The sequence below is a fragment of the Culex quinquefasciatus genome, chromosome 3 (genome assembly GCF_015732765.1).
Source record: "Culex quinquefasciatus strain JHB chromosome 3, VPISU_Cqui_1.0_pri_paternal, whole genome shotgun sequence".
In the NCBI taxonomy this organism is placed as follows: domain Eukaryota; kingdom Metazoa; phylum Arthropoda; class Insecta; order Diptera; family Culicidae; genus Culex; species Culex quinquefasciatus.
The window spans coordinates 50103882-50173682 of NC_051863.1; the positions used below are offsets into that span (position 1 = coordinate 50103882).

General features: G+C 37.0%; 2 protein-coding genes and 3 non-coding genes across 6 annotated transcripts in view; 2 read left to right on the plus strand and 3 right to left on the minus strand.

Moving 5' to 3' along the window:
- Positions 1-3157: 3157 nt before the first annotated feature.
- On the plus strand, positions 3158-49534 carry LOC6054341 (protein kinase C). Of its 2 annotated transcripts, XM_038263333.1 has the most exons (11): positions 3158-3311; positions 19413-19606; positions 24199-24384; positions 35639-35712; positions 40780-40811; positions 41269-41339; positions 41419-41703; positions 44647-45336; positions 45402-45654; positions 49148-49287; positions 49370-49534. In XM_038263333.1, exons 1-11 carry the CDS (start codon positions 3158-3160, stop codon positions 49532-49534), a joined length of 2244 nt encoding a protein of 747 aa, XP_038119261.1. The 2 variants fall into 2 exon arrangements, with proteins under 2 accessions (XP_038119261.1, XP_038119262.1); XM_038263334.1 differs by lacking the exons at positions 3158-3311; positions 19413-19606; positions 24199-24384 and adding an exon at positions 34989-35083.
- On the minus strand, positions 44262-44343 carry Trnas-gcu. The gene has a single exon. It is a non-coding gene; the product is annotated as a tRNA-Ser (tRNA).
- Positions 49535-59802: 10268 nt separating the features above from the next.
- Trnas-gcu lies at positions 59803-59884 on the minus strand. Its single transcript has one exon. It is a non-coding gene; the product is annotated as a tRNA-Ser (tRNA).
- Positions 59885-60623: 739 nt separating this feature from the next.
- Trnas-gcu lies at positions 60624-60705 on the minus strand. The gene has a single exon. It is a non-coding gene; the product is annotated as a tRNA-Ser (tRNA).
- Positions 60706-66902: 6197 nt separating this feature from the next.
- The window catches only part of LOC6054100 (protein NLRC5), a 7225-nt gene continuing 4326 nt past the window's right edge, over positions 66903-69801 (plus strand). The window contains exon 1 of the mRNA XM_001870036.2: positions 66903-67906. Coding sequence (XP_001870071.2) covers positions 67018-67906 — 889 coding nt within the window. The 5' untranslated portion in view covers positions 66903-67017. The remainder of the gene's footprint in view (positions 67907-69801) is intronic.

Sequence of the window (69801 nt, forward strand, 5' to 3'; positions counted from 1 at the left end):
AAGCAGCCATCAACGCAGCGGCATCGAGCGCCATCGGGTACGTGGACCGAGTTCGACGGAACGGCTGGTTCGACGAGGAATGTCAGGCGATTTGGGACGAGAAGAAAGCAGCGCGGGACAAGTGGCTGCTGCACAACACCCGTGGGAACAAGGAGTCGTACAAACAGTTGCGAAGACAGCAAACCCATCTCTTTCGGGACAAGAAGCGCCGCCTGGAAGAGTTGGAGTGCCAGGACATGGAACAGCTGTATCGCTCCAACGAAACGCGTAAGTTCTACAAGAAACTTAGCCAATCCCGGACTGGCTTCATGCCGCGAGCCGAAATGTGCCGGGATAAGGACGGAGGCATCTTGACGGACGAGCGTGAGGTGATCGAAAGGTGGAAGCAGCACTTCGACGAGCACCTGAACGGCCCAGAGGCGGAGTACCAGGGCGACGGGGGAAACGACGTCAGCGGTATGGTGGACGGCGAGGACGAGCCAGCACCCACGATGAGGGAGGTTAAGGATGCCATCAAGAAGCTGAAGAACAACAAAACAGCGGGTAAGGATGGTATCGGTGCTGAACTCATCAAGATGGGTTCGGACAAGCTGGCGGCCTGTCTACACCGGCTGATTGTCAAGGTCTGGGACACAGAACAGCTACCGGAGGAGTGGAAAGAGGGAGTAATATGCCCGATTTACAAGAAGGGGGACAAGTTGGAATGTGAGAACTATCGAGCCATCACTATTCTCAACGCGGCCTACAAAGTGCTGTCTCAGATCATTTTCTGTCGTCTGTCGGAGCGAGCAAAGGATTTCGTTGGGACGTACCAAGCCGGTTTTGTGGAGGGGAAATCGACGACGGACCAAATCTTTTGCTACGCCAAATCCTCCAAAATGTCGCGAGTACCAGATCCCGACGCACCACCTGTTCATCGATTTCAAAGCCGCGTACGACTCGGTCGATCGCGAAGAGCTATGGAAGATCATGTACGAGAACGGCTTTCCCGGGAAGCTGATCAGACTGGTGAAATCGACGATGGACGGGGCACGGTGCAGCGTGAAGATTTCGGGAGCGATGTCCGACCCGATCGAATCGCGCAAGGGACTGCGACAAGGCGACGGTATCTCCGGCCTCTGTTTCAACATTGGGCTTGAAGGTGTTATGAGGCGGGCGGGCTTCAACATGCGGGGCACGATCATCAACCGGTCCAACCAGTTCATCTGCTATGCCGACGACATGGACATTGTCGGCAGAACGTTCGAGGATGTGGCCAGGCGGTACACCGAATTGAAGCGGGAAGCGGATAAGGTTGGATTGAAGGTGAATGTTGCGAAGACGAAGTATCTGCTGGCAGGAGGAACCGAGTCCCTTAGGGCTCGCATAGGACCGAGCGTGACGATCGACGGCGACGAGTTTGAGGTTGTGGAGGAGTTTGTGTACCTCGGATCGTTGGTTACGTCGGACAACAACTGCAGCAGAGAAATTCGGAGGCGCATCATCACCGGTAGTCGTGCCTACTACGGACTCCACAAGACCTTACGGTCTGGTCACCTTTCCCGGCGTACAAAGTGTACCATGTACGAAACGCTGATAAGACCCGTCGTCCTCTACGGGCACGAGACGTGGACGATGCTCGAGGAGGACCTGCAAGCGCTTGAAGTTTTCGAGCGACGAGTGCTTAGGACGATCTTTGGCGGCGTACGTGAGAACACTGTATGGAGGAGAAGGATGAACCACGAGCTGGCGCAACTCTACGGCAAGCCAAGTATTCGGAAGGTCGCCAAGGCTGGCCGAATCCGGTGGGCCGGACACGTCGCAAGAATGCCGGACGCGCTGGATGCGCGCCAACCGAACCAGACTACCAATCCGGTGAAGTTGGTGTTTAATTCGGAGCCGGTTGGAACGCGGCGGAGGGCGCAACGTGCGAGGTGGTTAGACCAAGTGGAGGAAGATCTGAGAAGTGTGGGAGTTCCGAGTCGGAATTGGAGAGTAGCAGCCCAAGACCGAGTTCAGTGGCAGCGCATCTGGAGACAGCTCATGACCCGGAGGTTGTACGAGCAGTAAAAGTAAAAGTAAAAGTAAGTGAATCAGCACCTTGAAATTCAGTTTGTTCAGTGTAATCACTTACACTGACTTTTTGTCAATTTGATGACAATATTCCAGGCATTTCGTCTAATTTCTGCAAAATGTTACCGTGAATTTCCGCTCAAATTTATCGTGAAATCCCCCGCTCGTCATCACTGGCTCAGCTCGCAGAATCTCGCACTAATCGTCATCGCTTTCTCCAACATCTTGCTTCGCTCTCGCGCTCTCCTCGCGAGCTCCAAGTCTGGTCGGTCGAAATCAGACATATCGAGCTCTCGTGCGAGCAGCCAGCATTCAGTCCGAGTGGAGCTGCGAGTGGAGACCAGCGCGCGAGCGAGCACCTACTTTTGGGGGGGGACTCCTCAACAAAAAAAAAACGACGGAGTGTGAGGGTGTGTGAGTGGAAGCAAAAGAAAGAAGGAAGGAAGGAGGAGGAAAAAAAGAGTGTGCTCTAGGTAGTGTGAAGAAAAGAAGGTCCGAGCTTCTTTTTTTTCGTTTTCGTCTCTCCCAGTGCAGAAATATGTGCCGCAAGTGAAATCGTGAAATCGTGAATGCGTTTTTTTTCGTGCGGGTCTGACCTCTGAGCAACGAGGGGGGGAACAAATCTGGAAGGATACCAGGAGGAGGGCACTTGCGGTCAAACGTCGAGGAAGATATCCAAGAGACGTGTTGGTGCGCGCGGAGAGGGAGAGGAAGACGGAGAGAAGAATCTATACCCCAATTTTTGTGATATAAATTCGACGAGGGGCATTTTTTTTCTTCGGTGGCGATATTTGTTTGACGCGAAAGTCGAAGAAATTTGCGTTCACGGGGCGCGCGTGAGTGAGGAGTCGTGAAGAATCTCGCGTGAATCAGCAGCATACATCACATCAAGGCTGATCTAGTGATCTATGGCCACAGTGGTGGGGTGGTTGAGGTGGTGGTGAGGAGCGTGCACGGTGGAAAACAGCAACAACAAGCACGACCTACTGCGTGCGTGAGTGTGTGTGTGTGTGTGGATCAATATCGATTTCGTGAATCCCGTCACAAACCGTGCACGAGGGGAAGAAACGCGTGAGGACGACCCGTGTCACGGACAGGCTGCACCATGTTTACGGGTACGCTGCGCCTGAAGATCTGCGAGGCGTGCGGTCTGCGACCCACGGACTTCCAGACGCGCCACACGATGACATTCGGCCGACTCGGGGACCAGCAGCTCATCGATCCGTATGTCTCGATAGACGTCGACCAGAACTTCATAGGTAATGAGGGCGAACCGTCCCCCCCACATTCGTTGAAACCAACCTGTAACCCACCCCATTGGATATCTGGGGAGACCCCAAAAGTTGCATAATTGAGGACACACGCACCGTGACCCCGCGATACGCACGGCACAGACCTTGAGGACGAAATTTTCCGCTGAACAACCCCCCAAAGTTCAACTCCAAGTTGGCCATGGAAAAATCGCCTCCTTCGCTGGCGCGGAGGAAAATGTCTTCCCCGCAGCTTTTTGCCCCGTGTATATTGACATTTCGAAATCACGGCGCTGCTGCTGCTGTGGTAGTGGGAAATGAAAATGGCTGCCAGCCAGGAGGAAAATGGAAAATTCAATGAAGCGGGGGGATGAACCCCCGTCCCGTTCCCCAGGTGGAGCTCGGGGGGATGAAATTTTCTCGCACCCGTGTAATGACCCCCTTCGAGAAATTTGCACGGACCCCAAGTGAACTCCACCACCGAGTGGTGGAATCGGTCGAGGGATTTCCTCCCCCCCTTTCCCCTCCATCCATCCCCCTTCATGGTGCATGTGCGTGCAAAAATTACGGGAAAAATCCTCCTTTTGGAAAAGTCAGCCAGCCTGCTACAATCATCCAATTTTGCTGGTTCAGAGAGAGCGAGAGTGAAGCAGATGTGAGAACGGAAGAACGTTTGCAGAGAGTGAGAGAGAGAGAGAGAGTTGGTGGGACAGACACGCACGTGTGCGTGAAAAGCTGATGATGACTTACACGCGCGTAAGCGTTGTGCCTGGAATTGTGGGGGAAAACATTGTGGGTGGGAGAGTGGGGAATGGAGGGGGGGCACTACTAACAAGTGTGGCGAGCTCCACATTTATGCACACACAATCTCTCTCTCTCGCTCTCGCACAATTTTCTCTCCGGTTCAAGTTGTGTGTAAAGAGATCTGGGTGAAAAAGCAAAACAATCCATTCTTGGTTTAAATCGACCACGGTTTTGTGGTGGTTGTGGTGAATGAGCGTTGAAATGTGGAACTGTCAAATTGTTTTCTTTATTTAATTCTTCTTTTTTGATAGTGTCAAATAACTTCTTTTTTATATATCAACGCAGAACAAGAATACAATTGAGTCTGGAGAAATTTCGCGATTTTTTAAATTTAATTGAATTTTTTTAATTTGGATGAAACTTTGTCCATGTACATCCTATGTCAAAATAAGTCATTTTGCATCATTAGTTTTTCCATACAAGTCTCCATACAATTTTGGGGGCTCCATACAAATGGGTTTGTAAATGTACAGTGAGTCAAACATTTGTCCGTATCCCTTCGTACGGGAACTTTTTGTGATGTAAAAGTACATAAAATTCGACAAAAGTACCAAGTTTTTTACATAAATCGACGCGGCAGAATGTCCTCTTCAAGATCCAGAATTTGAAATTTTCACTTTTCGTGCTGAGAATTTTTGTACCGCCCTGGGTCAGAATGTTTTGCTTTTGTTGCTTTTTGTTTTTCAAATTTCAGACTAGGGACTCGTAATCGGGCTGTAGTGGACGAATTTGGATGCTTCAAATTGCAAGAGGTGGGTTTTTATTTGTCCTCTATCTGACCACCATAAAATTTCCCTCTTGGGGTTAAATCGGTTCCGGGACAATCCGGATTGTTTAACGTATTTGTTCCGAAACAATATTTTCGGTCGAAAAATGTAAAGAAAAAAGATGAAATCAATGTATTTTTTGAACAAATATTGTTGAAACTTGTTCAATAGAGACTCTTACAACATAAAATAGCAATTTTATAAAAATAGTTGTTTATTAACTAATGTTTTGACAAGTTTAACTTAACCTTTGGGAAGTCGCGTGTTTCCGCCTTTCTTACAAGTGCCCTTACAAACTGTGTACAAAGTACACGTACGCGACCTCCGGTGGGTTAAAAAAACTAAATTTTAACCAAGCTATATATATATAAAAATTCGATGGTTTTGTTCGAACGCGAATCAGTTCAATACGGAGTGTCGGATAGAGGTGCTTTTTGTTGCGTTGGGTTCGTATAAGCCCAGGAAAGGTTTATACGCTAACTAATTGACACTTTGGTCACTCTGGAGCCGATTTCGGAGCATCGGCAAATTGTATGGAGAAAGTTACGTAAAATCAAATTTTCATCACAGGATGCTGAATAAGCAAAAAAGCAAAAAACGTCTACAAACGAAAAAAAAGGCAGAACGAAGTTTGTCGGGTAAGGCTTGTTGCCTTCCTCACCTCAATGAGGAAAGGCTATAAAATAACTCGAAAAATGAACTTCTTTATTCGACATCCTAGACCCACCTTCACGTATACCTAGCGACTCAGAATCAAATTCTGAACAAATGTCTGTGCGTGTGTCTGGATGTGAGTCCGTGCACCTAAAAATATGCACTCGATTATCTCCGGACTGGCTGAACCGATTTGGACCGTATTGGTCTCATTCGATCCGTCTTGGGGTCCCACAAGACCCTAGTAAATATTATGAAGTTTAGAAAAGTACTTTAAAAGTTATGCTAAAAAAACGGTTTTAGCTAAACTTCGGAAGATTGTAAAAAGGGTGGTTTTTGTAAGAAAAGCCGTCATGCTATACATTGCTAGAAAGGTATTTGAAAGACAAAGATCTGACAACCCCATCAAAAGTTATGAGCACTTAAGTGATATTTATACACTTTTTTGAGGCCGGATCTCAAATATTTTGATGAAAAAGTTGTCCGGATCTATCATGCGACCCATCGTTGGATAGGTAATCAAAACCTTTCCAACAAGCCCAAAAGATTGAAGATCTGACAACCCTATCAAAAGTTATAAGTACTTTAGTGTTTTTAATAAACTTTTTTTGAGGCCCGATCTCAGATATTTTTTAAAATATGCGAGGAAGGCACCAACCACCTAAAGGTGGATTAAGTAACGTTTTTAAGAATAAGTTTTTTTTACAAATCCAATAAATTCTGCCGCATTGATTGATGTATAAAACTTGGTACTTTAGTCGAATGTTATGTACTTTTACATCACAATAAGTTTCCGTACGGAGGGGTACGGACAAATATTTGACTCACTGTATCAAATTCTGTATTTTGAAAAGGGATTTTCTGACCGATTTGGTGTCTTCAGCAAAGTTGTGGGTTATGATTAGGACTTTTCGGAAAAAAAATAGGTACGGTCATACCACATATTCGACAATATTCAAAAATCATAGAAAAACGATAATTGAACATAATGATATGCTTTTACCTTCATGTGAAATTGATGTATAAACCATCTGTAAATTTAAACGTTTTATATAAAGTTTTTAAATAAAAAACATTGACCCGTGAAATTCACAAATTCGGAATACTTTTTTATTATGGATGTAAACAAACTTTGGTTCTCTTCAGGAGTACATATCTTTTTAACAAAATAATTAGATTTGTAGATGGCCTGATAACTTTTTTGTGAAAATACAGCTGAATTCAGGTGTTCTACAATTGTGGGAGGCACAAAAACATCCCACAATTGACTGATTCTTTACCTTTGGTCACTTTATTGAATTTTCAATGTGACTTTTTTAATGAAAGATTTCATTTTTATTATGATTTAATAATCGCAATATGCGCATGCACAGGTACAATGTGGTTCATTCTACATGACATTTCTTAGCAGGAAAATCAATTATATTTCCAAGTATGTAAAAAATTGGGGGGTTTCTTCTTTTATTTTTCCATTACAGCCAAACCGCTGAAAAAAATGGGTTTTTTTAAGGAGCCGAAGAATCGGTCAATTATGGAGCATGCCATTTGGTGGCAGGTTTTTGCTCCTCTGGATAAAATCGTTTTGAAATACAGTTTTTTTTTGTCAAAAAGTACTACTTTAAGGGGCTACACACATGTAAATCTGCAACAATGTCAGATATTGGTATGAGCACACATTTATACTTTTTTTTTAAATCTGTTTTCAGGGCACAAAAATATACATTTTCATCTATTAACAAAATAAATATGAAGACATTTGGATGTACCATTGCCGAGATGTAGCTATTTGAAGTAAGCAGTTTCAAAAAAACGGGTGCCGATATCTCAACACTGCATTGACCAAATGGCTCATAATTTTGGTGAAGACTCGTTGGACCAGTCCTGTGTGCATGACGAAGGCCGATTTCTGAAAAAATAATTTTTAAAAAAGATGACAATATTTTATGTCTTTCATATAAAAAAAAACCCGATTTAATCCCACCTGGGGTGAGATAGAGCCTTTCTTACAAAAGAATATAACAATGGTAGAACTTTTTTCAATTCATAACATCGACTTTGTTTATGTATAACGTCAGCACAAAAGAAAGTCTTATGATGAAATCAAAGTATTATAAATGATATGATTTCCAAAAGAAATAAAAAACGCAATTTTCACCAAAAGAATATATTCAATCGTACAATATGTTTGTACGTTTGCACAGTGGTTCAAAAGGCTGTTTTGACGAACTTAATTGTTTAGAGCAAAAAGTAAGCATTTTCGTGCTTTGACATGTTCTACAACTTTGTTCAGCGTTGTCATGGCCTACTTTTGGTGAAATTTGTTTTTCAAAATACTCATCACAGCAGGCTATGGAATTTCTAACTTTTGACAGTTAAGAGATAGAGCTTTGGTGTCTTCGGCAAAGTTGTAGGGCTGAAAATTTCCACAAACTTTGTCGAAGACGCCAAAGCTCTATCTTTGCGTTGAATACCAGTTTTGGAACTTTTTCATAAATCCCTGCCAAAAAACAGTTTTTTGACTAAAACTATGTTAAACTTTGATTTTAGACGATTACAATGATCAGAAGAGTTGTTAGCAATATCAAAACAAACAACTTTGTCGAAGACGCCAAATTGAAAGGAGCTATATGTGATGAGTTATAGCAAGATTTCGTGATAATTTAGCTAGTTTTCGAGCTCGGTATACAAAGCCTCGGGCAAATTTGGGCAAAAACCCATACAATAGGCTTCAAGTATGACTATTCCACTACAAAATGTCGGATGAATCATTCGTCCGAAGGTTTACGGTCATAGATTTCCGAGCATTTTAATTTATTTTATTTTTGATGACTATTTAAATGCATTTAAGACACTTTTAAGGCACATAAGCCATTTTTTGCGATTTATTCGGACACACGAGGCGTGTAGGCCAGACTCTTGTGAAAATTTTGATGTATTGGAAGTCTATTTTTGAGGCTATCCAGTGTATTTTTGGGAATATCTCTGAAAAAAAAATCCCTTCCAAAAGAGCTTATCGGCGAATCTAGACATCTAGTCATCGTCATAACGTTGGTGTTGCAAAGACAATAAATTATTTCAAACATTCATATTATTTATTAGCCAATAAGTTCCAAAGATAGACTTCCAATACATCAAAATTTTCACAAGAGTCTGGCCTACACGCCTCGTGTGTCCGAATAAATCGCAAAAATGGCTTATGTGCCTTAAAAGTGTCTTAAATGCATTTAAATAGTCATCAAAAATAAAATAAATTAAAATGCTCGGAAATCTATGACCGTAAACCTTCGGACGAATGATTCATCCGACATTTTGTAGTGGAATAGTCATACTTGAAGCCTATTGTATGGGTTTTTGCCCAAATTTGCCCGAGGCTTTGTATACCGAGCTCGAACACTAGCTAAATTATCACGAAATCTTGCTATAACTCATCACATATAGCTCCTTTCAATTTGGCATCTTCGACAAAGTTGTTTGTTTTGATATTGCTAACAACTCTTATGAACATTGTAATCGTCTAAAATCAAAGTTTAACATAGTTTTAGTCAAAAAACTGTTTTTTGGCAGGGATTTATGAAAAAGGTTCCAAAACTGGTATTCAACGCAAAGATAGAGCTTTGGCGTCTTCGACAAAGTTTGTGGAAATTTTCAGCCCTACAACTTTGCCGAAGACACCAAAGCTCTATCTCTTAACTGTCAAAAGTTAGAAATTCCATAGCCTGCTGTGATGAGTATTTTGAAAAACAAATTTCACCAAAAGTAGGCCATGACAACGCTGAACAAAGTTGTAGAACATGTCAAAGCACGAAAATGCTTACTTTTTGCTCTAATCAATTAAGTTCGTCAAAACAGCCTTTTGAACCACTGTGGTTTGTAATCAAACAAGCGTTTATGACAAACGCGATCATAGCAAGCTTCCCATGCGCCAGTGGCAACGCACACCGCGGTTTTGGTTTTTTAGCTTCGGTGAACCGCGTGTGCCGCACGGTGCAGCGAAGCTAGCCATTCAGCTTCTAAGAAAGTGACAGGGTCAGAGATAGCTATTTTCAAAAACCGCACCACTACACACTCAATCGCGAGAACCTTAGGTAGAAAGCCATTGGCGTCGCCAGCATTGAAAACTTTGAAAACGATATAAACGATGAAAGCTTGGAAAGCTCCTATTGGAATCCAATGAACCCTGTTAAATAAAATTACGAAAATGAAGTCTACATTTAGGCGATTTTAGGAGGGCACGGGAAACAAATTGATTGTATCCGGATGAATGTCCTATGTCACAACAGTTTTTGCATAAACATTGGACAGTTATGCAAAAAAGGACAGAGCAAAAGAAACCGAAAAGCTAAGATATCATACATGTTGTAGGAAACATCGGTAGACAAGCTACTACAAAACGAGTATAAGTCGAGCCACAAAATATATGCGCCAGCATTTTCGCGCCAGTATTCGAAGCTCAACTTGACAACTTGTCGACTTGGCGACGAAGCGTCGAAAATCGATGCAGTGTGATTTTTTGACGATTTTTCCGATTAAAATTCATGCTGAATCGACATATTTACGAAGCTGGAAATGACGTCCAGCCTTAAAGTAAAACCTATCCCTTTCTTTAGTAAGAAAGGCAAAACATCAGTTTTTGATTTTTGTATTTAAAAAAAAGCAAAATTTCATAATCGGGCTTGTTCATGCACACGGGACATGTCTTGGGAGTCTTCACCCCAATTTTCAGCCAATTTGGTCCATCGCATCTCGAGATATCGTGGCACCCGTAAATCAACTCGGTGTTTAGAGAAAAGCGTTCACAAATTTTGACAGTTCGCTTTGCGCATGGCAAAATTGTTAACTTAAATCGTCTCTGACTCAGTTCAGTCACGGAATATCTTCATGAAACTTTCAAGAGTGAATGAAAGTCATCTTTTAGGGAATTTAGTGAATTTTCTGAAATATGAAATTTTGTGATTTTCTACATGTATGTAACCCCTTAATAGCAAGGGAATGTCCAAATAAAGGTTCTAAAAATAGTACCTACAGAGTCGACAGAAAAGATACATTTGGCATGCTATTGACAAATTATCACAAAAGTGTTCCGAGTTTGTGGTTGTTCCAAATATGTGGGATGACTGTAAGGGACCATCCATAAACCACGTGGTCACTTTTTGGAAACCTGGACCCCCCCCGCCCCCCCCATTTCCATATTTTTTTTTATTTTTGTAATTTAGACTGAAAAAGTGGCATTAGTGGTAAATTTACACATTTTTGATGCAAAATTACACAAATTTGGATGAAAAAAATGTTTTAAAATGCATTTTACAGGCGTACAGTTGCTTTCTAACCATTAGTTTTGAAAATATCGAGGTATCGACGGAATTTTTTTTTCGAAAAAAAAAACTTTTCGTGGGACTGTACATTGGTATTTCATGAAAATTTTAAATGTTTTCAAAGGAGTTCAAACATGCTAAATATGATTATAAACGCGGGAAAATGCATTTTAACTGGTTTTCAGTTGATTAAACTTTAATTTTCATTAAAACTTCAGGCCAACTTCGAAGGGGGGGGGCGAGATAAACTTTGAACATTTTTTGCAACGGCCTTGCTGTTTATTTTTTACATCAATCATCAAAACTTATGAATGCTGATCAATACTTTGTATTAATAGCATTATTTGCACATAAACAAGTTTCTCACAAAAGAAAAACTGTTTGTTTAATATTTTAGATAACCGTTGGGTGTCTGCACTTCTTTTCAAAAATCAAAAAAAAATCAAACCATCCACATTGACGACCCCCGGGTCTTTTGTGGTCTCTATTGCAAGTTTCTGCTCGAACCTAGGAGTCCGAAGGCTTGAATGTGGAGAGCACCCAAACCTCTTTCTACTCCAAGGAACCTTCCACCCCAGTGTTTGAACTGACGACCTTTGGATTGCGAGTCCAACCGCCGCCAGCGATTCCACCGGAGTAGGCTTGGTTTGGTGTGTTGTTTGTACTAATGGCATGGAGACGACTCCTACACCTGGAATGACTTAACGGCCTAACAACCAAGGCCGGGACCGACATTTTACTTCCTCATCCGATGGAAGGTTGGAGCAGATGGGAATCGCACTTCTTTTAACTTTGCAAAAAGTTCGAGCAGAGAAATGTTGACAGGAATTTGTTATTTAGTGATGTTCCGATCCCAAAACCCAAAACTTCTTATATACAACGCTATTTTGGCCAGAGAAAATTGTACTACACCTGCAGTTGTTTTTCGTATAGCTGAATGTTATTTGCGCTTGACGAGCCTCCAGATTGAAAACGAACAGTGCAGTTCAGCTTTGAAAAGCCAGAACGATCCGGATTCCTCTTGGAAACATTCCGAACGGAACTGAACACTCTTTGTGCGGTTCTGTAAGTAGGGAACTCTAACTTTATTGTTTTTGAAATAAACAAGCCATGAAATATTTGAGTCAGCTACTCAAGTTCTGCAGCTTCTGCATTGCTCAATTGTTTTTCCAGTATTTTTAAATCCTTTTTTTAATTTCAAGAGTTAACAAGCTTGAGAGCAAATCTTGTTTTAAATCTATAAGTTTACAAAACAAAAATATGTTTTCTTACAGAACTTTACTAAAACTGTAACAATTTTTTATAAAAGATGTTTTTCCCTTGCTAAGAATGTTACCAGGTTCCTAAAGTTCAGAAAATAATAATTCCGTGATCTTGGTTTGAGTCCCTCTCAGAAAAAAAACAATCGTTGGCCCAAGTAGGCAGGTACTACCGGGATGCTTAACTGTGGTACTGCGTTGCTGAGTGCCGTCCATTGGGGCCGCGCCCTTAGTGGTTTGGACCAATTAAAAAAAGCACGAGACCTGGTAAACCAAGTGGGAAAAAAAGGCTAGAGGGAAAGGCAGACAGGTGGCGCTGTCAAATTAGCACGCTTCTTCAATGAAATTTCCCACGTACTCTACTCTGGACGAGAGTAGTGGGAAAACCGTCAACTGGGGTTGATTTGAACGGTTTTTATGTAATACTGTGTTGAAATGTTAGTAAATCTGTGAAAATTCAGTGACTAATTTAACAATTTTATCACTCTATCACAAAGCACAAGAAAAGTGTTATTCCCCAGCAGAGGTTAACAATTGTGGTGGCAAAACCGAGTGTCCTCTACACCGGACAAGCCCCTCTCATCTTTTGCAAGAGGGAAGAAAGGGATCAACCTCGGGCTACACCTCGGGCAGTTTGTGTATACTCTCAGTACACGTTGTAGGCGTTTAGTATCAACCGGTGCGCGTGTTGTTGAGCTGCTGGCTGGCAATCGTCGCGCCCCGGCCCTGTGTGTTTGTTGGGGCTGCTGACTGACTGGTGGTTGGCATACCTAACCCTTGACCTTTGTGGATGTGGATGCAATGTGCACTTACTTCAATGATGGCACTAGACTAGAGGTGGAAAACTTGAAAGGGGTATAGCCACCGTATAGTCAACCAGCAGCGGGAGATTGTCAACACATCATAACCAAACAAGGAACGCTGCATGATTCCGATCGCTATCCGGGTTTTGTTTTCAACAGAATGTGATGTATAGTTTTTTGAGTGGAATGGAAACAAAAATAAAGAAGATATTTTACTACAGATTTCATAGCCTCTCTTCGGTTAAGAAGGCAAACAATTTTTAAAGCAGCTAAACAGTATTAATTTCAAAACAACTTCAATTGGGTACTATACTGCCCATGTTCGCATAAATGTCCCATATGCAAAAACAGCAAGCTGAGAAAAACGCATTTGAAGTTTGTCCCACACATAAGGCTACGTGTTAAGTTTTCACGAAAAAACTGGATTTCCTCCTGATTTCTAGAACAAAGTACTGGATGTTATAGGCTCTTTTGAAAGAGCACACGATTTTGAACCAAACTGCATCAATAACTCAAAAGTGATGAAAATGCATATGGGACATTTATGCGATCATGGGCAGTATAGCCCTATGTCAATTTGTATGTACAATGGTGAAAAACACGATCAAAAACTATTTCTGATCACTTTTTCTTCATTTTAAAGCAAAAAAAAAAAAATGACAAGACAACATTTTGGACAACGATGGATCAACTATGGTCCCCTTGGAACGAACTGTCAAGTAGGAACTTTTCTGTCAAGAAGGACCGCGAGGTTAATTTTTTAAAATTGATTTAAAAATCCATTTTAAACTCTTTGTGGTCGTACAAAGGGTCATTGTACTCAGAAAAATAAGCTTTATCGCTGTAAACAATAATATCAGCAATCTAAGCTTCAGTTTAGGACCCAATTGTACAAAAATTCCCAGATTATTTTTTTTGCAAATTTCATTGGAATTCACGATATCTGCTGTTCTTCTGAAATGTTCATGTTCAAAAATTTACTTTTTTACAAATTCGTTGAATGAAGAACCTTTTTCAAACCTCCAAAACAGGGGTGGTCGTGAGCTTACTAGCCAAGTAAAAAAGTTATGTTGTTTTCCAATCATAAGTTTTCAGAATATCGATGTATTGACGGAACTTTTTTCCGCGAAAACAAAAACTTTTCGTGGGACTGTACATTGGTATTTCACGAAAAGTTAAAATGTCTTTAACCCTCTAATGCCCATTTTTTTTTGAAATTTTTTTCCCTTGTTTAGGAGGTCATTTCGAGCAACTTTTGTTCTATGAAAAACTTTACTTCTCTTGTTTTATGTTTTGCTTGTAACATTTATAGTATTTTAATTTGCTTTTATCTTGTTTAGTTTTTGTCTGTTTTTGGTAGTATTTGGTATGTTCTACCACCTCCTATCATTAGTTTTTGCTTATTTAATTTTTTCATGTTTTTACAATCACTTTTTCAATTTTTTGCTTGTTTTTCACATTTTCTGCTATAAATGGCACCATTATCATTTTAATTGTAAAAAAAATGCGTAGAGGCATAGTCTGAGACACTAGAAAAATTACTGCATACTTCTTTTTACTTACAATATAGGAAATGTTAGTAAAAACACAGCCAAAAATTACCTGGGGCTGGGGGGCGACATAAACTTTGAGAAATATTTGCAACGGCCTTATTTCAAATTATTAACTGGAAACTACAAATTATTCACTGAAAAATACAACTATCAGCTGACTTACTTACTTAGCTAAGGCACTTAGTAAGGCATTTTCGTCTTTCAAATATTTGGGAACAAACAAATAAATTATTCCACCAGTTTTGTTCAAAAAGCTTCCACATATTCCAGATATTGAAATCAACAAACCCAAAAACTTTGCTAAAAATATAGAGCTTTTCATTGCAAATGTTATACCTCAACTAGAGGTGGGCAAAATCGCTCTTTTTAGGAGTAGCTCATTTTCGCTCGCTCTTTAAAATGATCCGGTCTTTTGAACGGCTTTTTCGCTCTTTTTGATGTTTTTATTAGACTTTTATACAAAAAGCTAAAAACGAGAAGATTCACTTGATAACCATAGGTCTAAATAACTAGATGGGGACAGCTTCCAAACTTAAACCTAGAATTTTTGAGAAAATTTGCTATTTCAATTTTTCAATTCGGTTTTATTGGTGAATAATCATGATACAATAAGTTCTTTTGCAATTCATAACAGAGTTTTGGAGTTCCTTTCAGCTGTGTGTTGAATCATAATCCATTTTGAAACAATTATTTCTATAACTAAGGCACTAACAAGAGCAAGAAAAAATAAAAAAAACTTGCTAAAATTGCAAAGGAAAAGGGAAAGAAAGAGAAAAAGCTTATAACTAAATCACAGTATTTTATCCTTTGTAGATGTGCTTAATCATCAGCTCCCCGAGGGCCAGAAATTGCTCCGCCTTGTTACGGCAGGTCCGAAACCGCGTCATCATCTCCCCCGCGAGAGCAAAGAACTCCGGCAGGGTGAAGAGATCTTCCCCGGTGACTCCTTGCTGGGCCGCATCGCCGCTTCCGGCAGCGACCACGCTTGCAAACGACCGCCCCCATCCAGGAGGGACCGCTGGGTTGTCCGCTGGAACCGTACGCTGGCCAGCTGCTGGAACGGCTGCACTCGTACTTCGCTGAGGAGGGTGGGATGCTGCTGCTTTCTTCTTCCTCTTTTCCTGCTCCTCGAGGTAGGACTTGCGCGCAACGCATCCGCGGTAATTACCGGTATGGTTACCGCCGCAGTTCGCGCACTTTACGCGCGGCTTGGTTTGTTCTGCATCATCTCCAAGATCCGCTTTTCGTGGCAGTGCACACACCTCCGAGAGATGTGTTTCACCGCACCTCACGCAGCGGGGCGGGAGGTTGCAGTTCCGTGAGCCGTGGCCGAATTTCTGGCAACGGTGACATTGCGCTGCGTCCGTCGGATTTTTGGAGTAAAACCGCCAGTTTACCCATAAACCGTCCAACGCCTTAGTCCGCCGCAGGTCTTGAATTTTGACGGTGCCGCGGTCAAAGTAGTACAGATAGAGTGTGTGTACCTGTGACGGTTGTCTTCCGCGAGAGGACTTTTATGTCTCGCGGCGTTATTCCGACACCCGAGAGGTGCTCCTTGAGGACGGAGATCGGGCGGTCTTGGTACTCCTGCAAGACGATCTTAACAGCGGTCTTCTGCACGGGGTCGAATGTGTAGAACTTGAAGTTTTTACGCTTCAATTTCTCCACAACCAGGTCGAAGTTCTTTTGGTCAAATGTGAACACTTGCACTGACGATTTACCTATTTTTAGGCAGTATACGAGGCCTTCCAGCTGCTCGTCAACATCGTCCGCCAACGTGTCCAAAACAAAAATTGGTGGTGGTCGTCGTTCCTTTGGAGTAATTACTTTTTTTGGCGTCGGCACTTTTTTCCGTGCACGACCATCGTCGTCGTCGTCGTCGGTAGTGCTACCGTCGGTGTTGTTGTAGCCAATGCTTGAAAAGGGATCTATCACTGAACCGGACTGCTCGATATTCGATAGAACTTTCTGTCAGCGATCATTTCCCAAAACGATATTTGATCGCTGACACACAACGCCTATCATGACCGTCATTGCTTGGCGACGGTCGATGAACGTTAACACGAAGACGAAACGAACGAAAAATGAGCACCACTCAAGCAGCCGCCCGAACGAGACAACGTGCTCTTTCTCTTTCTCTCGGTTTTGTCTCTCTCTTTCTAGTGTATGCTGCGTGGTGACACAAATCATATGATAGCTATCATTGGAGAGATGATCGGAATCTCGGTAGAATGTCAAACGACCGCTCTCAAAGCGATTTTTCTCCTGGAGGGAAGTCAATGATTGTGTTAGTGACTTTGCGTAGCACTCATTCCTTTGTGTGTGAAATGAACGAAAGCAGAATGTAAAAATCAGGTTGTCGTGGTGAAGACGATTGGAGTGTTCTGTCAGCTATCACAAACAAAGTCGAAATTTCGCAAGCTCTGGTTGTAGCTGCTTTCATCGTCACTCAGTCTCGCGAACTTGTTGCTGGTGGGAATGTTGGCGGATGTTGAAGCGCCATCGGTCGACGGATTGCCGGAAGTAGCTGAACGGAGCCTTATAGGGCTGCGATCCTGGACGCGGTAATTAGCGTGTAATAACTTCGGGTCGAATCCTTTGGCGCACACACTCCCCGGCGCGATGGCGGTCGACGCGGCGTTGGTTTGTTTACCTTTTTGCACACGGCCGGTAGACGAACTTCGCGGGTTTTTCGAGGCCGCACTCGAACTGCCACGGCCACGGCCGGCCCTTGGCATGCTGGTGGAGCAAACTCGCGGCGAATCACGGTAAATTACGGCAAAAAAATCGGAAAAACGACGGAGCACTTAGCACTTGACTGCTGCTTGCACTCGTGCGTACACGGAGGTGAATTTGCTATTTATTTTACAAAATTGCGTTTATTTGAGAAAATGTTCTACGATCTTTTTTAGTTTGATGGGCTACTCAGTCTGAGCCTGCAAACTCTTTTCTTCATTCTTACTTAATCAAAAAGTCTATAAATGCCAAAGTTAAATTGGACAAGAAGAGTTAGGATATGGTTATCGAGTAGTTTTTCGGCAAAATTTTCCTTTCCGAGCCTGCTGCAAAATCTTTTGCAGGCTCGTATATCAATTTTGTCTGTGTTTTAACTAGAGAACCTCGAATTATTAGAGAACGGACATCTCAAATCAAAAGTACCCATCAAAGCAAGAGAACTGAAAAATCACATCCAATGGTGTTTTCCGGAATAGGGTCCTAAAGCTCTATGTCAAATTTTATTTACAACAGCAAAAAACACAATTAATAACCAATTCGGATTACTTTTTTTTAATACAATTCTAAAAAATAAATTGACTAGACAACATTTTTTGATGGATCAACTATGGTTCCCTTGGAACGAGCTGTCAAATATGACCTTTGATATTTTGTTTAAATTGATTTAAAAATCCATTTTAAATCCGTTGTGGTCGTACAAAGGGTCAACAAACTCAGAAAAAAAGCATTATCGTTGTGAACAATTACATCATAAATTTAAGCTTAATTTTAGGACCAAATTGCAAATAATGTTGTATTAAACTCGTTGCAAGAATTGATTTTTTCAGCACTCGTAATTGAATTTCCGATGCATAGAATCGGGGTATTCACGGATCGTACGAGGAAAATTGCAACTACCTAATTTAACGAACAGCTAAAAAATCATTCTTCTCATGATCTTTACGAGAAACATGCTTTTTTACCTTCTTCTTCCATTGAACTATTTAACTTCAAACGTGTCTGCCATGATTGATTGATCAACTCCGACAGTGTCACGTTTAATTAGAAATTAAGCTGAAAGACAAAAAATAAAATTAGCAGGTTCAGAATACTTTTATTTTCAACTCTGGGTCCGTCTTCTTGTCCTTCATCCCCCGCAGAGCTTATCTCGAAATCAAACATAACCTTGCAGTACGGCGTGCGATGTGCGATGCATCCGGCTAAACTGGATAGATTGCATGTGACACTAATTGAGGCCCCTCCGCGCTGCTAACAAGGGCACCGCTGTAAAAGTTTTATTCGCCAGCTATCCAGTCCTCGTGTAAGATTCGAGTCGTTTTCTTTTCGTTTGCTGGCCTGTCGTCTAGCCGGGATGCAACTCATAAATCTCGCTTCTTGTTTTTGCATATAATTGCAGTAGGGGAAAGTACGATTTAAGAGGAAAACGTGTTTTCTTTATGTTTGTAACATGTGTTAGAATTTATTTATAAAAAAAATACAGCAAAACAAGTGAAACGCCTAGAAAACATCCGCTTTGCCGCATGTTCTACGACGTCATTTTTTCTTAAACGTTCATTCTATAGTGCATACGGCGCACGACCCTGACTCATTATGTCCTCTTCGATTTGGCACGGAAACGGGGGCAGATTTGTCTTTACCCTAAGCATATGTGACACCCCCTCGCAAAGAAGGGGGAATGCTCCCAAGCTTGACATAGGAAAAATCTGCAATTACAAAGTTATCTTAAACTTATACTGCAGACTGATTAAAGGTCCACCTACCCTACCATTCTGGTACTGGCCAAAGCTGACCGTTGTAGAACGCAAAACGGGAAAGCTGCAAATCAAAATTATTGCACCATGTTTTATTTTGGCCAACTTTCGAATAAATCGTTTTTAATTTGACATAAACATAACGATTGAGGACTCACGCCAACGGCTGGCACGCTGGAAGGCTTTGTTCTGCAAATTGGACGTCCAGCCATGACCTGGCACATGTTTGAGAATCATTTCAGAAACCTAGTCTGGCACTGTTTCATCTGTAATCTAATTGCTAGCCCAAATAGTAGCGTGTGTGATTAGATAAAGCGAGAGATAATGTAGTTCACCGGCTTGTTAAGGTAGCTGCGAATGGTTGCCGGTTTCGCAGCTCGTGGGTGTCTCTCTGAGATAAAGTCTTGCAATTCAAAAACCTTAAAAAGACAAGAATAACAACTACTTTTCCTATTTTTCCACCCCGCACAGACCGATCCACGACAAAGCAGCGCACATTCGATCCGGTGTGGAACGAGAGCTTCATCCACGAGGTGGAAAACGCCAACGTTCTCGGCATGACGATATTCCACGAGGGTCCCATCACGGACGTGTTCGTCGCCAACATGACGATCCCGTTCGACGATCTGGTGACGCGGAACGAGAACGACCAGCAGGACTTTTGGGTGAGTGCAAATCGACGTAATCGTGCTATCTTGTCGCACGTCGCACTTTTCGTGAAAAATGCGTTTTAATGTCCTTAATGGTGTCATTCGCTCTTGGGCAATGACTGTCAAAGATGGTTCTGTATTGTCCAAATTTTTAGCATGTCTTGAAAATGCAAAAAAAAATATTTTCGCTGGTTCAGAAGGACCCTCAGGTTTGCAAAACCAACCAAGAGATTTTTCTGCTGATTTTGGGAGACACTGCGTCGGTCCAGTGGATTTTTTCGCTGTATCAGCGATTTGTTGCACTGATTCTGTCGTCTGGTTTTCTTCCGACCGCAGTTGCTCAAACTCAATTTTGCTTTGGTGGGAAGGGGTAAATATTTTTTTTAGTAACACCGATTATTCTTTTAAAAGCTTACTTAAATGGTAATAGTTTATTTTCATGAGGCTAGTTCTATTTCCAGATGCTTTAGTATCATGATATGAAATTTTCTGATTAGTTCTATATGAATTTAACATTAAATTGAATTGAACCAAATTTTGTTGAGTATGGGTTATTCTCCGCCAACTCACACACCAGTTGCCCCGACCCCTCTTCGATTTGCGTGAGGGGTTATTTTGGTTCCTGATCACAAATCCGTGGTCCATTTTTCGATATTTCGTGACGGTGGGGCGGTATCGCTGCTATTTCCCGTTACTCAAGTGTCAAAAATCGTGAGACATGTCATTTTATGGGAAATTTAATGGGGTAATTCTCCGCCAACTCACACAGCAGTTGCCCCAACCCCTCTTCGATTTGCGTGAAACTTTGTCCTAAGGGGTAACTTTTGTCCCTGATCACGAATCCGAGGTCCGTTTTTTGATATCTCGTGACGGAGGGGCGGTACGACCCCTTCCATTTTTGAACATGCGAAAAAAGAGGTAGAAATTTGGTGACAAAGGGGTTTTTATGTAAAATTAGACGCCCGATTTGATAGCGTACTCAGAATTCCGAAAAAACGTATTCTTCATCGAAAAAAACACAAAAAAAAGTTTGAAAAACTCTGGCCTTTTTTGTTACTCAACTGTAAATTTTTTTGGAACATGTCATTTTAATAGAAATTTAATGTACTTTTCGAATCGACATTGACCCAGAAGGGTAATTTTTTCATTTAGAACATTTTTTTTTTCATTTTAAAATTTCGTGTTTTTTTTAACTTTGCAGGGTTATTTTTTAGAGTGTTCTACAAAGTTGTAGCAGGAAATTTCAAAATTTTTGTAATTGTCTGCTCTACCACTTTGTAGAACATTATCACACTCTAAAAAATAACCCTGCAAAGTTAGAAAAAACACGAAATTTCATAATGAAAAAAAATTATTCTAAATGAAAAAATTACCCTTCTGGGTCAATGTAGATTCGAAAAGTATATTAAATTTCACTTAAAATAACATGTTCCAATTTTTTTACAGTTAAGTAACGGAAAATGGCAGCTTTTTTCAAACTTTTTTTGTGTTTTCTTCGGTGAAGAATACGCTATCAAATCGGGCGTTTAATTTTACATAAAAACCCCCTGTCACCAAATTTCTATCTCATCACCGTTCCAGGCTGCAAATTATTGAAAAACACCTCTTTTTTCGCATGCGCCCCTCCGTCACGAGATATCAAAAAACGGACCTCGGATTCGTGATCAGGGACAAAAGTTACCTCTTAGGACAAAGTTTCACGCAAATCGAAGAGGGGTCGGGGCAACTTTTCCCGATTTCGTGTGAGTTGGTAGAGAATTACCCATTAACCAATGGACAGTTCCACGAAAAGTTTTTTTTTCCGTAAATACATTCCGTAAATACATCGATATTTTGAAAAATAATGATTGGAAAGCAACTGGACGCGTGTAAAATGCATTTTAAAACATTTGTTTCATCCAAATGTTGAAACATAGGCTTGTAATTTCAATCTTTATATTTTTTTTAATTTTTGCCCCCCTTCCCCTCGACTTTGGTCAGAGCCGCGGGACATAAACTTCAAAAAATATTTGCAACTATGGCACACTTGGAACGAGCTGTCAAGTAGGATGCTTTCTATCATGAAGGACCGCGAAGTTTTTTAAAAAAAATTGAATTAATAATCCATTTTAAATCCATTGCAGTACACCATTGCATTACATTTATGGTGCAGTCATCCCACACATTCGTAACACCCACCAATTTGGCAAATAGTTTCGTGTCCTTTAACTATCCCTAACTGTTGACAATCGCCTTGCAGAAGGTACAAAAGCCCTTCCTAGACACTGTCTGTAAGGAACGCCAAATTGGATTAGGTAAATTTGTGATTCCAAACACTGAATAATGAAGGTGTCACATTATTTATAGAATCGCTGGTTTAACACTTCATTTGATTTTTATGGGTTGTTACATGTATTTACATAATAATTTCAAAGTGCACATCACTGCATTGCAAGGAAGGTGGGAAAACAGAGTGTAACAAAAGAGCAAATTTCCCCGAGGTCTGGAAATTGGACCAATCCCATGAAATGCCGTGATATTTTTAATATTAAATGAATTTTCATCTCAGTAGATTTACGCTTTAATTTTTATTTTCGAACGCAACTCTAGAAATGTAATGCCTCTAGTTTCTTTCTGTAATGTTTTAGCTGCGATTTTCCTGTTTCAGTCTATTAATTGCAATGGAGTCTCCGGTCCTTTAAACATATGAAACACAATAGCTTATAGGGGAAATATACCCATTTTAATCACTCTAAGCCGTTCGACCAATTCTCATCACTTTTGCCATTTTTTGCTATTAAATCAACATTTTTAGATGAATCAACAACGGAGAGTTGCTTGCTCACTTTGATTTGAGCTATTTATTACTTATGAACCGTCAAAAACACTTTATGAAAGCTGTAATTCATGATCAAAGTGCTGATAGGCCGATAATAGAAATAGGCTGAAAAAGGGTATAGTTCCCCTAGGACCTTTAAAAAAACTCTAAAAACGACAGTTGTCTGATAAAAAATGCAGTTCAGACTATATTTTCCGAAGTTTCGATTATCCCAATGTTTGTATGGGACTTCGGATAATCGTATCATATTTAGGGCCAAGCTTAAACCTAACAATAAAAACTAACTTAATCCACCTATGTGGTTGGAGCCTTCCTCACTTATTACCAACAATGGCTGATATGATGGAATTGTACAAAAATTTAGATCCGAAATAAAAAAGTACATAAATATCACTTAAGTGGCCATACCTCGAGACAGGGTTGCCAGATCATCAATGTTTTGGACTCGTTGGAAAGGTCTTTTGATGACCTAACCAACGATGGGTCGGATGGTGGACCCGGACATAGTTTACATACATTTAAGTAAGATCCGGATATATGTGAAAACACATTTTTATACATAACTTTTGAACTACTTATCGAAACTTCAATCTGTATAAAACTCGATCTATGGGACCCTAAACCAAGTCGAATGCAACAGGTTCGGGTCAAATCGGTTCAGCCAGTGCCGAGAAACATGAGCTAGTTTGTTGGTCACATACATACATACACATACACACAGACATTTGTTCAGTTTTCGATTCTGAGTCGATATGTATACATGAAGGTAGGTCTACGACGTTTTCACACAAAGTTCATTTTTAGAGCAGGATTATAGCCTTACCTCAGTGAGGAAGGCAAAAAATACAACGAAAAAAGATATTTTTTGTGATTCGATAATCCAAAGCTTCGATAATCTGAAGTGATTGTTACATTGTAACAACGCAATGGATTAACATGCATCTGAGACAACATTTGAAAAGGGCGTTTAAGCCAGAATTATTTTGCAAATTCCGAGCCAACAGCAGGTTACTATGTAACAAAACCCACAGTGTTAATAGGTAGCTGAGAAGACCAGCTATTATTTTACATTTCGATTTTTGTGAAAAAGTTGCCTGTTGGCTCGGAATATGCAAAATAGTTTTAGCTGTCAAAATGTGTATCCGCCTTTTTCTCGTGTTGTTAGAGAGATGCAAACTCCGTGCCTCCTCCACTCCGCTCTTTTTTTTTCTTTGGCTGCGACGCATCAATCTCCACACTTTACTTCCCACAGGCAACAATGCATGGACCACGGCGTCATTGATGTGGACAACAACGTCAGGCAGACTTCCAGTAGTAAACAGCGAAAGCTATTTTTAATTTCCCACACTACTTGCTGTCTCTCTCTCAATCCTTTACACACACACACACACACACACACACACACACACACACACACACACACACACACACACACACACACACACACACACACCTTTGTGGTTGCGACGCAGGTTCTGAATTGTCACTTCGATCGTTATGAGATTACATTCGATTCAATTATGTGGGGTGGGGCAAGGATACGGGAAGGTCTTTAAAACATTGTTTGAAAATGTATAATAGCAAATTTGAAAAATCATGAAAAGTCAACAATAAAATTCTGAATTTAAACACTTTGGGAAAAACAAAATTTTAAACAGATTAAAATGAGGTTATTTGCTGGTCAACCAAATATTTTTTGTTTGAAAATCTCTTTCTATTAATTGACTTATTTATTTATCAACATAACCTTCACTTAACAAAACTAATAAATCATACCTTTTTTCAACAGATTGACCTGGAGCCCCAAGGTCGGGTCCACGTCAAGATCGACCTCCGGTGGAGCCAGGAGGCGAACAACATGGCCGCCCAGCAGCAACAGCAGCAGCAGCTACAAAACTCGTGCCGTCGCACCGGCGTCAAGGATCAGCCCTTCCTGAACCGACGACGCGGTGCCATGAGAAGGCGCGTTCATCAGGTGAGTTTATCAGAATATTTTTAAGAATAATTGCAGCAATAGTTGCTATGAAAATCATATTTTATTTCTAATGTTTAACATTGGTCTGAATCACTTCTAAAGATATCCATTAAAAGATGAGCAATTCTCCACCAAATTTTCTGATCGATTTAGTATCTTCGGCAAAGTTGTAGGTATTGATGAAGACTAGAGGATGACGATTTTAGAGATTTTCAATTTCCTGGGAATCGAGAGTTGAATTTGTCAATTTCCTGGGAATTCCAGGTACCCGGGAATTTTATAACTATGCCAATAGTGCCAATTATTTTAAAAGAAAAGTAATAAATTTGTTTATTTTCAATGGATTCATTTACAATTCATTCATACTTATTCAATGAAAGGTTAATTGAGGTAGCCTTATTATTTTGAGCAACTATTTCTACCCTTAGATTTTTTTCTGCAAATACAAGATCGTTTCATGAGCTTTTCGAGACTCAAAATTGTTCTTTTTTAATGTTTACGAAACTTCATTCCCACTGATTGGATTTTTCAAATGTTGCAATAATTGGTTGCATTAACTTGTTGATAGATTTTTGTGCAGTAAAAAAATAACTAATATATAATTTTCCAGTATCGAGATTTTTGCAATATGATAAATAACGACTCGAAACAACAATTTAATGTTGTTTTTTTTACTGAGCAATTCTCCACCAAACCCGGAAATTGATTTCACTTATCAGCAATTCCCCACGAAAACAGCATGATTCGAAAAAAAAGTTCTCAGGTCGGGCTCAAAAATTTTCTGGGGATTCCTTGGCCGAAATAATTAGACCCGTATTTTTTTGTTTGCACACATTTTTCTAAAAATCAAAACTCCGCACCATTTCAACTGATTTTAGCTGTCTTGAGCGCGAATGAAAGAGTATTAGATAGGCTTGTAAGGAAAAATAGTAAGAAGTTTCAAATATCTAGCCTATTATTTGAAAAGGTCAAATGAAAACTTAAAATGCTCTTTTGAAGGTCTCGGGACCAAAGAGCCGCCTATGTCTGAAAATATTTTTATCAGATTCCTCGGAAAATTTTACATAACATATAAAAAAATGGTGAAGTTATGTTCTCAATATTCCGAGATACGATTTTTGAAAATAAAAACTGGGTTTTCCGACGCGCCGCGCGCAAAAACGGGAAAATTAAATACGAAAGCGGCAAAAAATCTACTTTTTTCACTAAAACTGCGATTACTTAAAAATTTCTGCGAAGACCTATAGATGTTAGGGTACCAACATTTTCGTAATTGAAAAATTGGAAAAAAAGTGTTTTAAAATGCATTTTACACCTGCCCAGTTGTTTTGCAATCATTAGTTTTCAAAATATGCAAGTATTGAATAGATTTTGTTTTCGCCGAAAAAAAACTTTTTGCGGTGCTGTAAAAAATCCAATATTTTCACAAAAAATCAAAAAATATTTTTGATCGATCCCAGATATGCTTATTATGATTTTTAATTCTATTCCCCTTGAAATTTTGAAGTTTTTTGAAAAAATATTATTTTTGCCCCCATAAACTTTGAAAAATATTTGCAACGGCCTAAATAGTGTACATGATTGTCCATTCCTGAAAATATTTTTTTCATAAGGTTCGGAAAATTTCCTACAATTTCGTCTAAGAAACATTGGACCACTGGTTGCTGCATAGAGAAAAAGAAACAGAAAAATTGTTTTTCAAGCCTCACCCAAATAACCTTCCATTTTCTAATGTCGATATCTCAGCAAAAAACAATATTTTGAATAAGAACTAACATTTCAAAAGGGCCAAACATTCAATATTACGCCTGTTAACGCACATAAGAGCGTCTGGTGCTTGGTTCGTGGCATAATCGGATCTGGACAGAACTGAAACTCGCGGGTTAGCTAGTGCACAGTGAATTGTAATCAAAACTTTATTGCTCTTGGTTTCTGTCGGTTTATTGAACTGTACTGGACGGTAATTAGACAAGAAAACTGTAACTTTCTACATCTTGAGCTGTATTTCAGAACAGGACGATTCTGTTCTGTCTGAACTGTTCTGTACTGTGTCTCGCGGAGCAATGGCCACTTCTCGAGAAGATTCCTGTGACCAAAGCTGGTAGTTCTAGCGGGAAATTCTATAACAATGCCAAGAACTCATTTGAAGATGTTTAGAATTATTCTGTAGTACTAGATCTAACTGAACTGATAAAATCTACAATCTGAACCTTTTGCATGCGCAAACAACGCCCTTTCTTAAAATACGATTTTTTTTATTTCTGAGATTATTTTTATGTTTTAGGAGACAAAAACCCGCAACTTTTGAGCCAAATTTCATACACAATTTTTTTTGTTTGCAATCGAAAAGTACCTCCTTACAGATTTTTTTGTCAGAGTGCCCCGTTTTAAAGACATAGCCACCGAAAGTTTGATTTCAGCGAAATAATTTCAGTTTCTCGATATTAAAAAATAGTGACAATGAGTAACTATTTCTGAAAAAAAAATATTTTAGGTTCAATTCTCATAAAATTGTCTAAGAGACATTGAAGATGAGACCTCTGGTTGCTTAGATACAGCGGCTTAAGGAAAAAGAAACAAGAAAAATAAAGTTTTCTAAGTCTCATTCAAACATTCCCACATTTTCTAATGCCAATATGGTTCAATTTTCAATGTGGAAAAATGAAACATTTTTTATTGTTATGATCTCTTTGAAGAAAAAAAAAAAGAAATGAAAAATTTTGGAAGCGAGACTAACGTTTCAAATGGACGTAATAATGAATGTTTGGCCCTTACTCTGTGGTATGATCCCACTTTTTTTGGTATTGTAGAATTTTAATTAGCATCCGTTTGGTTCAAGATCAAATGAGTGCACTGAACTCACTAATGTATACTAGAGGAGAGGGGGTAAATTTTCACCACACAACCATCAATAACTATCCCACCGTTCACTCTCGTTGTTTGGTTGGTTGGCCTAGGTCTGAATAGTGTTCTTTCTGTGTACCCATACAAAGTTCGATCGGTTCATCTCGTGCTTTCTCGATATAGCCCCGTTGTAACTGTAAATATGCCAATATACTTGCTGTATTCTGCATCACAGTTTTTACATGACACCACCACCGCGGTGTTCGTGTTCGCGTTGTTGTTTATCAACAAGTGCGCCCTGCTCGAGAATAACCCACCACCACCACCCCCACCCCTTCAATTTCAATTGGGAAACTGTTGGCTTCAATGTCATCGGCTGGTGGGGGAGGGAGAGGGTGATGATGAGCAAGAGTACAGTCTGCCGCCACAGCACATCGCCCTTTTGCCGTCGTGTCTCAATAGTTGCAGCAGGCCAGGCAGCAACAACAGCGTTGCCCCTGTTGTTACTGTCGTTGTTGTTGATGTTGTGCGAGGACAGACCAACCTCCTCCTTATGACATGGTCAGTGGGGACGCGTCGTTGTTTGTTGACAGCGCGCCGATTGATGACAATGTACTGGGAGACATAGACAAAGGGAGGTCTGATGTTATTGGGTGTTGGATTACATCTGCGTTGAAAATAAAAACTACCTTTTTAAAGTTTAGAAAAAAAAAAACAATTCTGGTGAAATTTAACTTATAACATTACTTTGAGCATTATTGAGGCTGTTAAAACTATTTTCAATTCACAGGGTCCACACAGGGGTACAAATTTGTTTTTTGCAAAAAATATTTTTTGATCTAATGATCCAATGTGCAGAACTGAACATCAAAAATTCACTAAAATGTTAAAGATTTTTTAATGAACCCATGCATGCTGAAAACGCATCGAAATGCATTTAAAATTAATGTTAGCTGTTTGCACCAACATTTCCTAATTTATTTTGAAAAATACGTTTTTTGAGACAATTTTTTTTAAAGGTATTTTCAAGTTTCACCGCAAAAAAAAAGCTTTGTTAAAAAGCATTCTTTATAACAGTCTAAAAATGTGCCTGAAAGTAAAAAAAAAAACAAATTTAGCCAAAACAAATTCATTTATCATTAAAGTCAACCATGGTATTTAAAAAAAAAGTGAAAATAGGGTTCTGTTTTGTTTTAAAACTAGCTGTCCCGACAAACTTCGTCTCGCCCTATTTTCAAAATGTTTAAACAAAAAATATCACAACAAAACCAAAAAAACGCTTGACACATTATTACAGTTGTGCTACCTTAATAATATTAAAAATATCGATGAATTTGTGACATTATATTTTTTTCTTAAGGGTACACAGCAACCAGAGAAGTTGTTGGCTTCATATTCCTAAATTGTTGGAAGGAACCAATCTCGAAATAATTTGACTATAGAAATTGAAGCGCTCTGTTTGATGTGCACCGTTAATTGTTTACGTCTTTTTCCGACTTGTGGATCCAAAGTCCATCAAATCAATGATTAAATTCAAATAATCACATTTCATTGAAACTACAGAAACAAAGCAATGTATTCTAAATAGTTTACACTTGATTGACAAGCCTATATTAACAAAAATTGAATTTGTTGTGGAGAAATTATTTAACTAATTCAATTGAGATTTCACAAGTTTCTGTTCAGCTACAAAATTATTTCAACCCACTGGACATCAACACTTTTTTATTGGACAAATTTGGTTTCAATGTATTTGAAAGACCAGTTGACAATGAACTTGTATGTATGTATTAGTACCCCCGTCTTGGCAGGACTTGGCCATGGCCATAGTATGTTTCAACTGAGACGGTTTGGTTAGTAACCGACTTATATCTTAAGGACTTTAAAAGATTATCATTCTCAATCCATTTATTATGATATGATTAAAATGACAATGACATTCATGTGTCCTGGGCCAGGCAATCCGACTCCCTCATCCAGTCTGTAAAATATATGAAAGCCCTGGGATTTTATTTTTTGGGATGGGGTTAGTATTTTTTTTGGGGATGTTAGGCGTTTGAAATAGGGTATATGGCCCTATTTTGGACCTACTATGCAAAGCGTCAATTTATTTCGCATTGTTCTCAGGAACGGTCTAACTAATTTGGCTCGTTTCAGGATTATTTTGTACCTTAATTTATGCTTAACAAAGTGTACTATTGAAATTTGGAAATAATTTAACCATTTCATTGTAATAAGCATTTCAAGTAAAACATTTTTTGGATGCTTTTTGGACTTATTGAATGTATTTTGGAGACATCGCTGAACCTATTTTGGACCTACACTCTGATTGGTTGAAATTTGGGCAACTCGAATTGCGGCGTGCGGCGGCAACACGCACACTTACAGAAACTCGGTTTGATAAACCAAAGGGCTTATCCACGATTATAATTTGGAAAATATTTATTTCAAAAAATAAATAATTATGATAAAACAATGGATTTGAATTTGAAAACGTGTTTGAATTATATTGAATGGAAACTCACGCATCTTCAGCAGGTATCTGTCCTATTTACAATTTACGTATTCTTACGACCTAATTGTTCAAGCATTAGAACATAAAAGACAACCCGTTATTAGTCGCAACAAAAACATTTGACTTAAAATTAAATGAATGACAGAGATACATTCACAATACATAACAAGTTACAATGAAAAAAGGTTCTAAATTTTACGCAGAGCTTAAAAGTTCAAATATTATTAAACAATCAAGAAACTTTAAAGCAGGGGTGCTCAAAGTTTTTGGAGGCCGGGCCAAATTTGAAGCTTAAATGAGCATGCGGGCCAAAAAAGATATTTAAAAAAATAAATTATGTTATTTAATTTATAAGGCTAAAAAATACATCTATCAGCTGAAGTTTTTATTTTTTTGTATTTTTTGAAAGTTTTCGTTAGTAAAAAATAATAGAAAACATAATAGGGCTGTTTTCTATAGGTATTGTTGCTTTATTGTTTTAGGTATTTGGAAAAAAAATATCTGAATTTACTTGCGTTCTCAATACAATTTTAAAGTTTTTTTTTTATATTTCGAAAATGACGACATGTAATCTGCCTAATTTGTGTAACGGCGTAATTTTATCTTTACATTTAATGTGACATATAAATATACGCTTGAAAGCCAGAATTTTAACATTTCAACGAAAAAAATGTTAGAAAATGTTTTAAGCACCTGTTAAGTTGAATTGCAATCATTATTTTCAAAAAATTTAAGATTCGACAAAAAACATTTCAGCGAAAATTCACTAAAATCATTTTTTTATAGCAGAACATGCTCAAAATGATTCTAAACGCAGAGGAATCCATTTTTAATTGATTTCAGCTAATTGAACTCAAATTTCTAGGGATATTTTGAATTTTTTTGAAAAAAACATTTTTGTCCGTGATTTTTTGAGTCAATTTTTTTTCTCGTTGGAGTCGCTGGTAGGCAGTTGGATTCACAATCGTCAGTTTGAATCCCGGGGTGGATGGGAAGCTTAAGTGTAAAAATAGGTTTGCAATTGCCTTTTTTTTATTATGGACGATGGGATGGTTGTCAAAAAAGCTTTGTAAAATACTTGCAACAGCCATATTTCTTCCAATTTCATAATTTAGTCTGGTTAAATCCTGAAAGCCTGAAATTCCAAAAATGTTTGATGAATATTAACTAGTTTCACTTTTATCACACATTATCAACAAAAAGTAAAAAAAGATTAGCAAAATACCTTAATTTTGGTCAAGTATAAATCACTTTACAAGTGATCGGCGGGCCATATTACATGATTATTCAAAATGGGCCCGCGGGCCACAAAAAATCACCTCGCGGGCCACGTTTGGCCCGCGGGCCATACTTTGGTCACCCCTGCTTTAAAGGGAGATAATAGCTTGTAACTTGGTGTGAAACTTTCTCATCTGTCATGTTAAACTTTACAGTTGCTTGACAAAAAGTTTAACTACATGTTGCACTTTTAAAAACAATGTAATATTTGGAAAAAAAAATCTTGGTTTGAATACCAGGGTGCCTTTGATAGTCATAGTTTGTTTTGTTAAAAGCAGATTTGAGGTGTTCAAACATTATTTTTATTTCAAACTTACCATCACTTCGGTTGCTGATATAATTTTTAAGAAAATCAATTATGTAAATATTTAGTTAACTATGTTTATAAGCTTTTTAACATAATACATATAAATTTCAGGTAAAATTGTTAAAAATTCAGAACTTTGCCTGAAATTCGTTGAAACTAGTTTTGTTTATTAAATTATAAATTTATATTACATGTTTAACTGAATTCAAAGAATGAATCAAAAGTTTTTACATTTTATATTCATTTTGTTTTAATGAAAATGCCTTTAAATTAGGAGATTATTTTGAATTATGTATCAGAAACAAATAATATTTAATAATATTTATTATTTACAAACTTATTTTACCTTTTCCTAGTAGAAGATTGTCCAAAGATTCCGAAATGCATTCCGTTTTACGATTCAAAATCATGTTCATTGAGAAAATCATGACACTTTGAGACGATTAAAATAATGCTATTTATCAACATTTTCTTAAATATAGTTAACTAACTTTTCAAAAAAATTCTTTAAAAGTTTTTCATGAGGTACTTTGAGCACTTCGCTACCACGGTCAGTATGATTCCATACCATTCCGTACGTATTTAATTTGTACTCTTCATGTTGCGGAAAAATCTCAAACCTATCAAAGTCACCCCGGCTATTAAAGTCACCCAGATTTATGGTAATCAGATATGTCTCAAATAAAAAAAAATCATAAAGTTAACATCGTATTAACCTTTTATGCTTTCGGAGATTTTTATTTTTCTAGCTGGTTCAATTGTGTTTCTAACATGATTGAAACGGTAAAATTTAAAAGTGTAATTTATTGTAAGCCAACGCTGCCAATTGTGAAAAAATACGTTGTACCTGTATTTTTAAAAAATATTTGAAAGATATGCAAAAATCAGTCAAAACTTACAAAAAATATATTTTCCATAATACATATTATGTATATTTCTCTGATTAGTTTGCAATACGTCGTAACAGCCATCACGATCTTCGACATTTATGCGAACATGGGCAGTGCAGATGACAATTCAAAGCATTTTTTATTTATAATTCACAAATTGATCGAGAACTGATCGAAAAATTGATTTGTTTAAAACTATCGCTTAGGACCTTTTTAAAACGAACTCAAGATTTTTAAATTTAATTCATACGACTTTTTCAAAAACCACTCGTAAGCAATGTTGACAGCTCCTGTCACGGTGACAGCTGACGATTTAATGAACTAGACCCTTTAGGTTTTTCAATCGTTTCCCCTTCAATTCCAACAGGGTAGCCAGTTTGCATTTTTTGAAGCAAAATTTAAAAATATGTGCAGCTAAATTGGTGATAATGATGTTAAGACAAAAGTAAATCAACATCAGTTTAAATGTTGGGATACTTTGCAATCGGTCCTAACAATCATCTAAATCTCTATCATCATTTTGCATTTTTATCGTTTAAAAAACATATTTTCATTGTTTCTGTTAATCATTTGCTTTTTAAAGCTTAGATTTCTTTCAAATAATTACAGTAAAGGAATGCAATTCAAAATATTAAATTAAAAAATTTCAATTAATGTCAATGAAATATCGAAATAAATTGATAAACAAAACTGGCAACACCTCTTTATACATGTGTTGGTGATAGCCTTGAACCGACGGCAAAGTAGCTCCAAAAACTGATCCAACGCGGGTGATTTGAAAAAAATATTTTGAATTGAGTTTTTTCGATAATAGAATAGTTATTTCAATGGTTTAGTGACGGAAAACATAACAGAAAAAATCATCAAGGTGTCGTGAGCCAAATCCGATAAGCAACGAGGCCGGAAAATTTGGACCTAATCGATGTGCTAGGAAAATGGTAGGAAATACAAATGGCATTGGAAAAAGTGGCTGAAAAAGCGGAAATAATAAAAAATGTTAACATTTTTGGAAGAGGTAAGCTACAAAACGATCCTGCTTACACTTTCTGTTGGATGGATTCAGTGAATTTGTACTTTAAAAGCCTGAACTACCTCGATTAATAAAAATAGGTCCAAAATACGTACTAGGTCCAAAATAGGGTCATATACCCTATATAATAATATGAGTTAAATGAATATAATGCAAACAATGAAGGGTTATATAATTTATTAAAATAATAGTTCAAGTACCAACTTATACCATAAAAACTTAAGAAGTTGTTTCGAAGCTTCTATCCGTTTGATTCGGATTGTTCATGAAAGTTTAAAAAATCAACATTGTCAAATGAAAAAGTTTATTTTGGGATGAAAACTTAATAAAAATCAAAATAACAGTTTATGAAAAGGATCAAAATTAAGATGATCGTGAAATAAAATGTATCAAAATCTGATGGAACTTTTTTATGTTTTATAAGTAAAATGAATTGAGATCTAGTAAGAGTAAAAGGGTTTTAATTTGTTATGTGTAAGGCTAGTTTTCACGGCAAAAAAAAATAAACCAAAACGGTATCACAAAACGGTACTCTTAAAGTTGCTTAAAAAAATTTAGAATAATTTTGTACAAAATAGTAACATAAAAAGTTAGAAGTAGTTCAAGATACAAAATTACACCCCTTACCAAAACATATTCATTGCAAAAAAACAAATTCAATTTTGTGAAATTTCGTACCATTTTCATAAGCTTTTTAAGATTTATCTATCCTTCTTTCAAATGAGTTTTTAGACATTTTATTTTTTAACAGCTTCAAAACGAAACACATCCTCAACAACTGATTCATCAAAAGTAAAACCAGTAAAACAATAAATAATAAAAAAAATCATTGAAGTTTTGGATAACGTTCTTTCACTTTTTTTTAATTTTGCGTAGTAAAGAAAAATTTTCATGTGTTTTAAGATGCTTTAAAAATTCCCATTTTTTACTCCATATCATATCAATCAATCAAAGCGATTTTCACTAAAAATTTACAATCAATTATCTGCATTTAGTAAAATATTGTATTAAACAATATCTTCAAAAATGATCCATCCATCCATCTATCCATCTATTTTTTCATCAAGGAGCAATTGGACAATAGATTATTTCGAATATCGTAGCATTTTACGGTATTAACTAAATTTCAGGGCAAATACGCGGCTTCCGCAAAATCGCGAAAAATCATTGGCCCTAGCTATGTGACTATTTTCGAGATCAAAAAGTTATTGATTTTTGAGGATAAGCAAAATGTGAATCTTAAGCTAAATACTGTGTTTGGAACATTTTCACATGCCATTTATGAAAAGATACTTACAATGCTATAGTGTTGGCTAATTTGGCTAATATAAGAAGGATCTAGTTGAAATGTAATAAAATATCACAAACTTATTACATTTTCGACTAGAATAATTCATTTTTTAATTGAAAAATAAACTTGCTCCAATTTTTAAAAAACACTTCCAATCTCTTCTCTATCGGATTGGATTAATTTTAATTTGATTGTATTATTCAGAAATGGTTGTTATAAAAGTCAAATAAAAATAAAAAGGAAATATTTTACAAACAAAAATCACTAAACATTTAACAAAATCAACTACCAAATCCATTTGTCTATGTCCACTGATTACACCAGAACACAGAGGAAAAAGGAAATTTAGCAAGCAATACTAGCGGGGGGATGACACACTATTCTAGGGGGTGGACTTGAGGTTAATCCCCATCGATCGACGACCAGTTGTTGCAGTTGCAGTACCGAGAGACGAGGACGTGGTGCTTGTTGCACGAGACCCGATCACGGCGCGCGCTTTCCATCACACTCATCATCGCAGATCGAACCAACCCGCCCCAATAGTGTACGTGTGTGACTTTTATCCTCCTTCCCTGGGTTGAATGTGTGTTTGTGTCCGGAGATGTGCTGACAGGTAGTGGTAAATCGTGTGTGTGTACGTGGGCAAGCAATAGCAGCCTCAACAGAGAATACAAACGTCGATGTGAAAAGAGATGGACCGAAGGAATTGGTTCTATTTTTAGCAGAAAAATATTTTGAATAATGTGTTGAATGATTTATTCGAATATGTTTTGTTCTTGCTGCTGCTGCTGCGGCTCACTCTCGCTCTGATTTGCCATTTCTTGCGGGGATGATTTTTGATGACTAGCTCTCGTGCCCTATTTCGCATTCAACCATTAGAGTCAGTAGAGCGAAATAGGGGAACAAATCAATTTCCAGATGATGTATGAAGTACAAGTACAAATATGTACAAATGATGTACATAATAGTACAATTATGATAATTTAATACAAAACGTTCAATTTTCATTTTAAACAGATAGGTTAAATTAATTTTGAACAAAACAAGAATTAAAAAATCATTCACTAACATATTTTATTTTCTCTTTCTCTCGTTTCAGGTTAATGGCCACAAATTTATGGCCACGTTTTTGCGCCAGCCAACATTCTGCTCTCACTGTCGGGAATTTATATGGTAATGGTTTTATGCTACTTGATCGCTTGTCGTCACAACATGAACATGTTTATTTTTTAATTTGGTTTTGCCATGTCGGTCTATACGAGTCTTGCAATTATTTTGAAGATTATTTCCAAAAATATATGAAGCAACATTCCCTGATGTTTAGCAAACAACACGCACAACGTTGTGTTGCTGTAATTATTGTCTCCACACTATAGAATATTGTGAATATATTTTTATCAATGTTTATCATTTTTTTTTATCTGAAATTCGTCACTTTTTAGTTTGACTTTGACCAACCAACGGGGTACAAACTAAAAAAGTGTCAAACGAAAAAGTGACCAACCATCGGGGGTTGAGTGTAGTAAGCCGGGTGTTGAAAAGAGAGAATTCGTAACGTGATTTACGAATGATCCCAACTGCAACAGCTACACCACAGTTGTAAATATAAACAATGTAGGGTACGTTATCCATTCGTGGACCCCTTTCCTATAGTGGACCCTCTGAAGGGTTTTTGATGAAAAAATTAATAAAATCACAATTTCAAGCATCATTTAAATCAAAAAAAAATTAAGTTTAAGGAACTTTACTAAAATAAAGCGAAGAACTGCTAATTTTCGAGCAAAAATTAGGGGGGCCCAATATAGGACAACGAAAATCCAAACTTTTCCAAAAGTGGACCCCTGTTAATTTAACCTTCAAAAATGAAGAAAACTGTGTAATTAAGCAAAAGTTTCTCATAAACATACAATAAATGATTGTTGTTATCAACCTAAATGCATATTTTTTTTTTTCAATTACGAGTTTAAATATAGCTGTTTCATGTTAAAAGTACCAAAAATGCTGAAGCCGTAAAAAATTATAATTAATCAAAACTATAGTCAATTGTACTTAACTGAAGCATCATAATTTCAGTTTGAAATTATATTTTATAATAATAAATCAAGAACAAAACATTTTTTTTTAATAAACATGCGTGATTTTATCAGCAACTGTAAACAAATCTATTGTTAAGTTTTGGTCAACCATTTTTTTATGTTTACAGTGGTTTTTGAAACGTTTTCCCTGATCTTTTTCGGAAATAAATGTGTTTGCATGTCTGTTAGGTTTTTTTGTTGTTTTTTAAAGCCAAATTTGTTAACAAAACATTTTTGTTTATGATGAAAAGTGAGCAAAATCTATATTTTATTCATTATAGCTATCATTAGACCTACACCATGCATCAAAACATCAAATATCGGTTAAATCTATCTATATATAGGGGCAGGGGGGCAGAATGGACCGCCTAAGGGAAATGCACCAAAAACCATAGAAAAACTTAAAAATTTATGAATCCAGTGTAGTAGGCTTATGCTTTGGAATGTTCCCTTCAATGTTGTATACATGGTTGATGAAATTTTTTTACTTAAAACTATTTTTGAGCCACTTTAAAAAAAAAAGTTTTTTCGACTAACTTTCCAGGGTGCGGGGCAGAATGGACCACCCTGCGGGGCAGAATGGGCCACCTTAGAAAACAAGCCATTTCTTCTAATACAACGTTGAAGGGTGATAAGAAATTACTTGAGGGACCTTTTCATTATAGTTTCCATGCAATTTGATCACTTTTATAAAAATAGTAACTTAAAAAACAAAGATTTTTGAAAATAGTGTAAATATGTCGAAAAAGACACTATTTTTACAACTAAGCGTCGAAACAACTAAAAAATCAACTTTTGTTGCATTAAACGTGATTTGTGAAGCTACCAGGAGTTAAATAATCCATTTAGATCAAATTTTTTAACTTTTGATTGTTTTTATAAGGCAGGATAAGGGTGGTCCATTCTGCCCCAAGTGGATTTTAATTTAACACTTCCACCACCAAGTCTCTAAATGATTTTAAGGTTCCGTTGTTGTTTGTATACCTTGGTAGTAGCATCTAGTAACGTTATAAGCATTGAGCAAACTTTTTCAAACAATCCAACTTTTCAGAAAGTTTATTTAAAAACCTCGAAATAAACAACATTTGCGTGGTTTTGTCAATAAATCTCGAGTTTTTTTTGAAAAGGTCCTATAAACAAAATTTTCACTTTTTGCTTTTTGGGTGTTTTTGAATACCCCTGACTCAAGGCGGTTCTAAAAACACCCAAAAAGCAAAAATTCAAAAAAAACTCGAGAAATTTACATTTTTGCTCATAATTCGAAAAATACAATGAATTCAAACGTCGTTTTCGGTATGGTGATGCTATTTGACGTCCTTTATAAGACCCTTGCCTTACAGTTGGTCTAAATCCATTCTAAAGCCCAAAACCAAGGGTGGCCCGTTCTGCCCCCATGGTCCATTCTGCCCCCCCTGCCCCTATAAAGAATTTCGACGGTTTTGTTCGAACGCGAATCAGTTCAATACGGAGCGTCGGATCGAGGTGCTCTTTGTTGCGTTGGGTTCGTATAAGCCCAAGGAAGGTTCTTACGACAAAAAGTTACAACTTTGGCCACTCTGGAACCAATTCCGGAAAATCTGCAGATTGCATGGGAAAAATTATGTAAAATCAAATTTTGATCACAGGAGGCTGAATAAGTAAAAAAAGTTAAAAACGTCAACAAACGAAAAAAGGCAGAACGAAGTTTGCGGGTAAGGCTTGTTGGTATAAAAATAACGGGATTGCCTCAAAAGGCCGAAACTCAAAAGGCAGAATCTCGGAAGGCCGAAATTCAAAAGGCCGAATTTTGTCTTTTGCTCAGAAGGCAAAACGTCTCAAAAGGCCGAATGTCCCGAAAGGCAGAATGATTATGGAATTCAGAATTTTATTCATATTATCACGATTTTCATTGATTATGATGTTCAAAGATACAGTAAACTAACAAACTATGATCTTTTTTTGTAATTTTAAGCGAAATAAGTACATATTGAGTACATTCTGTTTATTTTTACCGATCATTTTGTTACCATCATGCATACAAGTGAGTAGAGTAGAATGAATTAAAGCATTTCAAAAGTGTTTCAATCTTGTTGTCTATTGAATTATGGTGACGGTAATCGAAATTTGATCATTTGTCACCAAGTACTTAGATGAATTCAAATAATTACAATTAATTTTTTGCGCAAATAAATTAAAACTTTAAAAATTTTGTTAGCAACAATGCTAGAAAGTTTTGCCTTCTTTATTTCGAAAGCAATTTTAGTTATATAACTATGGTTTATAAAAATAAAAATAGCAAACCGCACCCGAAAAGGCGGAAACGCATTCCAAACGAAGTTTGGAATGCGTTTCCGCCTTTTCGGGTGCGGTTTGCCTTATGGGATTCGGCCTTTTGAGCATTCGGCCTTTTGGGATTCGGCCTTATGAGAATTCTGCCTTTCGATTAATTCGGCCTTTTGAATTTCGGCCTTTCGGGATTCGGCCTTTTGAGATTCGGCCTTTCGTAGGAGACCCAAAATAACAGTTTGCCTATAGTGGACCCGGTTCCACAATCGGATTATGGTCCCGGGTCCACTATAGGAAAAGGGGGTCCATAACAGGCAAAAAAAACTTTTTTTCAAATGGCTACTTTTCTGCTCAAAAACAAATAAACTGATGAAACAAATAATCAAAATTGTTCAAAAGACTTCAGTTTTCATTGTTTTGTACAAAGGGTTATGAAAAAGTGCTTAAAATATTGAAAATTTGTGAAAAATGTGCTTCGCCTCTACTAGGGGGTCCACTAATGGTTAAAATACCCTATAAAGCCCAAGCGTGACATAATTTGGAATGCTGAAGTGATTTGCTTTGACATTTATCCATTTTGTGCATATAGAGTTATTCACGTGCGCATGTATTGCGTGTACGTGCACGAAAACAAGTGAGGTTAATTTTTTTTTTTCAAGTGGTGCGCTAGTGTGCGTACGCGAAACGTCAGTTGGGAAGTCAAAGAAGGTTTATGTTGGCTTTCACGTGACAAAAAATTGCGTTAGATGAAAGATATTTTTGTGATTCAAAAAAGCAACAAACTGAATGAGAGTTTCCGGATGTGTAGTGCCCATATTCAAAACAAACACACTGTTCAAGGGGGTTGCTAGGGTTGCTGCGAAAATAGTGTTTAGAAAATAATTATAAAGTTATTATTTATAACTAAGTTTATATGTTTTTAAGATAAAAAGGAAAATTGCGTTCTAAAATTCTTTTAACTTAGCTTTGTTTATAAAAAATATCGATTTATATCGCGTTTTCAACTGAACTGAAAAAAAAAAAACAAAATAATACAAAGAATCCGAAAATGCTTTGAAAGAATCATGGCACTTTGAGAAGATTAAAATAAACCTATTTATCACCAATTTTATGATTGAAGTCAACTAACCTTTTAATCTTTTCAAAATTTTATGAAAACATTTCTTGAAATACTTTAAGGACCAATAAACTATTATCTTTCATATGTTAATAGAACCTAATCAAAAAAAAAAACTCTAGACTTCTCCATTACGGTTTGTTTGATTCGGTACCATTCCGTACGTATTTAATTTGTACTCTTCGTTTGGCGAAAACAAAACCTAAAAATTATCAAATTCACTCCGGATATTATTATCACCTCAGCTTACGGTACCTAAATACGACACATTTCTTTTGATGAATCATATTTGACTGCTAAGAGTTCATATATTTTTATTTGTCAAATGTTTTGTAGAGACGATTTGTATTGACAATTAGGAATAGTTCGGTCTGATTTTTACTTTCTGAGTATTCTGAATTTCTGACTCTAAATGTATATTTCAGCAATGAAAATTTCATTTCAAAGTTGATGTTGCGTCCTCCAGAACATTGAACATTGGCGAAAAAGAAATGCAATCAACTAAAAACGATTTCAAATGAAATTCCGCAATACAGATCAGTTTAAAGTTTGTATAATTATTATTTATGATTTTAAATTTATGATTATTTTTATAATATATTTATTTATATGATACTTTTTAATATAATATCATTGTTTTAAGTTTTTAGTAATACCAAATATATTAAAGAAAACATAATTAAATTATATTCCTCTGTTAAAAAAGTCAATAACCAACTCAAAGACGGGGTAAATTTAACGTTCATTTCCCACTTTCTTCTCCACTCCCTTCCAATGCCACAGGGGTTTAGGCAAGCAAGGATACCAATGCCAAGGTAAGAAGAACGCACACCTGTGTGTGAGTGTGTGCACCTTCTCTGTCTGCTCTGAATGTCGTTCTTTCTCATTCTTTCTGTGCGTCTAAGATCACATCTCTCTTTCGTTATCAAAAGTGTAGTTATTTTCCATTCTTCCTCTATTGTTATTTGCTCATTCTCACAAACGAAATGTACCTACCTGTAAATTCTTTATGACCCTGCGTGGAACTTTTGTCTACCCTTTAAGTTTCTCTGTATTGATCATCTCTTTTCCACTCTTCTCGACTGTTGTATTGTTTTCGCACATGTACTCGCTGTGAGTAACACGTATTTTTCTTTTGCTCACTAATTTGTACATTGAGACATCACAACAACCTTTCTCTAGCTGCCTATCTAACCGCTGTTTACTGTTCTTTGCTGGAAAATTCCATTGATCAGTTCTAACTCTTCTAACGAAATGTTTCCATCTTTTCAGTGTGTACATGTGTGGTTCACAAACGGTGCCATAGTTCAGTCGTCACCAAATGTCCAAAGAAGAAAGATGAGGTAAGCGAGATGCGACTGCGGCGGTAGCGGTATTTAGCTGTACCTGCGCTAATCCTGAACTCTTAAACTGTTTTTGCAGCAAACCAGACCGACCCCGCAGGACGCGGCCCAGCGCTTCAATGTAAATATACCACACAGGTTTTCAGTGCACTCGTTCAAACGGCTGACGTTCTGCGACCACTGCGGCTCGCTACTGTACGGCATCATCCGGCAAGGTCTCAAGTGCGAGGTGTGCAGCATGAACATCCACCGGCGCTGCGAGGGCAACGTGGCCAACAACTGCGGCATCAACACGAAACAGCTGGCCGAGTTGCTCAACGAGATGGGGATCACCATGGACAAGACACCACCTCGTAGATCTAAGGTGAGTCGTAGATCTAAGGTACCGTCAGTGAGGAGCTGACATTGGGTCAATAAGTGTTTTTTTACGGATTTTACCATTTCCCAGGGACTTCTCAATGAAACTAAATTCTGTAAAAAGGGTTCTGTAGGGGACATCTTAAGGTGACTTAACTGAAAAAAATCTGGCATTTCCCGATTTATCTGGCAACCTGGCAACCCTGGTTGGATGACTTGTTTTGACCCTATCTTTGTATTTTTGCATCATTTTAGTTTCATTTGACTCAATGTCACCCCGTCTAACGTGTAAGATTGGGTCAATTTTTAAACGATTGGCATTTAAGGTAGAGTTCATCAAATTCCACCATATTTTGGAAAAAATGTTAGTGAACTATCTAAAAACAATTCTACGTTAAAAGTTTTTCGATGTTATTATTTAAATTGTTTTTGTTACTAAGAAATTACGAGAGGTGTATCGTTTTTTGACCCATAGTCTGTCAACTCCACTGAACTCCACTAGTGCAACGCGCTAAGCTGTACTCTGGAACATAAACTAGGAAGCTTATAATGTTTTTTGAAGAAAAAAAAACTTGCTTGATGACTCAACAATGTCATTAACCAAAAAGGCAATAAAAATATTTTATTTTTAGTGAATTGTGAAATTTTATAAATGTCGAACTTTTTTCATTTCGAAAGAAAAAAAATCAAAAAGCTGCGATTGGGTCATAACAATTTCAGCAATTTTGTATGATCCAATATCACCCCCCAGACCCAATGTCACCCCTGATGATGGTATTCAAAAAAAAAGTCAGACATGGACAAAAATGAACACTGTTTTTAAAAATTATAAATATTTCAATTTTTACCATAAATTATGTTTGACATTGCTTAAGGCCCTTGCAAATTTTATTATACCTTCTAAAATTCCTGAAAAATAGGGTAAAATAAAAAAAATACAAAAAAATTATTAATAAGCCATAATCTCAAAATTTGAATGAAAAAAAAAATGTTTTAAAATGCATTTTACACTAGTTCAGTTGTTTCGCAATCATTAGTTTTCAAAATGTTTAAGATTTGAGGAAAACAAAAATTATGACGAAAAAAAATTTGTCTTCGCATCGAAAATTTTAAAAAATTCTAAAGATTTTTGATTAAACCCAAACATGTCGAAAATAATTCTAAACGCAGGGGAATGCATTTTAAATTTATTTCAGCTGATTGCACTTGAACTTCTATTAGAATTTTGAAGATTAAAAAAAAAGGTTTTTTTGCTCCCTGATTTTTCGTGCCGATTTTGAAGGGGGTGGGAGACAAAATCTTTTAAAAATCTTTGTACCAGCCTAACTGTTATACACTATAAAGCATTTTATGATAGTTTTTGCTTTTATTTTTTTTTGAAAAATTGGCTCTCGATCTTGGCCAGAACCGCGGGACAAATTTTTTTATATAAAAATGGAAACTATTTTTTGATTTCAAATTTGATTTTTAATTAAAAACTACAGTCGACTCTCCGGCTGTCGATATCCAAGGGACCGTCGAAGAAGAGAAGCATCACTTTATAGAACAAATGAAAAAAAAATGAAGACTCGATTGAAAATCTCGATTAAATTTTCAAAAGGTCCTATCTGCATAGGAAACCCATGAGGGATAGGTTGTTTTGAAAATTTACTCTAGAAATATTTTTTTCCTAACACCCAGCTATGGGATAGAATCATGGCAACGTCCACAAAACAAAAACAAATAAATGTCAAACACCCTTCAAAGCTTCATTTTGCAAAGAAAAATGTATATGCAAGCCATGAGACAGTGAAAATATTGAAAAGCGGAAGAGATTTTTAAAACAAAAAGAATCCAAGGGACCGCCGAGGAAGAGATTCTTCAATCAAGAGAAAATATCGAGGAATGAAGAGAATCGAAGTATGCATTTTGAAGGGACTGAAGAATTATCGGTACAAGGAGCAATATTGATATCGAGAAGATCGACAGCCAGAGAGTCGATTGTAAATTCTTACACTTTTATTGGGTAAGATTACTAGATTTTCTTTAAAAAAAACGGGGTTTTATCCCCTAAAACAAAACGAAAAAAAATCAATATAGTTTTTTTTTGAAAAATAGTTAAAAAACGATCATTTGTTTTCTATGCACATACCTTCAACTTTGCCGAAAACACCAAATATGTTAGAAAACTTCTTCAAAGGTTACAGATTTTCGAATATTTGCATACTATTTTTGTAAGGACAGCTGCCAAAAATTATATGAAGAGGATAAGGACTTCCTCCCCACAAAGTTTGAGCCAAATGAAAAATAACTACAATAAAATAAAAATGCACGAAATCGGCCGATTTTGAAAAGAATAGCTAAATAATGGTTTAAAATATCTTTCGACTGTTAAAAGCTAGCTATCAAGTACAGGCTAGAACCCCTCCCTCTCCCTATATAATTGTCTACGTAGTCTCTTATTTAGCCCCTAAGCATTGCAGTAAATTGATCGGTTTGACATCGATTAACGGTTTCAGTCAATTAATTTAGTAAACAACATTGTTATTGTAGTTTCATCATCCAACAAAGATAAAAAAGCTTTCCCGACGAGGATGGGATTCGAACCCACGCGTGCAGAGCACATTGGATTAGCAGTCCAACGCCTTAACCTCTCGGCCACCTCGTCTTACGATGCTTCTTTTTTCTTATCAGCACAACCGGGATTAGGTTTAAATTTTTGGTGTTTTTTTTAATGCTTCGTATAATCTCTCGATTGTTTTGAAATTGAGGTGTATTTATTTGTGGGTGGCTCTTATTTTAAAATGAGGCAGTGGGACTTAGCTTCTTGATTTTAACGATTTCCCGTTTTCTGGAAGTTTTTTTTTTATTGCAAAGAATTATGAAATATTAGCGTTGTAAAGCAATTTTTTTATATTTCTGTTTACATAAAGTATACTAAAATTTAAATCGTTTTCATTTTCTGTTACAGTATTTAAACCAAGCGCCTAGCGACAACTCATCCATGTCGGAGCGCAGCGAGGACAGTTCGCTGGACTCCTTCTCGACCTCGAAGAGCAGCCTGGACACGGACCTGTCCCAGCAGGGCTCGGTAATGTCCCAGCGGGCCGGGGCGACCTCGTCGAAGCAGGGCGGCGCATCCACATCTCAGGAGGAGGACGGCAGCAATCGTTCGGCCAGCGGCGGCTCGTCCATCGGCAAGACGTGCCTGACCGACTTCAACTTCATCAAGGTGCTCGGCAAGGGCTCCTTCGGCAAGGTCATGCTGGCCGAGCGAAAGGGCACCGAAGAGGTGTACGCCATCAAGGTGCTGAAAAAGGACGTGATCCTGCAGGACGACGACGTGGACTGCACGATGACCGAGAAGCGAATCCTGGCGCTGGCAGCCAAGCATCCGTTCTTGACCGCGCTGCATTCCTGCTTCCAGACGCCGGACCGGCTGTTCTTCGTGATGGAGTACGTCAACGGGGGCGATCTCATGTTCCAGATCCAGCGGGCACGGAAGTTTGACGAACCGCGGGCGGCATTCTACGCCGCCGAGGTGACGCTCGCGCTACAGTTTCTACACCGTAACGGTGTAATCTACCGCGATCTAAAGCTGGACAACATCCTGCTGGACGCGGAAGGCCACTGCAAGCTGGCCGATTTCGGCATGTGCAAGGTAAGCTACCATCATCCATCTCCTTAAAACCAACACCTAACCCATTGTTTTATCTTTCCTCACAGGAGGGCATCATCGGGGATAATCTGACGTCGACGTTCTGCGGCACGCCGGACTACATTGCGCCGGAAATTTTACAGGAGCTGGACTACGGACCCTCGGTCGACTGGTGGGCGCTGGGCGTGCTGATGTACGAGATGATGGCCGGTCAGCCGCCGTTCGAGGCGGACAACGAGGACGATCTGTTCGAGGCCATCCTGCGGGACGACGTGCTGTACCCGGTTTGGCTGTCCCGGGAGGCCGTGTCGATTTTGAAAGGTGAGTGCGATTTTACAACAGGAAAAATATTGTTTAATGATTTCATGATTTCCCTGAACTTGAAATTAAATTTCCGTCAAATTTTCAACAACAAAAAATTGCTGGAATTTCGGGTCGAAATTCTAGGGATTGATTGCGATAAAACAAGCGCTTCCATGGATTCATTATAAGCAACCAAGCGTCTCCATTGAAACTCACGCTCTTACTTTTTCTATTTTATGCTTTGGAAAATGTTCTCTTCAATGTTTTGTATATCGTGTGTGAAAAAAAAAATGTTTTCATCGAGATGTAAAGGTATTGTTACCGTCAGTAACCTTAGCGTCCGACAATAACGATAACGGTTATCGTTGAATTTGATTGAATTGTAGCCAAATTCGGCTTCTTTTTAAAGATTTCACCAAAATGATTTTTTGTATAAAGTAGTAAAGTATCAATTTAAAAAAAAAACTCAAAAAAAAACATTTTTTTTACTTTTTTAAAATACTCAATTTTTATTATTTGCTTTATGGGTATCGAACAATTCGAAATTTTGCCAGCATTTTTGAAAAAAAACTACTCAAATTTTCCCAAAATACCGTATTTCTTTGAAAATACTCAAATTTCCATAATTTGCAATATGGTAACGATTCAAAATGTTGTATGTCTTTTCAACGTTTTCACTTATTAGATTAGATTAGATTAATAGTAACATTCAAACTTTTTGAAAATACTCCAATTTTTATAATTTGCAATATGGGTACTAAACGATTAGAAAAATTCGTATGCATTTTGATTGTCTTAGAGTTTTAGGATTCAAATACTCAAATTTAAAAAAAGAACAGTATTTTTTACACAATACACAAATTGAAATGCATTTTTTTATTTAATTGGCAACCACTCAAATTTGACTAAAATGGGGTCGCAGAACTCGAATTTGATGTTACAAACAAGAAAAAATAAACACGTTTTTTTCTGATTCGATTATCCGAAGTCTCATACAAACCTTCGGATAATCGAAACTTCGGAAAGTCGAGGCTTTGGATAATCGAGTCTGGACTGTTTTCACAATTTTCACAAAGTATTGTATTTTTATAAAATACTATTTTTTTAATTTTCAATATGTGTATCAAAAATTGATTTAAATTATTAAAATATCAATATTTTAGAAATACGGTATTTTGTGATAATTTGAGTATTTAATCTAAAAATTCTTAAACATTGAAAATTAGTGCGTCCATACCGGGAATTCCCGGGATAAAATTCCCGGGATTTTTCCAAAACCGGGAATTCCCGAATCCCGGGATTTTTTGTTTTTTGTCCCGGGAATTCCCGATATTGGAAATTTTTGTCTGGAAATTCATAAATTATTAAGCATAAATCCAGGGGTTTTTTTAAAGATCCTATAACCTTTTGTTTTTTAATATGTTTGTATGACCTATTTTAACTAGGAATCAGAATTAGTTTGACTTATGAAAGAAATTTGTAAAAAAAATACCGATCCGTAAAATGTCCAGCGCATTGAATAATTTTTATTAAATTTTATTTATTTTTGAAAAGACTACGTATATTTATGATATTAAATTTTAAAAATAATATCATTTTAACATATTTTTTATGAAACATTTTTGGCAAATCATGACGAATGTATTGAATTAAGACAGCTGTCTTAGTTTTTTTGCATAATTTTTTAATTTTTTTGATTGATTTCGGTTAAAACAGGAACAGAACAAAACAATTAGTACAACGATCTCCAAATTAATTGCTCTAAAATCTCCTTACCTATTAAGACTTTAGTCCCGATTTCTCTAATTGGCGGTAATGACCTTAAGATAATTTGTTATATATTTTTTATATAAAACATGAATATCTTAACTTATCTAAAATTTAACTGCTATAATTTCATTTGTTGTCTTTTAATTTGTTATTTTAGATATTTCAAAAGATTGTTTCAGGCTAGTCATGACATATAAAAAATATAAAATGTGTATTTTTAAGAGACTTATTTAATATGAATCACATTGGATTAGATATTAGATAAAAAACTAAAGCACAACAAAGAACAAAAAAAAGCTATCAAGCTATCTAAAAACTGCTATTCTTGTTTAGATTGAATTTTAGACCAATAAATAGTATTGAGCTAATTCTATGATTTTAAGCTTGAAATACATGCAAATATAATAAAAACATAGATTTTATTACTGTTTTAAAATTTCCCGGGATTTCAAAAATATTTTTCCCGTTTCCCGGGAAATTCAAAACTCGGGAAAATTGGACGCCCTATTGAAAATGCATACACAATTTCTAATAGTTTTTTGAGTATTTCAAACCCATATTTGAGTATTTTCAAAAAATCCGGTGTTTTTGTAAAGATTTTTAAACTTTTGCATTTTTTCAAGTTTTAAAAATATAATTTTAATTGAATTCCCAAAAATTTCAAATATTTCAAATTTTCAGTTTGAGTTTCAGCTAAATGACTTTCTAATTAAAATAAAACAAATTCTCTTTAAACTGATCGAAAAATATATCAGTGTATACAAATTTGGGCATTTCAAAATGCTTAACTTGGAAAGTTTCACCAAAACACTATTAAACAGCCCATTAGATTTTGACAAAATTTTCAATCCTTTTGCCTAATCGAACTTCTAAATTTATAGACATCATCGATTAAATCAGAATATTAGAAAAAAGTTTGCGCATTATTTTCTCAAAATAAAATATCAGCATATGTTCATTTTTTGAAAAGATAAACGCAATTTCGTAAAATTAGAATTTCGTTGTGTTTTTTTTAAATAATTTATTACAAAACAATAAAAGCATTTTCATCATGTTTTTAAAAAAAGCTCATTTTGATGAGCGAGCGAAAATTAGCGGTTCTTAAAAAAAGAACGGTTTTGCTCATCTCTAGTATTTTGTGAAAAAATTTAGTACTTGACAGCTTTGAAAGTTTGACAGGATGGTGCTTCAATTAGTTGTTTTTAGTAAGATATTTGAAATGAGTTATCTGTAATCTGTAATTTTGTAATTTCGGAATACACAGTAAGATATTTGAAATGAGTTATCGTTAATTATCGCCGATAGGATAATCGTATTTTGATAACGTTAACGATAGATTATTGTAACGCCCCGATCGAGCTTTGTCAGCCCGATTTTATTCAGTGATCAGACCGATCGAGTCGTTACATTTCTCAGAGGGGTGTTACTTTCAAGTTACGAATCGAGCTGTCAAATCATGGTTGGAATCACCTTAAAAAATTTGTTAATGAAAGCCTAGATTTTGAACATCGCAAATATTGGGAAACCTTTGATTTGAGTAATAATTACTATTAACAACTGTTTCTCAAAATTTTTGGTGTTGTCGCTCGATTGGTCAGGCATACTGCGTAAAGTAAACCGCAAAGAGGATTCATTGAAATGCATTGAGATTGAACAACAATACAGCTCGGAATGTACAGACTGTACTACAGAGGACGAAGAAACGTGGAAATAAATAAAAATCCCCCCTTCTCCCTTCCAGGCTTCATGACGAAGAACGCGGCCAAGCGGCTCGGCTGCACCGACGGCGAGAACCAGATCCGCACCCATCCGTTCTTCAAGGACATGGACTGGGACGCGCTGGAGCAGCGAAAAGTACGACCACCATTCCGACCTCGAGTAGTGAGTTCTCTGACATTTTGGCCCCAAAAGCCCACCGAAGATGTTTGCTAACCGATATATTTTTTCCTCTCGCAACTTTCAGCGAAGTGCCCGGGACGCCCTCAACTTTGACACCGAGTTCACGAAGGAGGACCCAGTATTAACGCCGGTGCCGAACGACATCATCCGGTGCATCAACCAGGAGGAGTTTGGCGGGTTCTCGTTCGTCAACCACGAGTTTGGGCCGGAGCGGAAAATTGTTTGTTAAAAACTAGGGAGGGAGCGAGCGAGAGAGAGAGAGCACACACACAAAGTCACACAAACAGAAACACACACACTAGAATATTGGAGCGCGCTTGATTGCTTATAAGTGATAAAACCAAAGAGTAACAAAGATAAATTCATAAGCACAGGAGTTGCAAAAACAAAGAAAAGAAAAGAGTGCTGGAAAAAAATTGTTTTGTAGGCAAAAGGAATGGTGAGCTCCCGGGGTTTGCAACCCCAAAGGGCCGGTTGCAAACGCTGAGAGTCCCGCGGTGTAGGTCAAATGTTCGAACATGTTACGAATGAGATTAATTTGATGTAATGTTGTTGGTGAAGGTAGATTTAGCGGGAGTGGGAAATATGGTGGCGTAGAACGATTCTATATTTTTACGTTTTTAGTCGATACTTTACATAGAAGAGAAAGAGAGAGAGAGCATTACAAATGCTGACCATATTTGTTGAGTTATCGGTTGCCATACAAAATCGAGTGATAAGCTTTCAGTTTAAACTCTTCTAGACTCGCGATAGCTATAGAATGGAAATCACACAAACACATACGCTAAAGCAGGGCTTAAAAGTGCAATGTTTAGAAGTTATCTATTTTTTTGTAACCGATCTGATTACACCGAATTTGTGTAACCATCTATTTCGTAATATTTAATTGGTTTAGAATTGTTAGTTCTTAAGTTTGCTTACTTTTATTATTTTCGACTGTTGCAATACAAACGAATTGCGTTGTGTTTTGGTTTAGATCTGAAAAAGATAATATTTATGTTGTTTTTATTAGCGTGTGTAAGAAAAAAAAACTGAGCTAAGCTTTAACTCTTGCTGAATCCTACTGTTTAGTTAGATTTAACTTCAAATGTTTTAAGTTTTAAGCACACACTAAACAACTCTGAATCTTTACTATTAATATCGCGTAACAAAGAGTATAAATATCTAGATAAAATAACATTTAAGTTTTGCTACGCAAGCCGACTGTTTGTTCATCACCTTCGTACACGCTTTGAAGCTAGTCAAATCACGCACTCAGTTGCTTTTAGTTTCGTGTCACAAATCAACACAAAACACACACACACACACACACACATTCGGTGCCATCTCAACCTATATAGTATAAAAAGCGAGAGGAATATTATTGTTCTCAGGCGAACTCTGTTTAAAGAATCTTCTTATTTCGGGAAAGCGAAAAGTTACAGCTGTGTTTTTTATTATTATTAGATAAAATTCAAGTTAAGTTTGAGTAGCTCAAGGGTGCGCGCGGTAGCGGTAGAGTTCAGGGTGATTGCAACACGTAAGGAAGGATCCATACAATCAAAAATGAAAAAGGGAGCGGTTTATTTTACAGCACAGCAAGGCGGCATGTAAAATTTTTACGTTTTTTTTTAATTTGATTTTATTTGATGGCAAAACTCGAGAAATACGTAACACAGAGTTTTCTCCAGATTGTTTTGAGAAAATTACTCAAGCAAATATATTATTGATTTATGTCTTGTAAATTCCGTCAGATTATCCAGTACCACAGACAAACAAACATGCAACTTTGAAGCCGAAGGACCTGTACTGGCCTCCTAAGGAAGGGGGTCAAGAAATAGCGTTACGAACAGCAGAACAAAATATAGAGAGGGGCGATTACTTTGGGCTTATCTTCACCTCTCTCTTGCTTTGTTTTCCCCTACCACTGCTGCCCACTTTGCAACATTTCTTGACCCCCTTCCTTAACAAATGCGAACCCTACTTAAGGAGCTATCAGACTGTGGCAAACAACCAAATAAACTCGCACTTTTTTGTGTTTGACAGTTTGCCAAACTCCCAAACTTGTTTGCGGCCAACTCGCAAACAAAGCCAAAGGTATGAAGGCTGACGTTTCTGCAAACAAATGTAGGCAAACTGCAAAACTGACAAAAAGTTTGTTTGATTGCGAGTTTGTTTGGTTGTATGTCGTAGTCTAATACGTCCTTAAAATGTGGACAAAGAAAACAGAATTGGGTTCATCACAAAAGCAGCGACATCTGATGAAGTTGTCCACTGAACCGTTTCCCACCCAAAGCAAAATTGCCATTTCATACAGATAAATGTAAATAGGCCGATTTAACATCCACTGACGTAAGCAAAATAGACTGTTTGTTTACAAACTTACATTGACTCATTTACATTATTTTGTCCGATTTAAAGTTAAACATTGAGTGGAGCACTGCACTAGTGCAGTTAGATTGTTTCAAATTTAATCAAATTTACGTAAAGTGTTTTGTAGAGTCGCTTAGTTCTCTGTAATTTCACTGTTTTGAAAAAAGGTACAGAATTCAAATTTCACTAGTTCGAATGCTCGCTAATTCGAATGTACAGTCATCCCACATATTCGGAACACCCACAAATTCGGAACACTTTTGTGGTAATTCGTCAATAGCATGTCAAATGCAGCTTTTCTGTCGACCCTACTATTTTTAGGACCTTTATTTGGTCATGCTCTTGCTATTTCAGTAGTAAAAGTAGTACTTTTAAACAAAAACCTGCCTTTCAAGACTATTTTATCCAGAGCAGCAAACCACTGCCTCCAAATTGCCTGTTCCATGATTGTGGGATGTTATTGTGCCTCCCACAATTGTGGAACACCTGAATTTAACTGATATTTTCACAAAAAAAAAGTTATCGGACTATTCACAAAACATTACTAAGCATGAGTTTCATTGGTTTCGGAGTGTGAAGGAAGGAAAAATTGTTCCGAATTTGTGGATTTCAAGGGTCACTGTTTTTCTTTAAAAACAGGGGAAAATAATTAAAAAAAATACTTAATTTCAAGCCAAGTTTTCAAAATATTTGGAGAAAAAGTATCGGAATATTTTTTATACATTATAACAGTTAAGGACGTATTAGAGTATGGCAAACAAACTCGCACTTTTTGTGTTTGACAGTTCGACAAACTCGCAATCAAAGCAGTATGCAGGCTGACGTTTCCGCAAACAAACAGGGCAGGCAAACAGCCAAACTGTCAAAAAGTTTGTTTGTTTGCGAGTTTGTTTGTTTGTTTGTCGTAGTCTAATACGTCCTTTATGCCACTGTAAAAAAATCAAACCATGATATATTTAATGTTTGTATTTTTTCCGAACAACAAACAAACAATGTGTTCATTATGGTTAACATTATATTATAAAGGATCTACAATACAATTTTAAAGTTTTAGTTTTTTTGTTTGCCTTCTGAGTTTTTGGGGAAAATCGTTAAGGGGAGACAAAAAAATACATTGGCCTTAAACCAACCGTTTTAATCGCTGGAGTAATGCTAAATTCGAATTTCCCGGGAAATTAACTAACACACCATATGAACACCCAATTTCTGTAATTTTATATTCTCTTTGAACAAAACAGTCTACCCAAAGAGTACTGATTTCCCTTCTCTCTGGTCTACCTATTTAAATTTTAAATAATCTTCATACAAATGGGGAAAACACATTCACGGTTTTGTTTGCAAAAAAGGAAAATTATCCAAGTCAAATAAAATTATTCATTTTTTTAAATCATTTCGAAGTCTAAGCATTACTTGTTTAATTTTTATTTATAAAGAATTTAGAGTTATGGTTAAAAAACTTTGCATCATTGATTTTTTTTTTCATCAAAAAAATCATAATAGAGTCAAAAACCATGCTTATTTCAAATTTGGACGATTTTCAAAGTGTTTGAAATATGTTTTGACAAAATCAAAGTGTCTGATTGTTACCCATGGGGTCAAAATAAAGGGAAATAATGATCAATCTCGAGACGACTTAGGATTTTGGGCTTATCCTACGATTTGAAAAGAGAGGTATTGTATTGCAACTCATTCCCTCATTACGAAATGTATAAAAATACATTATTTTATGTTTATTTCAACCTAAAAACGAAAATGCATTGTTTACTGTTACACCTCAAAATCAAACTTTAGTTAACCCTCTACTGCGCAATTTTTTTTCAAAAATATTTATTTTTCCCGTGTTCAGGAGGTCATTTTGAGCAACTTTTGTTCTACGAAAAACTTTACTTCTCTTGTTTTATGTTTTTCTTGTTTTATTTTTAGTATTTTAGTTTGCATTTATCTTGTTTAGTTTAAGTTTGTTTTTGGTAGTATTTGGCCTATTCTACCACCTAATATAATTACATTTTGCCTATCTAATTTTTTCACGTTTTTACAGTCACTTTTTCAATTTTTTGCATGTTTTTCACATTTTCTGCTATAGAATGGCACCATCGTCATTTAAATTGCAAAAACATGCGTAGAGGCATAGTCTGGGTCACTACAAAAATTACTGCATACTTCTTTTTACTCAAAATATAGGAAATGTTAGTAAAAAACACAGCCAAAGTTGACTCCTAAAAAAATTACATTTTTAAAAACATTGGCAAAATCACATAAAACAAGTAAAACTCTCAACCCATAAATTTTCTAAAATTTTAAGAGTTCTTCTTTCCAATGCTTTTAACAGATCAAAAATCGGTTGGAAAATTGATTTTTGGCGATTTTTTAGATCGAAGCCCGTCTAAAGGCGGGGTTAGGTTGTAGAGGGTTAATAACATTGCAAGGGAGCTTCCATAGCCAAAGCCACGCATTGAAGGTATTAAGACACCAAATATTATCCTTTTTACTTGAAACTACGATTTGTACAGATTACAGTTACTATCCCAAGCTGATATATGGACTAACTTTCAACAGCTGGTAAATTAGAAGTCAAGGATCTAATCTGCTAAAGAAAACAAAAAAGTTACAATATTACAGGTCTTCTGCGAAATTAACCCTTACTTTTCTGCAACTCTCTTCCTCTCTCCTTTGCAGAAGTTCTGCAAGAGAGTAAAAAATGGTGCGAAATGATTACATATGAAGCTTAGGGTAGGGTAGTCGTTAATGAGGAACTTTTGGTTTTAAACTTAGATTTTTGTATTATTTTTTCAATTCAATTCAATTAGTTTTTTTTAGTAAATAATCAATTCACAATTTCGTTATTCTTATAACCTAATAGAGTTTTGGAGTACCTTTCAACTATGATTTGTACTATAGTTCATTTTGATGTAATTGGATATTCTAACAATGGATTTTGCAAGAGAAGGAAAAATAAAAAAAAAACCTTCTAGAGATTTTTGTATTATTTCATTAGTATATCTAGAGCTTTTTTTTTTGAAAAGGTTCAATAAGCTATTGTGTTTAATATGTTAATAGGACCTAATAAAAAAAAAGTCTAGATATCGTGACGTCCCTTTTGTTGCATATACTTTGTAATAAAGTGTTGGAACATAGACCAAAATATGAGATCGATCCGAATAGTTATACTAAAAAGTGGTTAAATTTAATAAAAACTCAATGTTTCAACTTGTATCATTGATTATTTTCGGTAAAAATTTATGAAAGTGTTCAATTCAAATTTTCAGTTGCAAAGTAACCGCCGACCTTACAAGTCGCATTCTCAACGCCAGTCCGCAGTTTGTGTGCGCGTCGCCGCTTTTTTTAAAATGTGCACCGTAGACAAAAACAGTGTGGTTCTGGATTTTTGTCAACTCCAAAACCAACCAAGCCCAAAGCTTGTAAAAAAATTTCTCGCAGACCTTCAAGTAAACCAAGAAAACTTGCGAGCATTGCAATTATGCAATAGAAGAAAAATAGCCGTGTTGCAGTTCGCCGACTCAGCAATGGCCTCGTCCATCATCGACAAACCTCTGGTTTATCAGGGTTGCAAAATCCCGATTTACCTGGACAACAACGCTACGGAAGTTCGTGTGCTTGACCTACCTCTAGGCATAAGCAATGATGACGTAGTCAAAGTGATGAGTAAATACGGCGAAGTTTTGACCATCACCAACGACCGCTGGATTAACTTCTTCCCAGGAATCCCAAATGGAGTTCGGACCCTGCGGATGTTGCTGAAACAGCCAACGCCGAAATCAATCACTGTAAACAATGCTGCTGCAACAGTGACGATTATAGGCAAAAAATCGCTTTGCAAACTCAAAGCAAAGAACAAAAATGTGCGGATTCGAGTAAAAGGTGGGCCAAAAAGCAGTACACAACCGATTGAACCCGAGCCAAGCAGCAGCAGCAGTAAAAGCAACAACAGTAAACCAGAACAAAATGCAATGGAAACAAGTGAAATTGACGATGAAGACAACGATGGATTCGAGACCGTGCTTTCTAAGCACACCCGCCGAAAGCGCTTACAGGCATATTTGGACGCGGAAGACGAGCTAACAAAAAAACGAAGAGAGATGGCTGCAGAAGAAACAGATGAAGAAGATGAAGATGTCATAAAGGCAAAATATTATAAGAAAAATGTTGTGAGATAACTTCTAAATCCCTGGAAGAAGAGGACGAAGAAAAACTTGAAGAACTTGATAATTCATTCTTTAAATATTCCGCTAAATATTTGAAACATAGACAGAAATCGTTAGAAAAAAGGCATGGTAATAATTATTGAAGTGATTTTAAACTCTGTAATCTTTCCTCTTTCACTATCCACCTTGAAGAGATGAATGCACAATGGTGTAAAGTCTCTATAATAATAATAAAAAAAAAAAAAAAAAATTCAAATTTAGGACGATTCACAAAGTTTTTGACATTTTTTTGACAAAATCAAAGTGTCCGATTGTTACCCACGGGCTCAAAGGAGAACAGTTAGACGACTTAGGATTTTGCCCTTATCCTGCGATTTGTTAAAATGCCATGAAAATGCGCAATAATGATGACTACTCTAACCTACCAGCAGGAGGGAAAAGAGATTACCTGCAGAAAAGTAAAACTAAACAAAAACTAAAAAGTAGGTACTTTAGTTTTATTTATAAAGAAATCAGAGTTAGCATACAGTGAAATACATGCAATATTATATTTGTGAAAATATATGGTTTTGGTGTTTATGCTAGCTTATGAGCGAAAAGGGTACAAAGAAAAAAAGTTTAATTTTGGAAGGTTGGAATTTTGGTTGGTTACCCCTTTTATGATTAATTTTACTTGAAAAATATGCACCTGATGAAAATTCATCAGAAACTGATGAATATTCACCAATTTCTGATGTAATATTACACATTTTTTATGACACAAAATCTGTCACCATTTTCTGATAAATATTATTACCATCATATTTTTTCTGTGTATGTATTGCATGTCTATAATTTACTTTCACACCCCAAAATCAAACTTTTATTAATAACTTTGCAAGGAAGCTTCCATATCCAAATCCATTTTATCAATGATGACTACTCTACCCTACCAGCAGAAGGGAGAAGATATTACCTGCAGAAACCTAACTGATATCTCCTGAAAGAACAAAGGATCATTACACTAAAACCCCGGTCGTTGGTCACTTTTTCTTTTGACGCGTTTTCGTTTGACACTTTCTACTTTGAACCGCGTTGGTTTGACAAAGTCAATCTAAAAAGTGACGAACTGTCACTGTATACACAGGTCTAACAAACACTACCAAAACAAACATTTTGTAGTGTGTGTGTGATGGCGGTGTAAAAGTTGTGTCAAACTTCAAAAATGGACCCCGCGATGGTTTGACAACAAAAGAATTGCTTCAACTTTCATGTTTGTTTGTCTGTTTCAAAATGGCGCGATCAATGTCGTTTAACGGTGTGTCCAACTGCGGCTAGTCGCTCGAATCGAACGACTCGCCGACTTTGAAATGTTTTTGTAATGTTTGCATGTAAGTTGTACCGCCGTTGTCGTTGTTGAACAAAAAGAAGAAGGGGAAAATAAAAACTTTTGTAAAAGCTGTGTCTAAGTTCTAGTATTTTGTATGTATGTTTACTTTCTGAGTGGAAATATCAAAAAGAAATGCAAGGAAGGATCGCGAACATGTGACTGGAAATGGGTAGACATGTTTTAACGGGCATTTATCGAGAGCGAGCGAGCGAGAATCAAGAATAATCACAGAGAACACATGAAATTCCGTCTGACTGTAAAAAGAAGAAGAAACTTTAATGATAACTTATCGGAGAGATTTTAACGCAGAATGCGCGTAAATCCGGCGCAGATTCGGAATAAATTGGTTATTTTATTTTGTCAAAAAAAGAAGGGATGCGTGTGTTTGAGAGAAACCAAAATACGGAAGGAAGACGCTCTGTTTTGAGAAAAATAGCGAGCATGAATAGTATATTCTCCCACCACAAGGAAAAATCAGATTCCGAGCTAGGTCATAAACAAATCTTATACTAATTATAATACAACCAGACAACAACGTAGCGTGGTAGTATACTAATCAGAGGTAAACAAAAAGGAAAACCAAAAAAACAGCAAAAATTCCACACTCCGTTGATCAGAATCTTCCCGATGGCATCCGTTACACGAAGTCGTTCCCTGTTCAAAGGAGTCAGCAGGGAGAGAGACAGAGTAATATCGTGTCGAAAAGAATATTTTTGTTACTAGCTTATTGTTGTTCACCCTCCCCCCTCAAGATAATAGGTATTTTTTCCACAGCAAAACAGTAACCCAAATCAGCCACAGATGAAACAGTAATAAAAGAAGAGAGGAAGAAGGCGAAAAAAACCAATGAAGAAAATGAATCCGTGTAAATTAGTTAAATGTTTAGGTAGACTAAAGAACACTATATAACTATTCTAAAAAAATATAATGCAACTGGAACAGCAGCAAACCCGTGCAAATGGATGGAATGAGTAAACAAAAACACACACACACCTACATAATTGCTAAAATATACAAAACAAAATATGGAAAAACAAATGAGTCAAGCCCAGAGTAAACAAGAACAAACACTACTGAGAGATGGAGGTGTCGCGTACTAGAAGCATTATGTATATGAAAATAAAATATATTTAAAGCATATGATCATTGGCAGCAGTAATAGTGCACTGAATGTTGAAGAAGAAGAAGAAAAAAAGTGTAAAGGTTTAAACCAGAGAAAAAACATGTGACGCGAATGTCGAATTCTGGCATATTCTGATCACTTTTCCAGCAGACCTTACGGGAAGCAAAACGTGGTTTTAAAAAACAGCAAAGATAAACAAACAAAAAAAACGTAGACGCAATGTGTATTTAAAAACAAGCCCTAGAATAAAACAAAAGCGAGCACAAAATCGAGAAAACAAAAACCAAAAAATATTGCATAAAAATGAAACAAAATACACAAAGTTTAACTGTTGTGCATAATTTATTGATGTTGTATTTAGGAAGAAGTCAAACTATTTATTTACTGTTTCTGTTGACGATCATTAGCGTACAATCTCGTATTTTTCCTATGAGCATTAACAAACAAAAAAAGGGAAAAAAAACTGTTCTTGCCAGTTTCATTTACAGACAATCTTTATGTTTTGTTCCTGTTTGATTATAAGGAAATGCTTAAACTTTATCCACACTCACACACACACACACATACACACAAGTATTCGAGAAGTCTTAGTGGAAAAACGTCATCAACTGAAAGAGCGAACACTTCCAATCTTCCCCTCTGGAAATATCCCACCGTAATTGTTAAACAAAAATGATTATCCTCAAGTAGAGTCCCCTTAAAAATATACCAAACAAATCACACAAATTAATACCATTAAAACAATTTCCCCTCTTTACATCCCACACACACACAAACTTTCTTCACTCTCACTCTATCTCTCTTTCGGTGGTTCAGTTAATGACGTTGCCTGCATGGAACTTGTTTAGCAATTGTGTATGGAAAACACACACACAAACACACAACACACACACACACTCGTAAACGGAAACAAAGCGAAGCAAACAAACAATACCAAAATGTGTCATATTTATCAAAAGAAGAAAATTAAAGATGCAAGCCGACAGGCAAAAGTGCTTGTTCAACACACGTTTGAGGAGGTATTTGTGACTCTTCACACGGATAGCAGCAAATCAATCCCGAAAGAAGGATTAACAGCACAAAAGATTTAAAAATCGGCAGCAGAAAGTATCCAATAAAAAAAATCAAACAACATCACAGAGCGCGAAAAGGTGGCAAGAGAGGGAGAAGTAGAATTTTAAAACAAGTTTTACCACACACAAAAAACAGGAAACCAACACGATAGACAAAGTTGTAAGCAGATTACTGGAGAACAGAACATTAAAAATTAATATATAAATAAATACCAAAATATTATATAATAATAACGAGAAATAAATATATATAAATATGTGATTATAACAATATAGAACCACTCTTCATTTATTGCCATCCCTGCACCCTGTCTTCCAATCCACATACCAAAGGTGATCCTCACCGAGCAGCCTCTACTGTCTCAGCGCATCGATCAAAAAACCCTTCCCCACAAAGCAACGCAAAAAAGAGTTCCTCGACGAGGATGGGATTCGAACCCACGCGTGCAGAGCACATTGGATTAGCAGTCCAACGCCTTAACCTCTCGGCCACCTCGTCGCCATGTTTGCTGCCGGTCTCAATGTCAAGCCGGCTATTTGGGTCTTTTTTGAGGTGGGGAGAGTAACCAAGGCAGCAGATGCAACGTGTCTACATCGAACGAGCTTACGCGTGTAGTAGTGTGAAAGTACACGTCATGACGTCACATTTATCACAAAGTACGGGTAGCGCTCGAATCGAGCAGGTCGCAACACGTTAGCGCAAGTCATGCCGCGACGGTGTGTGAGTTATACTGCGGTGCTGTACCTATGCGATGTTTACCACCCTTGATGGATCTACTTTGCCGACGCCGATTTGTCAGATCTGGTTCGAGCACAGACTTGACAGCTGGCTTGGCTTGTTGAAAGAAATGCAGATGTTCGGCGGAGGAGGATGTTTCAAAATAAACGAAATTGATTATCGCGATTGTAAACTGGTTCGCGACAAATGGAGACATGTTTGTGCTGTGCGGTGGGTTCATCAAACAACCTGTTTGAGAAAGTCTATAAACCCATTTGTCATTAAGTTGTTGTTGTTTGAAAAAGTTTGTTTTGGTACTAGTTACATGAAAGAAATTCTCATGTCGTCAATAAACTTTTCGAAGATTACATAAATTGCCAATTAGTATCTGTCAATTGTCATTACATTTTCTGCCATTGAATAGTGTTAACAAACAACAACACAAACACACACACTTTTTCTTTTGTTCTTCAACTAACCACAATCATCAACCAAGTGCACCGCCGCCAAAAAGAATTCCCGACGAGGATGGGATTCGAACCCACGCGTGCAGAGCACATTGGATTAGCAGTCCAACGCCTTAACCTCTCGGCCACCTCGTCAGTTGGGTGAAAAATGGCCTCGAAAAGGCGCTCAAAAGTCGGGGCACCCTTTTTTTGCGACGGGGGTGTCCTTTCCGGAGAAAGGATTTTTTAAATTATTTGTGTTCAACTGTTAGTTTTTTGGTTAGTTTCGGAGATTTAATAAATGTGAGTTGATTGGCTAGAAAGTAATTTTAAAAATCCGGTCGAGCTGGTTTGATTTCATGTGAACCGCGAGCGATTTAGAGAATTTTTGCAGTACTAGTTCATAGAACGTAAATTAGGTTTCGATTGCTGATTTTATTACACAACGATAAAGATTATTTTTTTTAGCACAATGACACTTTGTACAAGTACAAACTGTTTGATAAGGACGTTTTAATCAATTTGCTTTACATAAAAATAGAAAAAAATAGCCAAAATTAATTTTACAAATTAAACCTTTTCTTAATGTTACATCAAAGAGTACTGTTATCGCATTTAGAAAAAAATCATCATGGTCATCATTTTTTTTCATGAAATTATTTTATTAGGTCCTTTTCGGTGCTGGGACCTGATTAGGACCGAGTCGGCTTTTGTAATTACATTTTACTTAAAGCTAAGAGTAGGGGAGAGTGGGGAGACTTGATCCCCTTTTTTTGTATCGCACATAACTCTGTCAATTTCTCACAAAACTATAAACTTTTTGTATGAATTGAAAGCTTAAACATTCATCTGTGTTTGGCTAATAAGGATATTTCATCAGATGAACTCTTCGAATCATGCCAAGCGTTTTAAAAAAATATTTTAAACCGCCTTTCAACATTTTGAAGAAATCTTAAGCAAAATGTTTCTTATTCATCCAAACTTTTAATTTTCTATAAGTTACAGCAATTTCACATAAAACCTGTACGTTTGTGTTCAAAATATAACAAGTTTATTATGTTAAATATTTAAAAACTTAAAATATTATTTTTTAGACCAAAATTAAGCATGTTTACAAAAGCTGCAAATTTTTGTTTACGAAACTTTTGAAAAATGGTTCAAACTGCAGTAAGTTATGTACAACTATACTAAAGGAAACTATGTATGAAAACCCAGCTCAATTAATTAATCTTGAGGCTGATTCCAGTGACTGTAAAAATGCAGGGATCAAGTCTCCCTAAACGCACTTTTTTAAACAATTGATTGTAAAAATAGTATGACGATAAATTTAACATCAAATGCGTAAGGGTTTTGGAGTTGATAAGTTTATCAAACAATTCATGTGTAAAAAATATTTTTTGAATAATTTTTGAGTGTTTTCTATACATATCAATACAAAGAAAAAAAAATCTCTTGGAAGTTTTTTGCAGCTCGTTTTAGAAAAATGTGTGTAACTGAATCTAAACATTTTTTAATTTTTTTCTTTGTTTTCTACAATGAGTTTTAGTTAATTTCGCACAACTTTCTAGAACAAAGCTAATTGTTTTACCCACATGCTGACGAGATACAGGCTTGGGATCAAGTGTCCCCGGGGATCAAGTCTCCCCACTCTCCCCTAATTACAGAGGATCTTGTGTGTAAATGTTCATGGTCATCATGTGAAATTTGAAGACATTGAAACGCTCATATTTTCAATGCATTATCCTTAATCAATTTTATTTAATAATATTTGCTTGGATTTGTTTCGTCACAAAGACAAATTTCATCGATTAAAAATTCCAAGGTGATTATTTATAACCCAATCAATTTTAATTATTTTAAAGATTTTTTTATAGCTTTGATTTCTTTAAATATTATTCGTGTATGTCTATTTCTGATATTTGTCCTGTAAAAAGCTCAGAAAATTCTATTCCTTTTTCATTTTTGTCTTTAAAAATGGTATACATACTCAGCAACTATTTGCCAGATTTTCAAAGCCCAAGAATGAAAATTATAGATAATTTTCTTAACGTTTTGATAGTTTGTCATGTCTGCATTTTATAACACCAAATGTTTTTTTTTTGTGGCTGAGAAAATTTCATTAAAAAAAAAATAAATTCCTTTTAAAAAATCATATTTGTGTGGAGCGTTAAAGAGTCCACGTGGTTTATGGAAAGCACCTTATCTGGGGAGTTAAATTTAATATTTTTAATACGACAACAAATATGATGATAAGCATATAAATTTCCAACCGCTTGTTATGATTTGTTTGCGTAATTTTTTGATGTAAATTTTACCTTGCAATCGAAATAGACCTTACAATTTTTAAAGTTTACATTTTTTTAATTAACGCCATAATTATTTTTTTAGATTTTCAAAAGTAGTGCTTATGGCTGCTCATTTCTGAAAATATTTTTTTCGAAGAGTTGGAAAAACTTCATGTAAAATGGGCGTGACATTAAACATTAAACGCAATGTTTCTTAGACAATTCTATAAGAAATTTATCAGCTTTTTGAAAAAAAATATTTTTATGACCATACCTACGGCCACTATTTAAGAAAAATCTCAAAATTGTTATTAGTTCTCAAATTTGAACTGGTTATATTTCGAAAATGATGCACTTAAAAAAAATGCAAGGAAATTTTCGTTTAAAAAAGTCGACTTATTAAAAAAATATCATAATATCATAAAACATATCAAAATATTTCGAAAATCTAAAAATATGGATTTTTGGAGTTCCATTATTAGTGATAAAAAGATCGATCGATCAGAAAATTATCTGGATACAGATTTTTTTATATTTACAAACCATTTTTGTATGGGTTGCTGCTTAAATTGTTAGACATGACTTTCTAGGCCCCGTGAAAAAATAATAATTTAACTCAAAAATGACTGTCAAAAACTGTCCCTGCAAAATAGTTAAAAAAAAACAGCTAGAAATTGCATGACAAAAAAAAACTTGCTAAAAAGAGATAGTAAATCTGATGCAAACATACCCCCAGCTGCCATGTAAACATACTTTGAATGTGTTGGTAAATTTTTGAAAAATGGTTTCTTTGGCCATAATAAAGATTACAAAAAAAATGTCAAATAAAAAAACACAAATGAAATCTATTGCCAGTTGTGTAGAGAGTTGCTCAGTATAAAAGATGAGTTAAAATATTGATTTAATAAATATATATTTATAACTTTGTGTATGGTTCACCAACAAAATATTAAGTTTGACTATTTTGTCCCAGCCTCATTTCGTCGCTCTCGTGCTAACTTGTCGCACGTGCATTTCGGGCCAAATTTAGTTAAAAAAAACCATTTTGTTCAGCTCACAATGCCTCACCTTTTGACCTTCACAGATTCCCAAAATTCGATTTCAATCCTGAGATATTCAATAAAATCCTTAAAAACTTCGTGCATTGTTGTCGCTTTTCATATCTAGAGTTTTTTTTTATTAGGACATATAAACATATGAAAGACAATAATAGTTTATTGGTATTTATCAAAAAAAAAAAAAAAAAAAAAAAAAAAAAACTGGATATGAAAGAAGTTTCAATTTTGTCGTGCTAACTGGACACACCCTGAAAATTGATGTAAGTGCTACAAAGGGCCAAAGGGATTTCAGGTCAACCAAACAAAACGTGTTTGTTATTGTTTACATTGCCTGCTCTTGTTTTTGTTTATTCGAGGTTAAACATTAAAACGCGTTTTTCTTGGAACGTCAAATTCAATTTCAATTCGGGTTTATTTGTGAATAATCAAGTTACAATGAGTTCATTTAGGCACAGAGAACAGATGTACATCTTGGTTCTAACTTGTGTGTAAACCGTGTAAACTAAAAAAATGCGTTGCATACAATCTTGCATCAAAGAAATTAGAGTGTGCAGGATACGCTTGGCGGCGCCACCGTCGCGGCTGAGAATACTTGACCTAACAATGAAAAAGGATCAATAATTTCGAAAGAAAGTGAATGTTAACCTTGTTTAAATATAAAATTCACTTCTGTATAATTCCAGTTGACTAAAATAATGCAAAAATGCAATAACATTAACAAAAACATAACAAAAAAATCATTCAAAAATGATTTTTCAAGCGACAACTTAAAATAGTCCCTTTACACATGTTATGTCCGATTTCGTTTTGTTTACCTTCTTTGGCGCATAAAATTGCAACCCTCTGATGAAGGGCAGTCAGACATTGGTCTGATGTCGTTCGTACGGAATGTTTTATGCAGTGATTAGATGGTCCAACGTTCTGCTACTGTAGGCCATCATGATTTTGGAAGTGGCGCTATCTAGTCGGATGGTGCACACCCTAGCTCTTTTCAACGTATTTTGGTTTGAATTTTTACACACGTTTTTCAATGCTGTTTGTTCAATGATATACATCTGTTCTCTGTGATTTAGGTATAAACAGAGTTTTGGAGTTCCTTACAGCTGTGTGTAACACTAGGGTGTAATATGGTTGTATGGAAAAAAATAAAGATGTCCAAGCACAGCAATTTTTCAGTTCCTTTTGGGGTCCTAAACAACTCCCCAAAGTTTGGGAACGATTGGTTTAGTCCTCACTTTGCGCAAAGCGATTCAATTTTCCATATAAATTTGTATGGGAAAAACCATTTTTTTGGATTTTGATATTTATAAAATCCACGTTTCACGCTGTACTAAAATCGGATTCATATTCGGATGCTCTGGAATGTGCTCTACAACTTTCCCGAAGAGAGTATGGTGGTAACTTGCTCCTATAAACAGATACAGCGTTTTCAAAACTCGTCTAAAACGTGTTTTTTGATCGAAAATCACGTTTTAGACGAGTTTTGAGGACGCTGTATCTTCTTTCAGCGACAAGCTAGCACCATACTCTCTTCGGGAAAGTTGTAGAGCACATTCCAGAGCATCCGAATATGAATCCGATTTTAGTACAGCGTGAAACGTGGATTTTATAAATATCAAAATCCAAAAAAATGGTTTTTCCCATACAAATTTATATGGAAAATTGAATCGCTTTGCGCAATGTGAGGACTAAACCAATCGTTCTCAAACTTTGGGGAGTGGTTTAGGACCCCAAAAGGAACTGAAAAATTGCTGTGCTGGAAAATCGATTTTCATATTACACCCTAGTGTAACACATCGTAATTCAATCGAAGGCATTATTACTTATAACTATTGAGTAGACAAGAGTAAGAAAATTCTTGGAACGTCAAAAAGCGACAAACGACAAGATAGCACGGCAGCGTCGATTTGCCCTTGTAACCATCCCCCAGGAACAGGTGTGTTGAAAACCGGCGCGTGATTTTCCGCCTGTTGGCTTCGCGACGCTTGATGTCGCCTTCGGGAAAATAAGCAGACGTCGTCCGTGCCAAAACGGCGCATCTATAACTTACTCGCAGGACAGGACGTCACCCTCCATTTCTCAAAAAAAAAAGTAAAAAGAGAAAACTTCCACTGACCAGAACAAGAAAACGGCGAAAAAACTAAATCCCATAATTAATCTAAATATAGCCAAATATGACCGACAGCGGAACATGCGAAATGGCAAAATAAATATATAAAATAAAAACGCCCCTCCAATAAAAATTGTAAAAAAAACTGCATGTAAACAAAAATCTCGCGCGACTAGTTTATAAAAATAAACAAACGCCGGTCTGTCTCCTGGCTCACATGGTCGGGCGGTCGGGGCCGTTGTAAATCCGCCCAAGTGACCGCCAACGCCAGCACAAACCGACGCAGAAGTTCCGTTCTATATGGCAATTTGTCTCAAAGCGATTTCCATGGCTAACAACGATTGTAGTTGATAAAATGAAAAAAGTTGTATACGCAATTTTTTTTAAATAATTGAATGAAATTTATCGTGATTAATTTTAAATTATATCAAATAATTATTTTAAAAAATCCACAAAATAAAAACAGGTTCAATGCCAAAGGCATTATGAATGGCTGTTACATTATAGCTTTATATACCTTTTATCTTCCCAAATACCGTCCAACTCTCGGCGAAACTTAATTGAGGATCTCGTGGAGATTTTCCCTTATCCCCTAAACATGGAGCATAGACTCTTCCCGTCTTCCAAATTTCGGCGATGGGTGGATGATGATGTTGGAATCAGTTCAGATGTTTTTTTTTATACATTCCTAGGCAATCTACTAAAATCACCTTCTCTTATCGAAGCAAAGTTCAATCAAACAGCTGCTGGCAAATTCCCGAACCAATATCCGCAAATTGCCATGGATCCCGTTTTGTATACCGAAATTTGCTGCGTCGCGTTCCTTAAAACAAACCATTCCCACAGTGCCTCCGTCCTCACCATGAGGAGACGCCAAAATCGCATCACACTCGCTCGTGGCGGACTTTTCGTTAGTTGGCACCCGACGACGGTATCGATCAAACGTGCCCGGCGTTCCGGCTCATATTTCAAGTGCAAATTTTGCAGGCCACAGGCCAAGTCGCGAAGCGCAGTGATGAAGTATCCTAATACGTTGGACATTAACACGCACCGGGCGTACTTTTGCGAGCACCAGCTGTCCAGCGATGCGAATCGCCACGTGGACGGAATCAACCTGGACTGGGACACGTGCAATCCGCAACCGTTGAAGATACTGTGCCTAAACACGATCGCCAACAACTGGCTAACGATTCCGTTCTTCCGTGAGATTCCACTGGGCGAGGATAGACACTTCCTGTTGGACTTGCTGGATTTGAGCTTTCCGTTGGAGAATCTGTGTGCGAGGATTCGCAGTGATGCCTTCTGGAGGCGTGCCTTCGTCAACAGGTGGAAAACGTACTACCCGATCGACGTGGACGAAAAACCGTGGATTCGAGTGTACCTGGAGAAGCACATCTCGGAAATGTTGGAAAACTTGAAGCCAGCCGATTACGAGCAGGAAATCGTTCAAAAGCTGGTCGACCTGTGCTCGCTGCACGTGCGTGAACTCCGAATTGACCACTTGGAGCCACCAACGAACGAGAACGGGGACCACATTCCGTTCGATTTGATTCTTTCGAATCTCCGTGAACTGCGCAAGGTCAACATCACGTACGATGTGAAAAATGCCGGCAACAATTTCTACCTCGGGTGTGCCACCATCACGGACAAGGACATCAAGCTGATGACCCAGGGCCTGGAACGGTGTTACGAACTAACGGAGTTTCGGCTGCACAGTACAAAGCTGGAACCGGCGATGATGAAACGGTTGGCCACGGCCATGGACAAGGGTTGTCCGAACTTGGCGTCGGTTGGCTTTCCGCACTGTCGCTGCGGAGACGTCGGGGTGCGGGCCTTTTTCGACGCACTGTCGCCGGAATCGTTGCCGAACGTGAAGGAAGTGGTGCTGACGAATAACTTTCTTTGTAAGTTAAACCTGTTTTCAGACTTGAAATATTCAAAACAAAACACAATCTATGTTTTGGAAGAAATCTGTCAAATCGTCGCCATCGTGCTAACTTGTCGTACGTGCATTTTTGGCCAAATTGTGTTAAGAACGCCATTTTGTGCAGCTCACAATGCCTCACCTTTTGACCGTCACAGATCCCCAAAATTCGATTTCAATCCTGAGATATTCAACAAAAACCGAAAAAACTCCGTGCATTTTTGTCACTTTACCAGTGCTGTTAAACGTTTAAATTAACGACGTTTAACTTAACGGAATCGTTAAAAGTTAACCTAAACGTGAACGCGAACGGAGCCTACGTTGATCTTAACGAGAACGTGAACGGAGCACGTTAATTAACGTCGTTAATTAACGCCGTTAATTAACGCGTTAATCCTTCTGAGGCCCCGACTTTGAGGGCCTGTATATCCCAAATGACAACATTTAGCGGGTTACTTCCAATTGGACTTGACTCTATAAGCTTCCGGAAGAGGTATTTGGCCATCGTGGCCACCGGTTCCGGCAACCCGGAACTTCCGGAAAACATATTTTTTACTGGTTTTATCAAGAAACAAGTATTTGAGTAAATTTTTCAAACGGATGTTTTTTTTTTGTTAATCTTAACATTGCCTGTTTTGGGTCGATTCAGGCCAGTCTTCGGCAAAGTTGTAGGTATGGATAAGGACTACACTGATAAAAAAATGATTCACTTAATTTTTCGATGTAAAATCAAATTTGCAATCAAAAAATACTTATGTGAAATTTTGATAAAGTGCACCGTTTTCAAGTTATAGCCATTTTTAGGTAACTTTTTTGAAAAAAGTCGCAGTTATTGATTTTTTTAAATCAGTGCCCACGTTTGCCCACTTTTGAAAAAAAAAATTTGAAAGGCTGATAAAATTTTAAACTTTGTTGATACGACCCATATTTGCCCACTTTTTTTTTTTTTTGTTCTTTATTATAGAGTTTTTCAGCCGGAGGCTGGTTCGACTTATTTGCCCACTTCATATTTTTTTCATATCGATGTACGGATTTTTTTTTAAATCGAGACTAACATTTCAAAAGGGCGTAATATTGAATGTTTGGCCCTTTTGAAATGTTAGTCTTGATTAAAAAAAATAAAATATTGTTTTCGAAAAGATCGGAAAATTTTACGAATGTTTCATATTTTAACATTGAAAATCGGACCATTAGTTGCTGAAATATCGACATTAGAAAATTGTGGGTTGTTTGGGTGAGACATAGAAAACATCAATTTTCCATTCCCTTGTGGAACACCAATCAGTGAGGTACTCCTGGATATTAGCTCCTGAAAAGTGCTTAAAAAGTGCAAAAATGCCTCACGGCAAGAAAAAGAGGCGGTCCTCACCAGCAGGATCGGCAGATTTGAAGAAGCTAAAGAATGCCGAAGCGCTACCTGCAAAGCCAGGCAGTTTGAGCAAGGACGCTCAAAAATTGTCTGGAAACCAGTTCGCTACCCTTCCTGTGGACGTGAGCGAGAAGGAAGAATTTGAACGACGGGAAAAGTTGCCACCCATTTTTGTGAAAACATCGTCATCGGATTCGGTGCTTAAGTGGCTGACCGGGTTTATCAAATCTGGTGCTTTACGAGCTTCCATTCGCTTGTGTGCTGATGGACTCAAAATTCTGCTACCTACCAGAAAGGATTACAACTACGTTCGGGATTTCCTGAACAACACCAAGATTGAATACTACAGCCATGACGATCCAGGTAAACGCCCCATGAAACAGGTCCTCCGAGCCCTGTACGACATGGATGTGAGTGTGCTGAAAGAAGAGCTCAAAACTCTGAAGTTGAACGTGATCGAAGTCTTCAAGATGACGAGACACAACAAGGACATCAAGTATCGTGAT

Bases quoted from the DNA above. Each gene is read 5' to 3' on its own strand.
- LOC6054341 (XM_038263333.1), top strand. From the start codon at position 3,158: ATGTTTACGGGTACGCTGCGCCTGAAGATCTGCGAGGCGTGCGGTCTG. The intron at 19,607-24,198 runs GTGAGTGCAAAT...TTTTTTCAACAG, and splicing joins ACGACCAGCAGGACTTTTGG to ATTGACCTGGAGCCCCAAGG. The intron at 35,713-40,779 runs GTAATGGTTTTA...CCAATGCCACAG, and splicing joins CACTGTCGGGAATTTATATG to GGGTTTAGGCAAGCAAGGAT.